The following is a 71,813-nucleotide window of genomic DNA, read 5'->3' as shown; positions in this document are numbered from 1 at the left end:
CTGATCAAATGGTGCTGACTCATCAGAGTGAGAGATTGTGCTCATGAGACATCACAGCGGAAGAGAGGATGGTTGGAGGGCAAGGCCTTAGAGGCAGAGAGAAGTTAGGGCTGGAAAGAAACTCACTCATAGAACTTCAAGGAAAGGCTGCAAATGTTTGTCTTGTCTGTGACGGGTGATCTCTTTCTCTCTCTCTCTCTCTGTCTCTCTCTCTCTCTCTCTCTCTCTCTCTCTCTCTCTCTCTCTCTCTCTCTCTCGTCTCTCTCTCTCCTCTCTCTCTCTCCTCTCTCTCTCTCTCTCTCTCTCTCTCTCTCTCCTTCTCTCTCTCTCTCTCTCTCTCTCTCTCTCAGAGGGAGTTCATTTTGCTTTTAAAATGTTCACTTATATAAATGAAACACCAGCTTTCTCATTTTTGTTTGCATCCAAACTTAAAAGTTTATCTAGGACCCCTTTGAGGACAGCCACTGTGTTATTGAGGCTCTCTATGGCCACCCACAGCTGTGTCCTTCACCTTCAAATGATGTAATAACACTGAGTTATGTGGTGAGAGTGTTTTGTCCAGCAAAATACCAAAATAAAACCAAAGTACAACGAGGATGATGTTACAGCCAAAACGGGAATTCTTTATTGATACGCAGATCATCAGTACAGATCAATCGGGAACAGCCCCTGGATGCATGTCTCCTGACCCTTTTATAGTCACAGTCCTCCATTTGTGTGTGGGTGAGCTTTGTACGTGTCCTATTCATGAGAAAACAGGAAACCAATTGTTCCCGGCAACTGTCCAAATCTAGGTAACCAGCCCATGTCAGGTTGACCCGCTTCCTGTCTTCCTGTTTTTCGGACAATCTGGTTATTCGCTGCCAAACTTGAAAATGTGTTTCCTCTGATTTGAAATGTGACCCACACATGCATTATTTCGCTTCCACATAATCCCTCCTCTTTATGAGATTATCATAAACAACTCATCGAAATAATGTATGGTGAATCAGCCTATATGTCTGTATGTGTGTGACTAGGATTGGTGGCGCTGTAAGTTTAGGGTTAAAGATATGGTTGTGTGGACTCTAAACATAGTGATAAGCGACAAAAACATTCCATTTACTGATATATGAACTTAACATGAATATACTAACATAACTGGTCATCTGTTAATACTTCCCTGATGAGGGTGAAAAACCTGGCGGCTGTTTTTTAACCAGGAAAAGCCCCCCATGGCCCCCTTCCCGTTGGGCGACCTTAAACAATACATCCTAACAGACTGACCAAATACATCACACACTGAAATCATTTACTGGAACACAGAAGTCATTCTAATAATTCTGAATGGTATGAATTAGATTACCTCTTCTTTTATAGAACACAACATTGAATATAGAATAAACAGAATGATCTAACTGATAAAATTGATGATTAAACAATGGTTACACAGAATAGTAAGAATAATGTCATAGTGATATCCTGGTGATATATCCATATGTAGTTGTAATGTATATCCATATCAGCCATTGTCCATCATTCCTTATAACAGCTCTTCCTCATAGTTGGAGATTGTGAACACATCTGGCATGTTCTCCCTCCTCTGCGCCAGAAGAATTCTGCGCACCAGTGCATCAGCCGGTAGCATACTTAGCATTTGTGTGTCCTGTGTGTCCTTAATGAGGTTCGTCCTTTCGTCCATTGTTCTCACACACCATTTCCTCAGGATAGACACGATGCAACATGTCAATAAAGAGAATAGTATCAGTATTATCAGTATAATTATTCCAGATTTAGCCAAAACAGCTCCCCATTTTCCAAGAATTTCCTCTAGCCCATCCCACTTAATGCTTCCACCCCTACCAGCATTGTCATTCATTTCAAACTTTAAAGCTTCAGGTTTTCTCATGGCAACAGAGAGATCTCTGTGATCAATTGTAATTTGAGATAAATGTACAACAAAGTGTTCCACACATTTTACACACTCAAGATTATCAAAAGGTCTCCTATCTAATTTTACTTGTATCTCGAGCTTCTTGATCTATGGTAATTGTTATGTGGCATGAAAAGTTGTTCATACTTATCTGCCCTTCCCCCGATTTCATCCTACATAAAATGGTTTTATTTAATTCAACACTTATTTCCCATTTTGTCCCCTTCTCTCTAATCTCTTCGGAAATGATCACTGTTCCTGTCCACTTCCACATAATGTGAAGATCTCTTACTTCTCCTGTCATCTTGCTCCTGGTTTACTGGTTGTGTGTCATCATGAACATGAGATGAGAATGCTAGCATGGGCTTCAACACAGTGTGAATTGGGAATTTTGTGGTTGCATCATACTCATCTTGATCATGGCTGTGCGGTGCTTCCTGGAGCGGCTGTGACTCCAGCGGATGTCTCTTGCTCTTTAGCTTCAGAATCTGAGTTGGGCTCCTCAGAACAGTCCCCTGACTCCTGTCAACAACCACATCATCTTCCTCATTGTTTCTCAGTTTCATTCTCCCCTTTGTCTCTGGCAAAGTCTCTTTGGTGCAGTGGCTCAGTTGATACCATGTGGTGCTTCCCTCGACTTGGACCGCTGTTGGGGTCACCCCCACCACGGTGTATGGCCCTTCTTTCCGTAGCTCGTGCCACTTTTGTGTTCAGAAAATTATGTGGTAGACAAGAACTACGTGTTGTGTTACCTATATTTGTGTAAGCAGATGCATTTTGTGGTCATTTCCATTGTTAAATGGAGATTCCCAACAACTCACCTCAGTGTGGCGATCCTATATGTATCCTATATGTTCACTCCAACTGCTGAGGACTTGGCTCCCCCCCCAAAGGGATTTAGCGTACACCCCGCTCCACAGGCAGTGGAGAGTGTATGTAACAATATGGAAATGTCTATAGCCATGTGTTTTCAGCTGGAACAATGGAAGCTAACCTTCCCTATGAGCCCTAGGGACTCAGCAAAGCTTCATTGTCGGGGTCTGTGGTAGCTAAGACAATATTACCCCCCCTTTTACCTCCACAGCCCTCACATGAGCAATGAGCACAGAATTACCAACAAAACTGTCCCTGCAGCAGCGTGATCATGTGTTAGCATTAGCATTAGCAACATTGTGAATGTGAATTGTAGAACCTGACTAAGCTGCCCCCCCTCTCCATCAGAGGGATGGACGATGTCTGGACAGGTAAAGTCTGCGGCGTTTCTCTCGTTGGAATCGGGCGCCAATAGGGCCTCCCGCTCTGCCTTCTGATATGACGGGGGCGTTTCCAGTCTGCCCACCGCCCGACCGATGCTTCTTAGGAGCAACTGTTGAATGCAAGCAAACTAACAGCATCCACAGAAAACAAACAGCAATTCTATTTTCATAAGTAACTAATGTGGTGGCAGACAATTAATCAAATACAGCTTCAAATCTGTTTCTAGCGAAATTTGTCAGACATTGAATGTTGTGATGGACCTAATTAATCCTGTCAATGTTTTTATTTATTCATTTATTTATTTTTTCCGGAGGTGATTCAAACAGAGATTGACTCAAAACCACCTGCAATTTTATCAGTCATTATATACTCATCTGGAACTCCAGTTGGGATGCCAATAGCATCTGTGTAAACTGGACTGTCCTCTGGTGTCGCGGTGTATGACCTCAGGTGTGACCATGTTGTCACCTCAGCCTCCAACACGTAAATCTGATTGGGAGAAATGAGACACACAAGCACACATCTCCCTGCCCAGGTTGGGGCAAGAAATCATTTGTGTCTTGGTGTTAGTCTTGTTAGTTTTGTGGTTGAGCTTTAGTTAAGTGCAACTGTAGTTTTCGTGAATTCTTTACTAAATCCTCAAATTTCTTTTGGCATTTTCATAGTCTCGACATCTCATGCTCCACTCTTTCTCTCTCTTGCTTGAGTTGACATGTTTCTGAATGGAAAAAAAAAATCCACCTTTTTCAAATTAAAAATTCTCTCCTATCATCAGTAAAACTATTGTCCTTGTTCATGGGTTCCGGCTGTCGCAGGAGGGCCCTTCCCCGGCAGCCAAAAATCCAAGACAGGACATGGGGGTGTGGTTTGCTATTTTCTACAGTCTCAAGAAAATACACTTTTTGACCACATCCCTTGTGAATTTCAAATCATCTTGTATCATCTTTTTTCTCAGTCTTTTCTCAAAAGCTGCTTTACGGCGTGAATGAATGAAAAATATGTTAATAACCTTAAAGGGAAATTATTTCCCTCTGATAAGAACACGTACAATCATATGTTACACACGAATGCACAAAAATCCAACAGTCACAGTCAGACAACACAGCATTCACTAAATAAACACATTAAAAAAATCCAGAGTAAATTATGTCAAGAGTTATAAAAATGAAAAAAATAAAAATAAAAATAAAATAGACCTTTTAAAACCTGCTTTAAGTCAGTAAAGCAGTGTTTCAGTCAGACATCCAAGTCATAGTCAGTCATGGCAAAACGTCTTCCCCACGTGTGATGTCATTTGGGGTTGAGAGATCTCTGTAAAATCATGGATCCAAAAACTTAAGCGCATCATTTATGTTCATTTTTCACTCACGATCGTTTGTACGAGGTCCAGACAAAACGTATACACCTCTAGAGTAATAATTCGGCTAAAATACCCACGTGATTGTTTCACCAGCGGAAAGAGCAAAGACAAATATCATTGTCAAGAAAAAAGAAACGTGGCATTTCTCCATATATATATAAAGTAAAATGTTTATCATTAAAAATACAAGAAGAAGTGTGAGTCAAAGTTTACATTTATCAAATTAAATAATTAATCAGTTAACCAATATGAGTCGACTGTAATCTTTCTAGCAGGGCCTGTGAGAGGATTACCCCCATTGGTTCCCCATCATAATTTGAACTGACTCAGGGACATGTAGAGATTTATTCTCTTTAGTACCGCTTAATCTCCCTTCTCAAGTCTATTCCTTTATTGGGCAGATCAATCCAGAAGCTACAGATTGTTCTCCTCCTGCACTTTTTCCTCCCCTCGTAGCGATCCAGTACGCCTGACCTGCTGTGTCTAGCCTTCCTAGCAGTGCTGGCTGTGCCTGTTCGGGGATTTCTTTTGCAGCTTCTACACCTAGATATATTTTAGACAAGTCCAGTCTGTGTCTACTGATCCCTCCCCCTCTAGGCTGCTTCCTGATTTTAACTTCCAGTCTCTTCTTGACCCTCCTAGCGTACAGATCTCTCCACACAAACCAACTCTACGCACTTTCTCCTTCACTTATGCACAAATAAATAAATACACGCTTTAAACACACTTTAACACACTTTCTACTACTCCATCTGCAGCACATACGGTTCAATCTCAGTCGAACAGTCAACCACCGACTTTTTTTTGTTTGTTTTTGTTTTGTTTTTTCAACACACACACTCACATCTGAGCTCAGCGATCATTCACTCAATCACACAGTATCACTTATGACGTCCAAACAAACAGTTTTCCACACTCATAAAAGAAAAAAACCTTTTTATCCCAAGCTTGTATCTTCAGATTATTTGATTTGTATGCTTGTATTTTCAATGGGCTTATCAGTCACACAATTCTCATTCACTCTGATCTTCCCATACGTATGGTTGGGTCTTATCAAACACACACTAACTCTGGGTGACCTTATTTCAGCCAGATGACGCTTAAGAAACGCACCCCAATGTATACACGGATGTATGCAGACACTGAAAGACTCACCACAAGTTTATATCAATTACTTATACAGTTTATGCATTCATACGCCCATTTTATTTCAGTGGGACATGTGTGTAGTGGAGGGGGTTTTCAATTTAGATTGGATTCAATTTTAAGTTCATGCGCATGAAGTGATTGCTATATTTAGCTGCAGCCTTTTTTTACGCTATTTCACAAATTACGGTTCCCAAATTATCTTTATATCACCTTCACTTATTGTGCACTTATATATATTTTTCTTAATTTCTTATTTTTACCGGCCGGTTATTACAATTTATTATTATGTCAGTATATGATCGTTATCTCTTCAAACTATCTTCTGGATTATAGAGACACGATAGGCGTAGTCTCTTAACTATGCTATTTCTTGGCACCTTTTCTGAATTTTAGAGTCAAATTGTGCCACTATCGGTTACTGCCGGCGCTCGATCAAAGACACACAAATGGACAAACAAAACAGCTGCTTCACCGCCGGAAGCAGTAGAAGGGCCCAGGGTTGTCAACTCAAAACCCTGGAAAAAGCTCAAAGTCCACACTGGGACCCCCTGGTTTCCCAAAACCAGTAATAACGCAAGTCCACACTTGGACCCCGGTTTCCCAAAACCGTATTCTCAGCACAAGTCCACTCTTGGACCCCGGTTTCCCAAAACCATATTCTCAGCACAAGTCCACTCTTGGACCCCGGTTTCCCAAAACCGTATTCTCAACACAAGTCCACTCTTGGACCCCGGTTTCCCAAAACCGTATTCTCAGCACAAGTCCACTCTTGGACCCCGGTTTCCCAAAACCGTATTCTCAACACAAGTCCACTCTTGGACCCCGGTTTCCCAAAACCATATTCTCAGCACAAGTCCACTCTTGGACCCTGGTTTCCCAAAACCGTATTCTCAACACAAGTCCACTCTTGGACCCCGGTTTCCCAAAACCGTATTCTCAGCACAAGTCCACTCTTGGACCCCGGTTTCCCAAAACCGTATTCTCAACACAAGTCCACTCTTGGACCCCGGTTTCCCAAAACCGTATTCTCAGCACAAGTCCACTCTTGGACCCCGGTTTCCCAAAACCGTATTCTCAACACAAGTCCACTCTTGGACCCCGGTTTCCCAAAACCGTATTCTCAAAGTGGTCTACCCATAGACTCACCCTGGTCTCCCAAGACCAGTAACACAACACGGTCCACACTTGGACATCACAGTGGTCTCTCTAGACTCACCCTGGTCTCCCAAGACCAGTAACACAAGTCCACACTTGGACATACGAGCTTCACTAAGCTCCACAAACTTCTCCCCAGCTGCTGTCTTAATTTCTGGCTGTTCCCTTTTAGTCGTAATGCCAATCAGTCCAATCTGTGCTTCACTTCTCTAAGTGAAGCTCTCCTTGCAGCAGCCGTCCATGTGCACCTGGAGTTTTAGCGAAACACACCCTCTGCTGCAACACCTCTCACGTCTCTGAGGTCTCTGAACAACTATTTGGAGCATCCAACTACGCTTAGTGACTTAAACTTTAGATATTTTAACTTTGCCAATTCAAATTTGTGTAAGGGATTCAAATGACCTTACCTTTAGCTAGCCTGTCACACCACGCAGAGAGGATGCCCCTCAGAGCCGCACCGACCGCTCTCCTTCCTTTCAGAGATCCTCCTGATCCTGTATCCTGTTCGTGACGCCAGTTATGTGGTGAGAGTGTTTTGTCCAGCAAAATACCAAAATAAAACCAAAGTACAACGAGGATGATGTTACAGCCAAAACGGGAATTCTTTATTGATACGCAGATCATCAGTACAGATCAATCGGGAACAGCCCCTGGATGCATGTCTCCTGACCCTTTTATAGTCACAGTCCTCCATTTGTGTGTGGGTGAGCTTTGTACGTGTCCTATTCATGAGAAAACAGGAAACCAATTGTTCCCGGCAACTGTCCAAATCTAGGTAACCAGCCCATGTCAGGTTGACCCGCTTCCTGTCTTCCTGTTTTTCGGACAATCTGGTTATTCGCTGCCAAACTTGAAAATGTGTTTCCTCTGATTTGAAATGTGACCCACACATGCATTATTTCGCTTCCACACTTACAGAGCATTTGCTCACTGAAAGCTCACGAGAGGCTTGGGTAATGGGCAGCGAGGGAGGTGCAAGATATGTATGTATGTATGTATGTATGTGGGACAGCATTGAGGTGTGCGTCAGGAATGATGGAGTTAAAGGTGGAGGTGGAACCAGCTCTGAACCTGTAAGGGACAGGTTGACGGATGAGAAGAGACTGGAGTCTCCGAGGACGGTGATGTTTACCGACGACACTGTGATCTACATGTAGCGGTGAAGAAGAGGCTGGAGAGAAGTGACAGGAGGCATTTGTCACAAAAGGTTATCGAAAAGTGTGACAGGTAAAGTTTACAGAACGGCAGTGATACCTGGTATGCTGTATGGCTTGGAGACAGTGGTGATAACGACGATTCTGTGGGAATCAGAAAAATTAAAAAGAGTAGGAATGATCAGATTAGAGGGACGGCACAAGCAGGGCGGGTTGGACACGAGCTGAGAAGAGATGTGGGGTATGTCAGGAGAAGGATGATGAGGATTGACCTGCCAGGCAAGAGGAAAGGAAGGCCAAGCAGGAGGCTGATGGATGTGATGAGGGAGGACATGCAGGTGGCTGGCGTGACAGAAGATGATGTGGGTGACGGGATGGGATGGAGACGGATGCGTTGCTACAGCGACCCCTAACGGGAAAAGCTGAGAGACGGAGAAGAACAAGACTAATGTGAAGTCACAATGATGCAAATAACATAACAAGGTGTTGTTGGGTCAAATACAGTACATGGGTCACGATCTGTCGCTATATATAATGACAACTGACTTTGACCATTCACAGTTTAATTGTTCGTTACTGTTCAGCATGAATGCAAAATAAACGACACAAACTTGCTGGGCAGTTGCAAACTTGAATAAAAATATTTTTATTTTACACAGCCTTTTACACATAGTTGTGAGAAGATTCCTGTTCGATCCCGATGAAACGAAGCGATAAACTTGGTAATCTGATTAAATGTGACGTTTAATAAGAATTTCAGAAGATTAAAAATAGATCTTCTAGTTAATCCCTTCAAGTGACTGTAGAATGAAGTTTGCGGTTAGTTGACCTCTGAGGTTTTGAAGTCAGGCTCTGACTCTGGAGGTCAGAGTGGTACGAACTATGAATTTTTAATATTTAATGAAGATTTACTTTAAAGTTTGTTTGTTTTTTCTCTACAAGTCCAACAGGCTTTAATGAAAAGCGATTGGCTGAAATAACTAAATCAGGGACATTTGTAGTGAACAAATGTTTCAATGTAGAATAAAAGTTTCAGACACAGCTTCTATTGTGTTCCGTGTTTGTAGGACACACTCGGTGCTCAAATGGATCTTTTGTGGAATCGTGTGAGTAATGGCCTGCGTAATTAAACGGGACGTGAACGATCGGGGCGGCAGACACCGTGCATCGTGGTCGTCTTGACTCAATCCTACACAGGAGTCAGCTGAGGCAGGTGAAGGAGCGTCGTCTCCAGCTGTCTGCTGCCTCATGCCGTCACATTCTGAGGGTCTGAGTAGCAGGTGCTCCTTTATCGCTCCTGCCAGATTTGGAATTCAGACACGGTCTGCTTGCTGGATGGGACCGAGAGGCTGCGCTGCACAGACGGGCAGGAAACAGGCGGTGAGGCAGGCTCCCCGGTGCGTTGATCTCTATTCACCCCAGAGCCTCAAGCTTGAGCACCCTAATAGATGAACTAATGAAGCAATGGGAGGGAGGGGGATTAGTCCTTGATATAAATAGAAGAAAGTCTGCTGAGAGACACTCAGTATTCTTCCAAGGTGGTCGTTTCACACCTGGTGTGTGCAGCCATGTTGCCGCCGAATGATTTGTGTGTGCAGAGCATTTATTTTAGTTTCCTGAGGCCCGGATGCTAGTGCATGACTTTGTTTTTCCACCACAAATAATAATACTGTAATAATCTGCTTATAATGCTGCCTGAAGTCCATTCAGAAATTAAGACAAGCAGAGTTTAAAAGCATGCTAATTTAACTCCGGCTTAATGCAGGTGCCCTGTGGAGGTTCTGATCATGTGTAGCACACAGAGGCAACCATTTGATGAATGAGTCCCAGTTTGGTTTGCATTTTGGGATTCACAGTTCCCATTCTTTAGAAAGTTTGCCAACTAACAAGCGTAAGCAAACAATAAAGGTTTAAAAAAATTAATTAGGAGTCATCTAAATGTGACCATGACAGTTTCAGTTTGCTCCTATTTAGGGAAACACAAACACAGCTTCTTCTTCTTCTGAAAAATAAAACAAAATGGGGTAAAGTCTCCACATGATGCACAAACCCTTTTAGAGAACACAATTTCATTATTTTCAAGCTGCATCTTTTGGGAATAGTGTAGTAGTTGATATTTAAAACGGTTTCTATTATAGAAATGTCAGTTCTAACTCTATCCCAGTCATCAAGAACAGCATTCAGTTGCATCTCTAATGCAGTGATGATGGTCAGGTCTTTTCAGAGCCTCCCTCACCACAGCAGCAAACCGGTACCAGCCCAAACTGTCACTGCTGGAATCCACCGGAAACAAAGACACTAATTGGTCAATGTAGGATTTTTTTTGTTTCACATTGTTTTTGCGTTACATTTGTAAGAAAAGCTGTAAAGAAATAATTTCCCTCTGAAATGCACTGAATTGAATTCATAAAAAAGTAGAATATCATAAAATGAAAGCAACTTAGTAAGTTGCATGTCTCTGAAATTATCAGAAGCTGGGCTAATTATGCCTTTTGTAGCTGTAGGAACATTTTCTGCACAGTAAACAGGCTGCATCAATCACGGCTTTATTATATTGTATTGCTCACTTTGAAGCTCCTTCCTGTGTATTTACTTAAAAGCAAAGGCAGAAAGACATTAATTCACCAAATTAATAAATGCATTTAAGATAGTTTTGCTCCTAACATTCAGAGAAAAGGTTTGTCTATTTCACCGGCAAGATGTGCAGCTGTTGGACTAATTAAAATTTACAGTCTAAAGATTATTTCCTGAAAAACGACAGGCATATTGTTGAAGCCAAAAATTCCCACTGAGTCATGAGTCATCATGAGCTCAGCAGCCTCCTGACTGCATGATAGCGCCTGCTGTTAAAAGGCTGATTAATTCAACACTTTGATAATGACTGGCTGAGAAACTTAGGAGAGAGGGTTGAAAGGCATTCATCAGTGCGGTGTGCCACAGGGGAATAACAGCAGCGCTTTCATAAGACAGGATTCACAGGCAAACGAAATAACACTAATGTGGATGCCTGAGCAGAATGAGGCACTCATCTGCTAAAATTGTTCCCTCCTTGTTGGCCTGTTTGGAGACAGACTTTTGCATTAAAAAGAAAGTGGCCTGGGTCAATTCTTCTGCTTTCAGCTCCCAACTTGGAGACGTAATATTTTTTCTTTACATTCCCTGGTGTAACGGATTTGGAAAAGGGAGACAAGGTTTCCATCACGTACTAAGAGGAATATTCCAGACAACGCTCTAATGCCTGTTGATGCCAAAAACGCCTCCAATAGAATTAAATAGCCTTTTCTCTTTCAAGCACTGGACTAGTTTGGTTTTGTCCATCTTTTACAAACGGGTAAAATGGCCGCCTGTTCCACTGCTGGGATTTTGACTGACTGGTTTTTCTTGACTGTTTTTGTATCAATAGACGCGTCAGCTCTGCTGTTTAGATTAGCTGTAGAGCTTTTCACTGTGGCAAGTAGAGCACAATGAAATGTTTTTGACTTTGACTCTGTTTGTCTTGTTTTGTAACTATATTATAAAAAGTCAATGAATATATTAAATCACATTTTAATACAGTGCAGTTAATGTGTTCCAGGAAGCATACGTGATTGAGTAATCCACGATCAAGATTTTTCTAATTACTTAGGGTAATTTAAACGTTTCTGAACCCCCCCATACTGATATTAAACCCCCTCTATCTGTATTACCTTTAAAACACTCTGATAGACTGTTTAAAGCGAAAGTCCGAGACTGACGGAATGGAACACACTTCCGGATGCCGTCAGCCAATAGGATGTGCGTACGGTGTCACGTGACTGCTGACCAAAAATCTGCGATGAGGTGGAGGTGTGAGCGTTGATGTGAATGCGCGTGGGCGGACTGTAGTTGTATTGTAACTGCAGGAAATACATAACCGCTATTGCCTGATGTGACATGAATGTGACATTCACAAATTCGGATTGCGACCTTTCATCACTTCAGGTATAAAGACGTAGATTTTATGCGATCTGTTGTGACGATTTTTTGTCTCAGTCTCCATCATAGGGAAACTGTTCTTTCACAGACGTCGCTCTGTTCTGCAGTCAGTCATTTTCACCATTCACTGCAGTCACTCTGTTTCTGGAGCCTTTATTTTTAGACCACAGCGATCGACCTGCATCGCTGGTCGGATGCCGGAGGGCTCACGTTTCCCCGTTGCTATTGCAAAATTAACAGACCCAACACCCCAAACTGTTCCCCCCAAATTTATGAATAGTCACAGTAGAAGCATGAGTGGATGTCTTCGAGCCACACAGCAGGCCATTATCCTCCTTTTTATTTTTTAAACACATATAAGGCTGATAACCACATAAAATAATAATGCAAAGCTATTTTATTCAGTTCTGGATGCACAAGAACTTCACGCCTCTCCCTCACACAGACAAGAAAGTGGTGTCTGGACACACCGCTGCAGGGCTTATTGAAAAGGTTGCTGATTTTAGTTGTTAATCAAGAAATATTGGAAGAAAATTGCTCTTTTTAAAAAATTTTCTAAAACTTGCAGGAGAGAAAATGGATTAATTTTCAAACGTCTATTTCCTGAGGCTGGTCCAACACCTTGGTGGCCTTTTGAATGAGCTGCAAGCAGATAGACATGAAGGAGGCCAGTGATGAGGTCTTTGTGTGCAGCACAGCCAGAATACGGAGCCAGGAAAGGCCGACAGCCACGCACGAGTTGATCATACCGCCACAAACAGAGAACATGTGAAGTCGTACTCGAGTCATGTCACACGTCATAATGGACTTCATTCATTTGTGTCATAGTAACACTAAGGGCTTAGACAGATTAGAATTGAGAACAAACCGTTCATTCCGAATGGTTGCCTCGTATTCCCCATGTTGGCGTACACTGTAAATGAGTGTGTGGTGAAGATGTGATGCTGTGTTTGATGAATGTCAGAAGATTAGGTTACAGCTTTTTTCTTTGTCACAAGAAGCTTCTTAATGAGATCCCACAGATTCCAGTCTTGCCCATGCAAAAAGCTTAGGAGTGCAGGTAATGTGAAGAGGAAAAGAAGAAAGACTGGAGCAGACGGGTGAAGACATAATGTACAAGCAGTAGTGTAGAGACGTGCAGATGTGATAGGAGAGAAGAAGAAGAAGAAGAAGAAAGCGCTGAACGGCTTCAAGGAAGAGAACTAACTCACACAGACAAAAGGGAAACGGAGGAAAAACCGAGGACGGAGAAACGGTTTGACAATACAGAAAAGAAACGCTGTGAAAAGTTGGGGGAAAAGACTGTGATCACTAAAACGTGGATGCCTGTGCAGTCTGCATGATGAGAGAAACAGCTGCCAGGCTACAGATAGGCAAAAATACGAGACATTGTGAAAGAAGCAGTCGGGGGAGATGCAGAGGTATCGTCTCAAGGCTGCTGTGCATTGACATCAGGGGCCTTTGCTGTTGCCTCACAGCAAAGATCCACGAGAAAAGATACAATTAAAAAAAGAACATTTGACGTACTGCATCCGATGCAGGCGGCACGGCGGCGCAAGGGTTAGCGCTGGTTAGTGTCTGCGTGGGTTCTCTCTGGGTTCTCCGGCTTCCTCCCCCCTCCAGAAACATGCGCTTCAGGTTGATTGGCCGTTCCAAATTGCCCGTAGGAATGAGTGTGTGTGTGCATGGTTGTGTGTCTTTGTGTGTGGCTCCGCGGTACACTGGCGTCGTGCCTGGAGTGTCCCCCGCCTCACGCCCTATGCCGCCGAGATAGGCTCCGGCTCCCCGTGACCCGCTGCGGCGGATACAGCGGTGGTGATCTGAAGATGACTGACTGACTGACTGCAACCGATGCATACAAAGTTTACATTGAAAGCCTCTGACACCTTTGCTCACAAAGTTTTATACTTGACTTTTTATATGGGGCTTATTTTCTCTCAAGAATATTTGAAATGCCTGCAAAACGTCTACAGTACAATGTGTGAAGTGGCTTTAATTGGGACTGGAGGACTGCAGGTTGAGAAAATGTATTTTCATTAGGTTTGGACGTGAAGTCTTGGAATGCTTATGGTTGCTGTCTTCTGCACACCAGTCAAGTTGTATTTATAACACTTTATGGCTAAATAAATGTTTTTCCTGCATCAAATTTTAATGAGTTCATTCCAGAGTCTGAGGGATGCTTGTGGCAAAATTCAGGAAATTGCCTCGGTGCCACAAACAACAATAACGTTTGACAATCAAAAATATATCCAGTACTTCCTCACAATGGGCTGGACTTCAGGACATTCAACACAGCCATTTGATTTGACACTAAGATCAAGTAAAGACTATCTCCAGATGTTGATTATTGGTACTTATCTTTTGACAAACAGAGGAAAGTGGAAAAGGAACGCATGCTGTGCCAATGCTTGATACGGGAAAGTGTGGGTAACAACACCCAGATAGTGCATCAGGAGCAGAAGGAGCCTTTTTATAACTGGAACATTAAGATGACGGACGGTTCGATGGTTCCCCAACATGTGGTCCGAACTGGTGCAATGTTACACTAATAAAACCGTCATCTCTACTTCTAAATAAGAACAATAAATGATCCATTCTCAGCAATATCCAGAGATTGGAAACCATCACTGTTCCAAGATGGAAAAGTCTGCCATCAAAGTAAAAGGTGCCTCACATCACCAGTGTGACCTGCAGGTCTGTGTTTTAAAGATGAGGCATGTTGGGGAGACATCAGAATGACTTCTCCACTCTTCAGATGCAGCCTCATCGCGTGTCGATCCACCAGGCCTCCAGTGGCCCATCAAAGATCTGAGAGAAGGAGTAAAAAGGATTTTTCACACCTTACAGGAACATTTTCTTCAGCAGTATTTACCTTCTTTGCTGAAAATGTGTCGGTTCTTGGATCTTCTGGAAACATGAGATTAAACATATTTTTTTAAAACACTTTTCTATCTCAGCTGACTGATTTCTAGATGAAACTACCTACTTTCATGTTGTTCAAATTAAAGGATCATTCTCTGTGGATAAATTGTCTGGTTTGACAACATTTTCTCATATGTAGGATCTACATTTTGTATTTAAGCCTCTCTGTTTCATACTGCACTTATTACAACTAAACAAAAGGTGACCACACAACCATACCAAGCAACATGCCATAACATGGCATGAAAAATATGTCATTTGTATGATTGAGACAGAAGATAGAGAGCAAAAAATCTATGCAGGTCAGTGTGTTCCCCTTCAAGGCAAAGACAATCTAAATTCACAAGAGGGTTGTACAAAGCAGGCTAAAATATGCTAATTTTTAAATTATTCATCGAGATTTGAAATTACTTGAAGACAGCACAGAAATAATTCTGTTCCTATCCTTTAATTTTATGCACATTAAGCAACTAAAATCCCCATGCATGCTTTCAAGGTCATGACAAACTCCTCCGCATCAAGAAGAGAATGTTTTCTAAATGGATGAAATTAACCTGCATTTCCTTCGTCATGATGAGAGTTAAATGGACCAGCGAGGGCGGGGCTTTACGTTGATTCACTGCTGGACAAACAAAAGGACAGTCAGTCGGACTTTTGAGAGGGAAATGCTATAAACTGACAAACCGACATAGCTACTGACTCCAGATCAGCAACCACAGAATCTGTTTAGGAACATGTGATGCAGAGACAAACCAAGCCAATAATGACTTTTCTAAGAGGAAAATGATTATTTTTTTATAGTGGCTTGGATCCAGCTTTGTTCTTGTGTTATATTTTCATTGCATCAGTGTGTAACGATCCGGCTGTCATAACCAATCCTCGCTCTCCTTTTTCATCGACAATCAGTTTGTAAAATGACAACTTTATGTACAGAGGGAATTTTTAAAGCGACAAGTTCATTGCAAATAATCTGAGAATAAGGTAAACAAATGAGTTTCCATTATGACACATGCACCCACTGTTGGATGTAAAACAATGAGTGTGTGTGAACGCTACGCAAAACGAGTGAAAGAGTTATTAAAGATCCAAATTTAACAAGACAGCAAAATGTTTCTTTTGTTTACCCCGTCACTGCAGCTTTGCTTTCAGGCAGCTTGAAATTAATTGGAATGTCATGTCCATTGTACGACAATCCATCCTCGACCGCTAAACTGCAAGTGAGCAGACGATGTAGCATCAGAGTGTAATTCTAACAGGAAGCATTAGAGTCCAATTATAAATGAAATACCTCTAACTTATAACACAATATTGCATCAAACACAACTTCAGACGTTTTATACCTTAATCACTGCCATTTGAAACAAGTTAAAGCGTTTATATCAGTCATGTGCACGCATAAAATATGCACAAAACGATATCACACTGACAGACCATCTTTTTATGACACCACTGATGGTAGACAAAAGAAGAGTTTTGTTTGGAACAAATTACTGTAAATATACAAGCCTGTGATTGGCGTTTTGGCTTGAAAACTTATTCTAAAGCTTAAATAGAATTGACAAAGTAAGTTAGGATCTGTTAGCACAGCTGTGAAAGCTGACAAGATGACGAGTACATTATTCACCCCAGACTCTCCCACAGGAATTGGGTATAAAATGATGTTTTCAGTCAAAGTAAATATCTCTAAGCAGTCATTTGTGAATGTAAACATGTGGAGAGCTGCGGCAGCCTATTAGAATTGTTAGAGCGCCGACAGATCCTCAGAATTCACAGTATATCAAAGTCTGTGTGGCGTGAAATACTAAATTAAAATGCAATCTTTACTGCACATTTCCACATGGGTGAACTCACCTTCCTGTTTGACGAGTTAGATGTCACACAATTTAAAGTGCTGTACTCTGATCTTCTGTGGGAGGCAGCAACAGTTCGGTGGTCGACCAGGAGGACGTCATCAGAGGCAGGGTCAAAGGTGATTCTGGGATTGATTGAACTGTGATCCGTGCCTGGTCCTCATCCATCTGTAACGTCCGAACAAGAGGGAAACAGGATTAACAGACAAGTTCAAATACAAATTTGAGCCAAGATTGAAGAAGAGAAGAAAAACAGCTTTTCGTACAAGACGACACTGTGAATATAAACCGTGACAACGGTGAACTGTGTAAAAAAAATCACAAAAAAGTAGGGAATGGGGGAGAATGTCTTGGTATGCTAACTCCACATGATGAGTGGATGTGCAGAAACAAGGATGACGATGACAAATGAAGCCTCCCCGACCGTTCCATCAGCAGGCCTTCATCTGTCTCCTTGGTGAGATGCGGCTCAGCGCTCTGAGCCATGTAAATACAAGACGCTGGTCTCCTCTCTGTGAGATCGATAGCTACTAAACAAAGACTACATCTCTGACAAATTGGATGGATGTGTTTACTTGGGACAAACACGTAGCGCAGATAAGCCTTGGATATTGAGTGTGACACATATTTTTACCTGACATGAAGGTTGGTATGACAGTTCCTGTTTTTTTAAAGACGGAGTATGATTGGGTTCTGAGGAATCAGACCACCTACTCTACTTCTGTGAGAAAACAAAACATTCCAGACTTCTCTGCACTATTCATTCATTCATTCATTCATTCATTCATTCATTCATTCATTCATTCATTCATTCATTCATTTTCTTAACCGCTTCATGCGCTGGCGCGGGTCACAGGGAGCTGGAGCCTATCCCAGATTGTCTTAGGGCATGAGGTGGGGGACACTCCGGGCATGACGCCAGTGCGCCGCAGAGCTACACATAGACACACAAACACACACACACACACACACACACACACACACACACACACACACACACACACACACACACACACACACACACACACACACACACACTCACTCCTACAGGCAATTTGGGACAATTAACCTGAAATGAATGTTTTTGGAAGCCGGAGAACCCGGAGAGAACCCACGCAGAAACATGGGGAGAACATGCAAGCTCGAACCCAGAACTGCCTTGCTGCGCGGCGACAGCGCTGCCCACTGCACCACTGGGCCGCCCTTACTGTCGCTGTGCTGATGTCGGTGTAGGATGTATGGACGTATGTAGGCTCTGACAGATAGACTGTTCAGGACAGACATATCCATTCACATATGGGAAGCTGTCCTAAATAAGCCTTCAGATGTCAGCCGGACAGATTTTCCATTGACATTATGATGGGATAGATGCTGGATCTTCTCAGATCTGCAAAGATTTCATAGACTTTCAGGTTTTCTTTGTCTCGTTTTGGAAGTTTGACCCCTGGGAAGAGCTCAGATGTGACCCCTTCAGTGACACACAATCATAAATACAGCTATGAATGTGACGTACGATGGGAACACTCACGTCTCCACCTTGAGATGGCCAGACACATGATGGGAACATACATTTAGAGATTTAACAACCGTTCGCTCACACACACACACACACACACACACACACACACACACACACACACACACACACACACACACACACACACACACACACACACACACACACACACACACACAACATAATCCAGCGACCTGCTCTGACGGCCCGCTCTGGCTCAAATAGACTTGAGTTGCCCTTGTGCATCATGATTCAACATGAACTGACTGGAATTAACACAGGATGACATCCTCTGATGTGTATTGCTCCATTAATCAAGACAGGAGTGCTACCAGTCTATTGTACCTCGAATAGCTTCAGATCATGGTCCAAGGGAGTCGGGCGGATTGACATCAATAATGGATCTCAGTGGCGGGGCGTCTCCATTCTCTTCTGGGTTTCTTTACTGTGCTGCAATAAAACCACCCCCAAAGAAGAAGAGGAGAAAAGATGGCAGGTAATGACAGAATAAATAAAGGGAAAGGAGGAACTGACATGTAAGGAGAGGCAACCGGATGAAGACAAATAAAAAAGGGTCGCTGTAAAGGTGTAGTTAAGGTCTGACTGACAAATCAGAAGCAAGTTAAAAAAGCCAACAGGCTTAATGTCCCTTCTCTGTCTATGCAGCTCACCGTGACAGCTCTGTTCTTCCTCTGACACATTGACTTTAAGATCCCTCACCGCACCTTAAACATTATAAATGCACAGAGTGCAACCCAACTCTACTTAAAGTAAACTTCCTTGGTCTGCATTAAAAATGTAAGCACATCTAGACAAAAATTTCACTCAGCTATGAGTGCATTTAACTTTCTCAGTGGGGCCCTCATCACGCTGAGCACGAGTGCTGCCAGTCTGGTATCCCTTTTTCTATCTAATGATCAGACGTTTTTCTATTTAAGCAAAGTACATTTGAGAATGAATCATAATAAATATTTTTAGTAGAAGCATTTGAAGTCATACCAAAAAAAGAACACAAGTCCTACTCTGCATAAATTATACAGAGGAAATATTCAAGAAAATAAAAATAAAAATCTATTTTATCACAGGAAAACAGATTCCCAATGAAACACCTTGAGGCACAGTTTTCACAGCAGCTGTGAAGTGACAAAGCATCATGAACACTGCACAATTTCCTGCAATCCTTAAGTATATATGATGAACAATGTCTATCAACAATGCTGCTTTTTAGGGGAAATGAAAATATTGGGATATTGACATTCCAGAAAACACCTGGATAATTACCATTGAAGGATTGGTAGAGAAACTAAACCCCCTGCTGTACCAGTCCAGTTCCTGTTACACTGAACCCCATCCATAGAAACAGCTTAAACATGTGTGCTAAATGACGTGAATATAGTGAAAGAAAACGTAAAATCAAGTCTAAATTAAAGTCAATAGTTGAACTGAAGCTGCAGTTAACAGGAGCAGTTCAGCATTTTTAAACCTTGGTTTGGGGTAAATAACAATCTGTTTACCCCTCTTGCTCTTGCATCTTACAGTAAAAGGCGCTCAGTGCTCACGGCACACAAAGAATGCTCCGCTGTGCAGTCTTATAAAAAAAACTCCTATGCTTGAAGTTTTGCTGGCCAGCAACAACAAATTGCCTTACAGTAGCTCCGTCGCATCTCTTTGTAATCAAAAACTTCCTGCTTTTGAGCGGCGAGAAAGCAGCAAACTTGTTTCTGGCAGAGAAATGCTAATATCAAAGGGAGGAAAAGTTCAGAAAGTTAAAAAAGCATAAAGAAAGAAGAACAAATTTAGCTGCGTGGTCAGAATGCAGCGAGAGTCAGCGTGGTCAAAACAGGCATGAGTGCTGCAGGACAAAAGCGTGTTCCTGCACATACAGTAAGTCAGTAGCACAAGCATGAAGATGTTTACTAGTGTGTGAATGTTTTATTTTTTCTTTTGCAGTCATTAATTGTATCTCCTGAGGGACATTCAGGACACCATCAATGCTCCATAGTATTCTACAGCTGTGTAGTGTGTGTGTGTGTGTGTGTGTGTGTGTGTGTGTGTGTGTGTGTGTGTGTGTGTGTGTGTGTGTGTGTGTGTGTGTGTGTGTGTGTGTGTGTGTGTGTGTGTGTGTGTGTGTGTGTGTGTGATATTCACACATTTCACTGTTTATAAATGTAAATAATATTTCATTTACATAACTGTCATGTCAGGAACGCTGGAGTGACTGAGAGCCTCGATGTGAGGAAACAGCAGCAGATCTTCTTGATTTGACCGTTTCCTTAACAAAACAGAATTATTATTCCACACAAGCTTATACTCACCCTGTCTTTTCCAAACATGGTATTCCATTTGGACGACAGTGTTTCTCAAAAATTAATCATGATTAATGGGGTGCATTTTTACAGGGTTCTGGTGGTCTGGAGTCGATCCCAGCTGATTCAGCAAGACACCCTGGATGGATAGTCACACTTCAGAAGTGTAGGTTATTTTCTGGATAGAATGAACTACACAAGTCGCCTGGAATTGGATTGTTTCTGATTCATTCTTGAATACCATTCATATGTGTACCCTGATCATATATGTGTCAACTTCCTGCTGAACAGTCCCATCAGATTTCATGTGGCTCTTCTCCCACTGAGCATGCTCACGTCAATGTTTTGTCCGCAACGGACAACTCAAACGTGTAGAATTGCGGCAGTGACAACTGGTTGACATGAGTTTGCAAATGTAGCAGATAAATGGGAGAACACTTCTGAGTTATTCCTGAGTTTTCCTCCATACTCAGAAATTGCACTATTAAGATAATGGAGCTGAGAGCGAATTAAACATCTGAAACAGAATTTATCATCTTGGAGGGGAAGTGCTTCTCCTGTGGAGTCCAGAGGTCGAGCAGCAGTTGAAATTAATCTCAAAACACTCATTTTAAACTTTGGCATACTGCACAGAAGTAGTATAGATACTGAGCTACTCAGTCATTCTCACCACTTACTCCCTTTTGCACCAGGTTTTTTAAAAGTCTGGCACGGATGCTCATCAGTAACAGGTGTCATCTAGTCCTGCTCCACGTAGGCCTACATGACATGGGGGCAAGAGGTCATGTGGGCCATCATTCCAGGTGGTTGTTGAGACTCCTGCCCATCTACCTCAATAACCGTACAACGGCCGCCGCCTCTGGCATTGCAGACCTGGCCTCAACGAGAACTGGATCATCACACAGGAGGTGGAACATGCAGGCATTATTTTGCAAATGCTCATCTGCTGAATGCTGCTTTTGGACTGAAGCACCCAAAGACATTCCTCACATGAGGAGCTGGGAATCTATGGTTACGATACGGATTGTCAACATTTCAGATTTTTGTTTTCCCTTTACAAATTCAATCATTAAATCATATAAATGTCTTTTCAATGTCCTTAAGACACACTTCCACTCTTGCTCGTATGTATGGCAGTGGTCCGTTTTCTCTCCCAATTTCAAAGGTTTTTGGTTATTCATACTTGATGGTTCATATTTTCTGCTGAAGGGAGATGACCACAAAGAGCCAATCACCACTCTCATCTTTAGATCATGTATTTGTACTTTGGGCTACATAGTCAAAGTGAGAAGTATCAGTAAGAATGATGTTTGGTATAGAACTTAGTGTTGTATTAATATCAGTAAAATCCTACTTATACCCCTCCTCTCTCTCCTGTCTGCAGTAAAACTCAATGACAGGACGTTAAACTGAAATTGTTTTGGCAGGAGGATGCTAGCCTGCTGGCTACATCAGCTGAACACGATGTGTCACTTCATAAGCTATAGGTGTCGTCATTTGGAGTGACAGATTGAATAGTTTGTAAATCTCATTCAGACCAGCTGTTCCCATACCGGCATCACTCTCCATGTTTAAGGCAAACTGTTTTGAATTAGATGACAGCTTGCAGATAGCGCCACCGGCTAAGTCATGACTGTGAGCACCACATTCATTCAAAGGTAATGCGTTTGTCACATGGTTGATCCAAGAGTGATCACGCCTTGTTGACCTCATCTTGACAGTCTCTCAGATCTTCGAAGCGCTGCTCTGTCAGGCGGGACACATTTCACAATGCGCCTTACCGTGATGCAGCTCTGATACAGACGGCGTGAGACTTCACAGGGTCCTGGAGGTGATGTTTTTACACCTCAGCAGAAATATGCAGCGCGTTGCAAAGCAAAAAAGATGTTCACTTAAAAGGTGTTTTATGAGTTGTGGTCAATAGGAGTATTCAGGATAGACAATGGTAACATCCTTAAACTTATCATTTAACCATGATTTGCCCAACTTGAGTAAAACTTTAAAGCAACGCAAGCAGTGGATGTGATTATTTTCTATCCATACAAGAGTCTTTTTTTCAAGGTTTCTTGTTCAAAACAGCAGGATGAGTCGTGAAACTTCATAGTTTTTTTAAAATATGACAGGTTTTTTTTCTTTAAACTGAAGCTCAGTTCTGTGACTTCAATGGCTCAGCAAAACCAAAGGATGAAACAACTGAATCACACAGGTCTTGTTTGCTATTCAAGGAAAAAAAGACAACTGAGTTCTAATAGCTACAATCATTCGTTGCTTTCTAGGTGTAGTTTTATTTATGTTTTTTTTTTAGTTTGTGCAGCTTTAAAGTATTCAGGGGTGTTAGAAATCAAAGCAAGCTGAACATTCCAATGAGACAGTAGTAAAAATGGTACAACGCTCTCTCAATATTCCAGAGATTTTTTTCAGTTGAGCAAACAATGACTCAAATTCTCTAAAGTCAAAATAGCACCATCATTACTCCACTGCCACCACCTTGTTCCCCCCCACCAAAAATCCCACATTCATCTCAATTAGCTCATGTGGTTCATGTTTTTATAAAAACTATAATCAGAGCCGTGGACCAAATCATTTATGATTCTGATCACATGGACCAGTGTTAGTCCAACTACATCCAACAAAATCTACTGCAAATCTAAGCCGCCCTTAAACTATACAGTATGGGTTTCTGTTCAGCTCATCTAATACACAGAATCTATTGTCTTCCCAGCATACTGTATATTATCTTCCATAATATCCTAAGTGAACTTACAAAAAAGTATTGCATAAACATTTTGTTAACACGCCTCATAACACGACGACACACATGCCTGTGCGCCGGCTTCCTGTCCCTCTCTGACCTCATTTTGTGTGAGGCGCAGTATAGCCATGCCCCTTGTAGACAAAATCCATAATTTCTATTTGATGGTGCAGTCAGGCTGGGGCTTTCTGGAGGACACTGCCTGAAATTGATGTGTCTCATTTCAGGTCCACTGAGGACGCCAATTACCCTTTGGAAACTCTTTGAGGATGCTACCAGTGCGATCGTGACTTTCTATCCACGTTCTGTTCTTTCCTGCTGTCTCTCCTTTCCTTGACGATTCCTTTCCTGCAGTGTCTTTACCTCCTGTCCTCAGCATAAACAACCTTTTCTTCTTCGACTGTGAACTCGTGCGCCTCCTGCTTCCTTGTGTATTTCTATCTCATGCTCTGTAACAGGTTTGTGTGTTTCACACACATATCTGTGGAGATTCTTGGCCATCAAGGTCATGGTGGATCTCTGTTTCCTGAATTCATCTGGATTTGTAGTGAATTTCTTTAATAAATAGGTAATGTAGGTCAGAAGTGTGTCTTGAATTTAAACAAGCTTGTAATATACCTTTGAAAAGACTCCTGGAAAGGAAGTGATGTCACATTATCAGGAGCGAGATGGCCGCCCTCCTATCACACAGCTGTGAGGTTACTTAGAGGAGCCAGGCTTCTCACTCTGGTCAGATCACCAGCAACTCTACACCAGTCTGTTTGCTCTCAGACTCTCACCATTCTTCACTCCAGAAACCTCTCCACTCGACTCCATTCTTCAAGCCGTGTGCGTCTACACCCAACGTGAGTTGTTTTGATCAGACCTCCATCTTTGTTCTGAGGCGCCATGCGGCCAACAAACAAATGTTTGCACACTGGACTCGGTGCCACCAGGCCTTTCCCTCCATTTATAGTTTGATTATTTAAAGTTATTAAGTTGTATTGAATGTTTGGTCATTTCCTTCAGTTTATATATCATGCATTTAAGTATTTATCCTTTGTTTATTGCCTGAATGTATGATGAGTTTATTGTTTGGTCGCTTGGTTTATTGAACAATTATATTGACGCTTATTACAATTAGTGAATTCATTAACTTAGTTTCTTAATATTATTATTTGAAGTTATTTATGAATTTAAACCTAGATTTGGATATGATTTCCTTTTCATTGTGATGGTTTATCATTTCTGAAAATGTTTTATTACCAAATTGAATATTGATTTAAGATCAATTGACTTTATTTATTGTAGTTTGCTTATTGAATATGCATTGATTTAATGAATCGGACATAATTATTGATGAAAATGTATTTGTTTATTCTTTCTGTACAGCACACACCCAAATCCTCAGTAAACACGCCATTGTGGCTAAACTCAGTTCTCTGTCTCCGCCTCCTCCAAGGTCAGCTTAATACGTGACCTGCCTGCTCACCTGTCAGTCACTTAACCTGAACTATACCAAAGACAATCTTTCAATACCGGATCAGAAAAGTGTGTAATACTTTCTGTAGAACTGAATTTTCATTTCTAATCAGGAGGAACATGAGAAATGTGGCTTCTTTACAGCACGAACGTATTTTCACCTCTGAACATTAAAACCAGTTCTATTCTGAATTCACTGGTGAATATGAGTTAAATGCATGTTACAGCTACACCGGATTATCATGACGTACGCCTACAGCTCTGAAGGAAATGGTTCTCCAAGTATAGAGCAACAAAGGATTATTAAATATGTCTAAACTATCTGTCCACGTCAAAACAAACGTCTTGGTTTTGAAAATCCGTAGAGATTATTATAGTATATTATATAGTAAATTATGGATGTAATGAGGGAAGACATGAAGGTAGTTGGTGTGAGAGAAGAGGATTCAAAGGACAGGGCTAGATGGAGGAAATTGATTCGCTGTGGCGACCCCTGAAGGGAAAAGCCGAAAGGAAAAGAAGAAAAAGATATAGTAAATTATTATATTACATATTATCCAGATCTTATGGTTTGTGTTTATTTAATGAGTACTTCCATGAGAATGGTTTCCTGGGTAACAAGCCCTCTGTAATGGTACAGCCTTAAAAAGCATAAAATATTTTTAAAAATCACACATAAGGTGGGCGTAAGGTTTCCCATCATAAAGTACTGATATCACCATTGGCAACGCTCCTGGCTATAACTTTTATCCCCTGACCATAAACTTTTGTGTCAAACAGTATCGTCCTTGGTGAAGGGCGGTTCCATGGCTCTAGCCACCACCTACCTGCTGGACTTTTGTGCCCGGTGATGTCTCAACCTGTTGCGTCGTATGGAGTGACTCCTTGTCAGCCAATGGGAGCGAGAGGAGAGGACCAGTTCACTGCTCTTTCAACAGTGGAGGTCTGCATAGTTCTTTTTCAGATCTTTTTAACACGGTGCTTACATGTTTGTCATGTTTTTAACCTTTTCAAACTCTTACTGGTCAAATTTTTTCCCTGCACCATAACATGCATCATGACACATCTGTTGCCACGGCTGTTGAGCCTCTTATGATTGTGAATGTGGTCGTGTCAGGAACTAAACCAAGAGCTCCCATTCTGGCGTAATTTGAACAGGAAAAAAATGATCTTTATTTGGATGGTGACAACAGAGGCAAGAGGCAGACAAACACAGAAATCTGCTTGATGTTTCACAAATAATACCTCATCTGCTATTCTGAGACAAACCAACAGTTCAGGTGTTTTGCTTCTCATAGTTATCAGGTCTGCGTTGCTGTTGCTTAACAGTGGCGCAAAAAAACCATTCCAGCTGCAACCCATTAGGAGGGTTTGACAGGATCACACAGAACGCTGGGTGGTCATTAAAGCTTCCAAACAGACCTGGTAGGACTGTTTTAAAACTTTTTTGTTGTTCAAAAGGGTGGAGTGGTACAGCTAATGTTTAAAAAAGGTCTATTTTGGCATTCAAATTACAGCATTAGCAAATTTTTAGAACAAAGCAGAGAAGTCTTTATTTTTGTGTAACAGTCCTGTAGTATTTGGTGTAGACTGTGATGGATTATCGTTTCACATTTTGTCTTACTTCAAAACTTTACTGCGTTTTTAGTCAAAATTCTCCCCTTTGTTCAGTTCCCCACCTTTGGGTTTGCTGATCAGTTTCATCTGGGTCTCATTACCAAGTTCACATTACCAAACTGAAGTGACTCTGATTGACTTTGTTTTTTTCCTTCATTCAACAACATACTGGGTTTTGGGGGTTTTTTCAAGGTTGTATGAAAATAAAAAATCTTTTCAAATCAGATTTGGGTCATTTTCATATGTGGTTCCCGACGGGACACCTCTGATCTGATCTGATTCCTGGCTCAGCAACATAAATGAGGAAAGACAGATTGTGTTCTGGACACAGGCTGTTTGATGACTCCAGCACCGACAGCGAGGTAAAGTGAAATGACAGGACAGATGACCGCGACGACTAGAATAAAATGTCATCCACATACTATTGTCCATCTCTAATGCCCTCAAAGCCACCCGGTGCTTTAAGAGGATCATGGATATGAAGTGAACCACAAAGACCCGCTCATGGTTATTTTGCTTCCTCAGGAACTATGGCGATGAGATTAAAGGTGTGTCAAGTGGCTGTAGCTGTGGCCACAGAGGGAATCTGCCTCATTGATAGTCAGTAGATATGAAGGCAGTTTCGCCTCTTTTACACTTGATGCTGGGCACTTTTGTTAAATTGCTTTGAAGAAGCCTTTTTGCACTTGGCTGTCTCAGAGGAGCTCACACTGTTCTGGAAGGTCACGTCGTACTAAATACAATATGCTGTTTCCATAACAATGTAGTTCATTACTATGACAGTTCACTCAGTAGCCTCATACTGAATTTGTAGAATTTTGTGTAAGTAGTAGAATTTTTTCTTCAGATCTTCAGCATGGTACTATTTCCCAGTGAGCCTACAGAAAAAAATCAGATCTGTCTTGTCTACCTTTATCACTAAGGATATTCCAGTTTGACCATTTCTCACCCTGGTTGAGGAAATCAGAGGGTACAGGTGGAAGAAGTGTGTGAATCTGTCCTGGTAGGCAAGTAGGAGGATAATTAATTGATCCCAAAGGAAATTTATTAATGATGTATTCTCTACCAAAATCATTTATATTTCCACAGTGGGAGAAAGGTGGAAAGAGAGGAAGTGAAACAAAGATGACGGGAAGAAGGAAAACGACTTCAAAAGTCATGAATGAGGGTTTAAAAAAACATTTCTGGTGACGCCTGTCCAGGAATTATTTTATAGTCAGCAGTGCCATCTAGAGGTTAAAGATGTAAGGACATATGCTGTAAATTTAAATAAACACTAGTCAGAAGTATATCTGACCACAGGTTCATTGTCAACCTTGAATCTTACAGCAAAGACATCCTGCAATACCTACACATAATATAATAATAGCATAACAGGGATTTAAGTCTAAACTTTTTCATCATTGTGTTTTTATTTTAAAATAGGAGTTGTTTTAAGTGTGAATTATTTATGTGGATTTGTCTCTTTGGTCTTCAATATTTCCCTGCATTTAAGGGTGAGTAGTTCAACAAATTTTCATTTGGAGCCTTTCTGCTTTTGTGACTTTCTATTAAAGTGGATTCATTTCACCATGAAAGGCCTGAAATTTCTTCAGATACTAAAGAAAGAAGCGTCATATACAGTAAACATCAGGGTAAGTCTTGGCTTTGAATGTGGGGGACCTGAAGGTGATCCAGATTGTGTTTGTATAAATGATCCAAATCTACAGTACAAGTTGTAATGACTTCTTTTGGAGAACACTTGGGGAAAAAAGGGAAACAGAAAACTAGATACTTCTACTGAAGAGAGGAGGACAGTGGCTTTTTTAAAATTATTTTATTTAGGTCCGTAACCCTAAGTTCAACATAGTTTCAGTTTCTAAGTGTCAATTAAAACTAGCCTGGTTTGGAATCAGGACAAGCCTTAGACTTCCTGAGACACTAACTGGAGATCACACACCCTCTGCTATTCTGACATGTCTTGACTTTTATAACCTTGGTGATAAAGAATATTAAAGTTTAGAGAAAATCACATTTTCAAATTCAAACTTAGCGCCTGGAAAATACTTCTATTTCATTTTCCATTCTTATAAGAATGGAGGCTTCAATATTTTGTTACAACCCTAGATTGAGGCATTCTCCCCTCCTGAAGAGGCCATGTATTTGGGAAATGAAAAGGAAAAGGAGAAGAGTCCGCTTGTTGCACAGTCCAGGAAATGTAGGCCACTCCCGTCTCGGTATTCATCGCTCTCTAAATCCAGGGCGTTTCCGCTGAGACTTGGGCCTCTTCCCACATTTAGCCTGGCAGTGATTGAAGAGGGTAAAGAGGCTGAGGCGCGCATCTGTAGTCATGAGAACAGGGTTTAATAAAAATGTAGATAGTTTGCAGAAGAGGCACATATTCTATACATGGTGCAATGTCACAAAATTATTTCTGAGCATCTAACCGTTAGAGCCATTTGGGGTTAGAGTCCTCCTCAAGGCAACTAAGAAGTGCAGCCTGCAGGGGACAGGGCTTTATCGATAGATAAACACCCCAACTTCAAAAACTGTTCCCTGACCGGGGATTTCAAAGTAGAATTAGTCAACCTGAAGCCATATTTACAAAAATAAAAAATTATAGAATCTGTAAGACAACCCAACTGGACCAGGAAGCCCATTTCCACCTGTGGACTGAAAAAGTACTACTGACTTTGTTTTAAATATAAGATAATGACTTTGTCATAGTCCCAGTTCCAGTTTTCCCTCCTGTCCTCTGTATTCTGGGTTTGCTCCCACTCAGTCCACTCATTCAGGTCACACGTGTCGCTTAAACCACCTGCTTTCCATCTCCAATCAGGCTCCACCTAATTAAACTCGGCTCACAACTCAGTTCACAGCCAGACTGTCGTTGACTCATCTTACTCTTCAGTTTCTTGGCCTTTTTGAGATGTTGTTAGTTTCTTGGGTTTTGCCTGTTGGCCTGTGCTTTGCCTGCTCTCGTGAAACCTGTTGTAGGAGTTTAATTAAATTAGGAATTTGGACTTCTCCTCTGGTGTTCTGCTGGTGGGTCCTGACCTCACCCTTAACAGACTTCTCAAAATAATTACGAGTGTTCTAAAAACAATGACAGTATTTTGCAATACTATTCACTATTTTACGATAAGTAAAGAAATATTCATTATTCAAGAAATATTTTAACATAATATATATTTTCATTTTTGAGACATTAAAAAGTGCTCAGATTGTGACTAAGGAATTTTTAAGTTGAAAATAGGACTTAACTTTAATTTTATCTTATTTAGGCAATTTTATCATTTAAAACCCTATTTTTGGGCAGTGCATTTGTGCATATGAAGTCTATTTTTTTGATAACTGCAGTTCCTGGTACCACTTCAGTAAATATTACAACGATCATATCTACCGTTGCTCGAATAGCGGTGACTATTATTCATCCGTCCCCTCCAAACAGAGCAGACCAGTCAGGGCGGTAATTCTGCAGCGCGCCTGCAGGTGGGGATAGAGGTTCTGTCCAACTCTTCCTCTGGAGTCACAATAAGATAGAAATATACGTTACTGATCCCGGAGGAAATTCATTAATCATCAATAGTTCCTCGTCATCCAGTTGCGCATTCAGATACAAAGAGAGGAAGTGTATGATTAAAAAAATAGTGGCAACATATTTCTATTTCTAGTATTTTCCAAATACAGTACTATAAATTATTCATTTATTCCTAAAAAAAGCCACAAAATTTCACAAAAGCAGTCTCAGATGAGTTTATTTTATTAATTACTGGTTTATATGGGTCTGAAAACAGATCATTTTGGCTCAAACTTATCTTCATGTAAGGTTTAATGTTTGTAGAGTGAAAGAGTTCATATTTAAAGACATTTTTATCAATTATATTACATGAAATTTTCCCAAGTTTCAAATGTAATTTTTGTATAATTTTGTAGTAAATACAGACACAAACATTTGATGGGATTATAAATAAAGTTGAGATACAACATGCACTGTTCTGACCAACAGTACATCTTGATGTTGATCTTTAAGATTTATACAGTAGAGAAAGAATATAAAGCATGACATTTGTGTCACTTAGTGATTGCTGTGGATTCACTTTCAAACTGACTTTCTAAAACAGAAACTAATTGCTGACCTGATCACAAAGGAGGCAAAATCAGGAAAAGGAACTCCCAAAACTGAATCATAACAGTAAACATTAAACAGAGCAGGTACTTTCCTTAAGCTACAATTAAGCCACAACCCATGAGTACAAAGTTCAAGGCAGTTTGGACGTAACACAAGACAGAACTGTACAGACTGTGTGACTGTCAGTTTTCCATGCGTGTAGGCTTGTGTACTCATGAAGGTCTGTGTGCAAAATGCATGTTTTTCAAAAAGATTTAAAAAATAAAGTGTAGCATGACGCATTCGAGTATTGTTTGTACATTTACATGCTTACACTGGTACGGTGTACCCATCTGCTCCAACGCTAATGTAATGTGCAAAACATTCTGGCGTCCTTCTTCATCATATTCTTTAGTTTCTTGTTTTGTGATTGTGCTGAAATTTTTCAGAGATTTCTAAAAACAAATTGAGTCTGAAAACTTCACCGGGTGATCACAAACCAAGTGCTAAATATTATATGATTCATTTATTTTAACTTCAAGCAAAAGCCTTAAGCGGATGTGAAAACACACAAATCGGCCAATAAATAGCAAAAACTCCGATAGCAGGAGACATTTCTTTTCTCGTCTCAGGCATAGCTTTATCGCTTGAATGTAATCAAATATTCAGGATATGCCTGACTGTCATGGAAGATGATGAACATGTTGGGATGGGCCTCGTTGTCCACAACGCTGTCATACTTCTGAATGGAGACAGAGTTTTTGCTTGGCGGCGCGATCATGTTTTGATGTCCTAGGGTGTAGTCCCCCGTCAGCACTCGACAGAGGTACATGCACTTCTCCCCATGTTTATTTGGTCTGGAGTACGTGTCCTGGGCAGAATAACTAGCCTGGACAGCAAAGTATGTACCATTGCCAAACATGGCAGCTGAAAGCAGAAATACATGACAAGGTCACTGAGATAATCTGTTGTTGTTTCTTCTCAAAATAAGTAGTAAAATACAAACTTCTCACCGTTCTTTCCTGCATAGCTCCTGTTGAAGCCATGCTGGTTGATGTAGGCCACTGTTTCGTGGCAGGTGCCATGGAAGAGTCGTCTCTCGTTGTTCTGGTGGCCGTTCCTCTGTTCCATGTCCTGCTTCTTGATCTCCAGGCTCTTCCACAACGCGGGGTTCTGGATTCTCTCGATCTTTAAGGAGGGAATTTTTAAAAATCTTGCATTCTTAGTTTATGTTTCATCATCTCTGTTTCCATGGACACAAAGGCCCTCTCAACACGTGTGCTCTACCTTGGTAATGGTTTGTCTACATGAGGTGTGGAAGAGATTCTGGACTTCAGTGTGCTCCGCTGTCCCAGCCTGAATGGTCTTGACCTTACAGGGGGTGTTGGCTGGCATGGCATCCCAGTTCCCTGGTGTTTCTTCATCTGGTAGCATAGATAACAGGTTTTTCAAACACTACATCCTGAAGCCTTACATTACTTTAACCTAAACAAAGACAATCATTTTCTGCTGCATTGCAGTAAATGTTAGGACTGTTAGGATACCTTTATTTTTGGCAATACGCTTTATCTCTACCCTGCATCCCTTGTCATCAACAGCAGGTCCACTTGGCATGTGAATCGTGTAGTTCCTACCCTGTATGGCAACTTCCACAGTTGGTCGACCGGTTTTTAACCCTTGTTCAAGGTGGTAGTTGGACACTGAGTCAAAGCTTTGAAACTGAAGCCCCTGGTGATTGTACTGCCAGTCTACCAACATGCTTGTCAGCTCCACTTTCTTCTTCACTTTCTCCTTCTCTTTTGCCTTCCTCACCATCTCATGGATCTCATTGGTGGCCTTGAATACGTCCTTTCTGAGACCCTCGATCGTGATGACAGTCTGAGCTTTTTTGGTCTCTGTTCTTACGCTCACATTCATTGTCTTCTGCATGGTAACAATATGCTGGCGGTCTGCATCAGAGAAGCTGCGGATGGCGTTGTCTGAGATGGAATATCTGTCCTGCTCTCTGGATATCATCTCATTGATCATCTTCTTGGCAGAGTCTATTTGAGCCTGTGACTCACCGCAGATGTAGAAGCAAGCAGGATCTACTGTCACCGACTCAACGACAAAACTCTTCGCTTTTTGCAGCTTCTTGGAAGATCCTGTAGAATATTCTAAAATAAAAGAAACTTCCATATTAAGATTTATAATTGATAAGAATTATTTGAATGGGGCAAACTAACAAACTGCTATATTTTTCTCTGTTGTACATACATAACACTTTGTTGGCGCCATTGTACTTACTGTTGATTTTGGAACTGAGGTTTCCAGAAATGTGCTCCACCCTTTCTATTGGCTGAGGGGCTTCTCTTTCCTTCATGCTGTCACAGAAATCTTGCAGCATTGGTAGCTGGAAAATAACTATCCGAACCATCTTCAATGCACTGGAAGTATTGTGGCTGAGCACATCAACCAGAGTATCCAACATGGCATCTGCCACTTGTTTAGGTTTTATATTGCCTTGACCTAAAATCATACAGCACATTACAGTTTTATGAGGTCGCCAAAGGAGGGTAGAAAAGCATTATCTGAATAAAGATATTCTTGTAGAATAAATGAGACTTTGGAAACCCGGTTCTCTGCTGAAAAATCTCACCCGTGCCGATGGCAGGAAATGAGACAGAGGTGAACGAGTTCGTCACACACATTTGGAGAGCCTCTTTCATAACTTTTCTGATTCTGCCTGAGTCTGACGGTCCAACTATGTGGAGGATTTTCTTGCACTTGAGGTTTCCTGGCTCAGTCAAAATAATGCCTGTGTTTGGTTTTGAACCTAAAGGAGGAGACAGTACATTTTAAGGCCTCTGAACCTGAGACCACCATGGTTTTGCCTGCATTTAGATAACACTTCCTATCTGAGCGATCATGAGCTTGAGTTTTATAACTGATAAGCTTAGAAATATGCTGCTGTTACTGCTAATGTCACCTCACCAAGATGTCGGCATTGGTTCTCAATGGTCTGACCAGCAGCATCCAGAATAGCCTTTGATACTCCTATAAAGAGGAAGATACAAGTAAACATAAACTGGGGGGAATGGTTAATGTTTGGTCAAATTTTTGTGGTGATATTATTAAACTGATTTTTATGTTAAATATGCTGCTATACACTTTTAAAGAAAATTTCAGTACAATAAAATATTGACGTCCGGTAAAAGGGCATCTGACCTAATATTATTTTTGCTGAAAGATTTCTCTGTTTTCATATTACTTTTCAAATCAAATTTTAAATTAGGTTCAGGTCTACTGTCCTTGTACAGTACATATGCTTGACCAATGAGCAGGTGTGTAATTTACCTGACTTAAGAGAAAAACTTGCATTGGATGAGTTGACGATGACCTCACTGGTCTCTTTGGTTATGCTTCCACTAACTACCTGTATGGTCACACTTCCCAGTTTGGTCTCATGCATTCCTGAATTTGACACAACTTTAGAAAAATGACCTAAAGTAGCAAGAAAAACAAAACAAAACAGCAATACATAAAACATGAAATAAAGCTGTTTATTAAAAATTAAAACAATTTTGCAGAAATTATAGTATAGCACAATTTAATAATTTGAAATTATTTAGCTAATGTCAATATAAGATTTTTTTGTAGCTCCTGCTGTATAAGTGATAAAATTTGCCAGCATTTCTTTACATCCTTCTGAAATATTTTTTTTGCAGTGCATATATAAAGAAGTTACAATTCCACATTAAAATATTTATCATCTACCTGAACTTGCGGGTCCTGGAACAACAGAGACATTTCCGAACTTGTTAAATTCACGTGTAAATACCTGGAGACAGAATCCAAGACCAAAAACACAAAAATTTCACAGCAAGCAGGGACAAATAGAAACGTAGTCGTAAATATTAAGAGTGACAGTTTATCGAGATAATTTCTGTCACAGGGAGGCAAAATTGATATTTAACTTTTTTAAAGTGCATTCAAAAAAGCCTGGTAAAAACTACTAAAAACGTACTCTGCCGTTGTACACATAGTAACTCATTTGATTAATATCAATAGAAACATCCGACCAAATCATCCAGATTAAAACTGTACTTCCTTTTTAGTTTAGAAATCAAATCATGAAAGAAATACAACAACTCTTCTCTCCGCTTACCTGGATAGTCTGTGTGTCTCCTGGGTAAAGAACGATCACCACCTTCTTCAGGTGTTTGGGGGGATTCTTACTGCTAAAGGATGAGATTTCACCCAACATCAATGAGGCTGCAATATCTTTTGGAAAACCTAGGTTTCCAGTGCCAATGGCAGGGAAAGACATGGAGCTCAGACCAGTGTCCTCTGCCTTACACAAGCAATCTTTGAAAATGTTGCTCAGGGTCTGGAAGGAAAAACATAAATCTTATTAACATTTGGTAGACGACATAGAGGAATTACACAGCTGGTGCTCCTGTAACTAACATGTGACCTGAGATCTCAAATGGATCAAAAAATAGCTTAAAAATATGTCTTGTGTTGTACCAATCAGCAGGACGCTGCTTCACCTGATATGCAGAGAAAGGTTTGATTATAGCGCTGATGTGTTGTGACCTTTAATCAAAGGCCATCAAACAGATGACACATTCATTTAATGCTAACATTTATGACTTATTACCTTTTTAGCTGTCCTTTGTCCATTGTCCCACATAGGTGGAACTGTATGAAAGACATATTCGCTCTTCAAATCGCAGCCCTCCGTAACAATGATGTCACCAATATTTCCAAGTGCTTTCTTTGCATTTATCACCTGCTGAAGTTTAGGTCCAGCCATTCTAAAGATGGCATTTGAAATTGCCCCGTTTGTCAACACAAGATCTTCCGTCACAGCATTCACGACCACCGCTGTCTAAGAATGTGTTCAAAGGATGTTTTCAGTCCATCATTTTTAGAAGACTTTCTTTTTTAAAAATGACACAGTGAAGATATACATGCTTTACTCTTTAACTATTTGCACTCAGTGAAAAGGTAGTAATAATTTTTAAAAATCCAAATTTACCATGGAATTCTCGATATTTCCTTTCATTAGCAAGATGTCCAAGCCCTCTTTGGTCTGCACATGACCCAAGCGGTTTGGGTCAGATCCAGTAGGAGTCACAGGTGAACACTTAATAACCTTAGGTGAAAGAAAAAGTCGACTGCCATCACCTCCATACTCTTGCTTGACAGCTTTCTCAAAAGCTTGAACGACATTGAAGTTATTGTCGACAAAATGGATTGCCTTCAGGGTGTTTTCACTATTTCCTTCACAGTGTTCCTTCACTGCTTTAATGATGGTGTCTGCACACAATTGGAGATTGAAACCTTGGCTTCTGCTAATGGCTGGCAGAGCCACAGACTGGCACCCATGCTCTCCTGCAAGTTCTAAGCTTCCCTTCACAACTTTTTTCAACAACGACTGCGACAACACGAACTGAGTTGACTCAAACTGGGGTCCCACTGCAAAGATAACTTTTTTGCAGCGAAGAGACCCCATTGCATCAGTTATGACACAGTCGCCCGGTTTGAGTTGTCCATTTATGGCAATTATTTTATCACATTCGCTCTGCAGCTGAGGGCCAGCAGCTTTAAGGAGTGCTCCTGACAGACCTTCATTCTGCTTCAGGTTAGAGTTAGTAGGACTGATAACTGCATTCACTGTGTAGCTGCAAAGATCTGTCTTAGAAACGACTATTTCCACTGCATTAGTTGTCTGAGGCTGGTCAACAAGCTTACTTATTTGTCTGTGGACCACATCAACAGGTGCAGCACTGGTCTCATCGAGCTGGACTACACACCCAGTTTGAATGTACAGTGAGGATAAATACATGGCTTCTTGATCCCGAAACAAAATCTTCACTCCAGGTTTGGTAACTATTAGATGTTCAACGATGACAGAGGAAACTAAGTTTTCAACCAAGGTTTTGCACTTGGCAACATCTCCTCTAGAACCACTTAGACAGATAGTTTCTGCTCGGTGAGACATCACAACTTTGTCCAACAAAAAATTCTCACGCTTTTTAACATATTCAACTTTGATGCTGGGCTTGACAAAAACAGTTTCTTCAACGTGAGCATTCTGTCTGAGAAATTCATTAAGTTCACTGCTAACTTGTACAATGTCATCCTTGTGGCCAGACACCACGACTTGTTGATCAGTGGTGTGGATTTGAATTCTCCTGGAAGACTTGGTTTTGGTATTCTGTAATTTCTGAACCAGGTCTTTCCATTCTGGCTTCTTCAACACATTTTTATCTTCAACATCCAAGTGTTGAGATATAAGCAGCCTTCGCAGATGGTCTTCTGCATTTTTCAGGTCATTGTGGGAAACAGCAACGAGCTGCACCTTGTGTGCACCGATGTCAAATGCTGCATTTATTCCGTTAGATCTGAGGAGAGTATTTGTAAGCTCCTCTTTGTCGTCACCTTTTAACAATTCCAGTAAGAATTTATCTGATTCTAGAGTCTGACGTTTTAATGCAGACATTTTATCTAATATAACCTGGATTGCTGAAGTAATCTCTCCATATAAACCGGTTAACATCAAATCTGAACTACCTTTAGTAAAAGACATTTTGAGTTCTGGGTACACGCTTAACAGCATGTCCTGAAGACCATTTTGACACAGGATGTGGAAAATTGAAGGTGACACTTGAATAACTATGGTTAAGGTTGATTTGGTCCTCTGCAACCGTTTGACGATCTCATTTGTGGCTTTCTCCAGCGCCGGCTCTAGTCTGTTGACATCAGCCACGAACCCAACCACTGATAAGACACCGTTGACTTTATCAGACACAGTAACCATATTTTCATTCCAAAGTATTTCTTTGATTTTCAACTCATACTCTTCCCATACTTCTGATTCTGGGTGTAGATTCAGGAATTTGAATTGTGACAGAGCTTGGGCAAAGGCTGCCTTCACAGTATCCGTCCATGTTTTGATTATGGCTTTGGCATCCTTTTGCTGTAGTAATGAAGGCATAGGACTCAACAAAGCAGTAGATAAGATGAAGTTCACACAGCAGAAATGTTTTGCCAAATGTCTGTGAACGGTCTCTGCTGCTGGCTGATTGGCTAAGAGGTATTTCCAGATAGTCCTGTCAATGGGTTCTGAGATGGCATCAGGGAGTCTTGGGGGAAGTCTGTCTTTTCCATAAAGTGCTCTTCCTAAAGATTTGTAGAAAGGATAAACTCTGATCTCTTCCTGTTTAATCTTATGCTTCTTCTTCATAATTTTCTGAGCAGCTGTGGGGAATGAATTTACAAATGTTACATTCAAGACACACACTTTATTTTTAGAATGTGAAGGTGGTCGTTTATTTTTATTAAATTGAATTCATATTCATACAGTATAATTAAATATCTTTGTAACGTATGTACCTTTATGGTCTTTAAAGGTGATGATGGCAGACTGGTCAACTTCATTACGCAAAACATTTTCCACATCACCTCCTGCACGCTCCAAATAAAGGAGGAGGAGATCTTCACTGCAGCTTTGAAAATCTTCAACTACAACTTGTTTGGTTGCTTCCAGACGCTGAACTGACATTCCCCTGCATGTGAAGTTCTTGTTTTGGGGGCATTGCTCCATAAAATCGATAGCTTCTGTGAGAGAGTGACATTCTGAAGTTTGCTTGTATTTAAAACCCATTAACAACTTGGGAAACTGTTGAAATCAGACTCATTGCAGTTAATTCAGCTCAATGATACGACTTCCTGCAATTGTTGCGTTACATAGTTCCATAAGGTGACTGTAAATGCCAAATATTGTCTTGTACAAATTTCATTTTGAAAAAGCAAACTGGATGTCCTGCTAATAAAATTATGATTTAGATGCATGTCATTTACAGATGTAAAATGAAAAGTGAATCTGTCTGTGGAGCTGCTGAGCAAAACTACTGACACAAGTAAACGTATGCAGACTAAAAAAAATACCTTTTACAGTCTGGAAAGTCACCACAGCAGAGGAAAGGTCAGGGATGAATTCCAAAGTGAACTTTTGAGAGGTAGATGAAGGCTCAAGAGCACTGTTTATGATGCTCTCCACCATCATCTCCACAAACTCCTCACTCAATCTCGCTGGAATATTTTCTAAAACTACTGAAGTAGAGTTGAGCTCTTCGTCTTCTGTCTCATCCTGTCTGCCTTTTGTCTCTGCTGCAGCTACTGAAACATAGGTTATATGATAACACACATTCTTAATGAAAAAATGTCAAGAACTTCCTCTGTAAAATTTGAGCTTTGCATTTAGAGTTCTTTTTCTCAAAAATGTAAAGGGTTCAAGGTCTGTATGAGTTCAGAGTCACCCAACTTCTCTCGCTGTGGTCTTTTACTAAGACACCTTCGTATTGTTATGCAACTCATGAGTCAGTGTGTTATCTGACAGAAGTTCAGCCCAGACTGGTGAAGTCCAGTAAGAATATGTGGCAACTATATTGTCCAGATGTCATTTTAACTTTTACAAATGGATAATCAACTGGTAGTTACATTTAAAGAATTCTCATGTTTTGAACTTCTCCAGGAATTAAATTATTAAACGATTGAATTTATATAGTCTCATATCACATAGAACCAATAAACATGCTGTAAATTGTGCAAAAGCATGACTAATATACCTGGTTGCAGATTTGGCTGCAATAATACTTATGAATACAGGAAATTGAACAACACTTTTTTGTTGATGTCTGTGTCGGTCCTGACTGGAGCTTTTGTGAAGGCTCACACAAGATCCAGACAGGACAACAACCCAGTGAGGATCGAAGAGAAGGTGTTAGGCTGGGGACCGGAGGGTGGTCGGTTCAAGAACCGTGTGGACCAAAATGTTTGGAGTGTGAACTGGCAGTGAAAAGGTGCTCTTGAGCAAAGCGCCATCCCCCAACAAGTAGCTTTTTGGGCGCAACACAACATAGCTGCCCACCGTACTAACATCACTCCTCTATTTGTAAGCCTAAATGCCCCCTTGTGTGGGTGCAGATTAAAAAGAGTGGAACACATAATTTGTCTTTGGGATTAATCAAGTATGTTTGTTGTTGTTCTTCTGCTTATTCTCTGTCTGGTGGGTTACTATTTATTACTCTATTTGGTGTTGGCAAATCTTTTCTTTCTGTGTACGTACTGTGTGTAATGTGACGGAGAAACTAATTTCCCTGATGGACCCTCCTGAAGGGATGAATAAATCCTACTCTACTCTCTTCTTCAACTCATGCTTTACAGGTTACACATAAAGTTATATTGCGTTAAAATGATGTACACAAAATACTTCATACTTGACGCCAGTCAAACAAGGTGAAGATGAAAACTAAACACAAAAAATGTGTGTGTTTAGATTTCAGTTAACACAAAACTCGTATTGAGAGATTCTGAACTAAAGAAGCCTCTTGGATGAGAGCTGAAAGGTGTTCAAGGAACTTTCTTAAAGTCCAGTGGATTTATTTAAACCACTTTGGATCTTATTGAATACTTACATTTCTTGTTCAGTGCACCCGATGGCATTTTCTGTTTGTCAAAAAAAAAAACACACATTCAACAATCTTTGTCTTTTTCACAATCCTTAAAACTGATAAACTGATCTGCAAAGATCCAGTCAGATACATTAATAATTACTGTCAAAAAAATAACTAAAAAGAATAAAAGCGATGCCAGAACGAGGACAAGAAGGCATAAAAGGGATTGTGGAACTTGTTTCCATATTCCACTGCTGATAAAAACACTGTGCTCAGGAGAAAAATTACTGTCAAATCTGGAATTAGATGTAATCTAATTTAAGATCACATGTGGAAATGAATTAGAGTAAATGAGTGGATGTCTTGCCATGTCAGGTTTATGAATCTTATTTGGTCTCAAAAGTCTCTCCAAAGTCTGTGCGCACTCACCTGCGCTCCAGGTTCATGAGGTGGAGAGCGAACGAGCGCGTTCAACACGCCGCAGTCCAGACCGATCTGATGCACCTCTTTTGCTAATACATTTTGCTTGTCTGCGAAAATAATAAAGTGTAAAAATAAAATTTGAAATGTCATGATTTAACAATAGTAGTAATGCCACTTAATTTTAAAGGTCTACTTTTAACTCACCCTCCTCCCTGCGGAAGCGCACCACAGCGGTCGCGCTGCCCTCCTCGTAATCTACTTCACAATCCCCACCGCTCGATTTCCTACTCTGAAAATACTTCACTAATTTATATTTTAATTTTGGAAAGCTGTTTTCCTCTAATTCGACGATCAGAGAATAAGGATATGTGTCTTCCATTTTGGACACCTCTGCGCAGTTTGCTCGGCTTTACTTTCACTTTTGATTCTCTAAGAAACGAGACAAGGAGTTTGTTTTCGCCTGTTTGGTGGAGTTTGATCAGTGACGCCATATTTATGAACAGTAGTTTATCGATATCTTTTGGACCAACCTCCCAGTTAAACCAGTTTCAAACAAAGCCAGGGAGGTTTGTTCCTCGTCGGTGCTTCCACTGTGTGGGTGAGTTTAACGGTCATCGGCTCCACACACGGGCTCCGGGGAATCCTCCACGTCCTCCACAGCTTTGGTGCTACTTTTACCCTCACGGGAAGCTCAGGGCTTTGTTTGAAGCTCTAAACGCATTGTTTTTAAAAGTGGAGATTTTATTTATGTATGGGGAGAGATAACTGAAGAGAAGGGTCTAGAGCTACTAATGCTCCTAGCCTCTGTTAATAATACAGTACTGTAATAATTATAATACTCTAATGAGACTGTATCCCATGTGTACTCGTTAGTACACACCTATCGGACCACTTGAAACAGGTGATCGACCTTAAAAAAATCGAGGTCTCTGTCTCCCTCTAGTGGAGGGAGTGGAAAAACAAAATGTAAGTGCAAGACTTTTGTTTCCAGTATTTATGGTTTGAAGTAAGTGATTTTTTAAAAAAAAATGGAATTCTTGTCTTACCCTATGTGTCAGACACCATCGAAGGTGAACATTTGTCAACTGATGGTGGTCATGATGATTTGTCGCAGTTAAGTGAAGACACGAAGTAGAATGAATAAATGAATGAAGGAATGAATACTTTAATAATCCCAAAGGGAAATTATTCAAAAAGTTAGCCAAAATAGTAATTAAAAAAGAAATTATTCAAAACTTATTAGTTAACATTTTTCAAGGGTAACACAGAAAGAGGTAGATCTTCAACTTATGAAAAATGGGAATTTAAACATACGGTGGGTTTCTATTTTTGTACACATTGCCAGGGAGGCCTGTATTTTTTTGGTCATTTAAATAGTATTTTAATGCATAAAGCCCAAATATAGTTATGTGTCAAAGGGTTTCTGGTACTAAAAAAGGAGATTAAAATTCTCAAATGAAGCAAAACCACAGCCACAAATAAATATAACTGGTTCATTAGAACCAGAAGTGATTTTGAGAATCAATAAAGTATCGCAAGGATAAATTTCACAATTTTAAATATTTCCATATTCTGCCTTTGTTGTCATTGTATAACATACACATATCTTTTTTGTTTTTTAATACAGCTTTGATTAGGCACCATGTCCAGCACATTGGATATTCCTCTACGAGGGTCTTCAGTCAACATTGTGAGACAATGTGGAGCAGCACTGACTGATGTCCTGCGATGCAAATTTGGGTGTGTGGTCACCTTTGAAGGTGTGGGTCTTGAAGGCGCCACAAGCTTCGCTTCACAGATAAGGCCCACTGCTGGCCCAGAGAAAAGGGTTACTTTTGGGCTTCCTGCAGGTGTTCAGGTGTCAGTGTGGAAGGCTGATCTTGCAAACTTCCCAGTGCATGCTGTTGTAAACGCTGCTAATTGCCATCTGCAGCATAACGGTGGCGTCGCTCTGTCGCTGTCCAACGCTGGTGGTCCGCAAATCCAAAAAGAGAGTGATGACTACATCAAAAAGTATGGTGAATTACAAGTAGGGGGCGCACTCATCATGGATGCTGGATCATTACCATGCAGCAAGATAATTCATGCTGTGGGGCCACAACTACCAAATTCACCATCTAATAAAGAGATTTGGAAGGCTGAACCATTTCTGAGGAAGACCATCTGGAGCATTCTTAGCATCGTACAAGAATCCTGTCTGAAGACTGTTGCCCTTCCTGCTATAAGTTCTGGACTGTTCCACTACCCCCTGGCGCAATGTGCCAACACCATAGTGACGGCTGTGAAACAGTACTATGAACACGCTTCAGGGTATCAACCAACAGAGATCATGTTTGTGAACCATGACGAGTCTACAGTGTGGGAAATGGAGAGAGCCTGTCGCCAGATATTAGGCCTACACACGACACGCAGTCAGGATGGAGCAGGTAAAAGCAAAGGCGATGCCAAAATGTCAGCAGCTGCTGTCCGGATTGGAAACGTGCGTCTGACACTGAAGAGCGGTTACATGGAAGATCAACAGGTACGAATCTACAAAGTTTCTATCTAATATATTCATTGAATGATCGTGTGTGTGTGTGTGTGTGTGTGTGTGTGTGTGTGTGTGTGTGTGTGTGTGTGTGTGTGTGTGCTCCCACAGGATACTTTATAAATATTTTCATGACTTATGAATACAAACCATAGAAGCTCCGTTTTAGCTTTTATGTTTTTGCCTCCTTTTCCTTGCAGACAGATGTCATCGTGAACACTGTGTTCAAACGAGACTTGAAGGTTGGTCAGATCTCCAAAGCTTTACTGCAGAAAGCTGGTCCTAAAATGCAAGAAGAAATGAATACGGCATCTGCGAACGGAAAAGTCATCATCACAAAAGCCTACGGGCTCCAGTGTAAGGAGGTGTATCACACCTGTTGCTACGAAAAGGAGAAAGAGAAAAGAGAACAGGTACAATGTGAATTATGGGATATAGATTAAGGGGTGATAGGTTTTATTCATAATCGCTCCAAAACTATCAAGAAATCAATTATAATTAGAACCAAGGCGGTCAGAGACTACAACACCCCACAACATACCCTGAGCTACTTTCAGGGTAGGTCAGGGTAACCTGAAAGTAGTACCTGACTAGTGCATAGCCTAGTGCATATGGAGATGTCCAGTGTGAGTAAGACCATAGATCAAAGCTAGTGCATAGGTAGATCAAAGCACTAGCTTTGATCTATGGTCTTACACTAGCCGTCTTCCTTGTCTTTCATTCTTATTCGGTTCCTGACTGTACAAAAGTTGAAATTTGACCTTGACCTAGTTTTCTCAAGGTCAAGGTCTGATATAATATGACAGAATGGACCTAAGAAAACAAATATTGGTATTTAATCAGTGCATGTCTTTTTCTATTTCTCATTCATTACAGGTTCTTTTTGTGTCAGTGTGGGAGTGCTTGTGTTTATCCTTCTTAAATCACCACAAGTCAATCTCATTTCCTGCCATCGGCACCGGAGGCCTCGGCTTAGATGGAAAACAAGTGGCCCGGGTCATGTCAGACGCTGTGGTCGAATTCTCTCGGAAGTTCCAAGAGAAGACAGACGTTTATTTTGTCATATTTCCTTCCAATCACAAGATATTTACGGTTGGTTTGCAAGATTGTTGGCATGACATAATAATAGTAAGAGTAATAATTCAGTAAACACCTCCTGTCCATAGTTTTTATGTAATGCTTAAATTTTTTTCTTGGAATGATATTAAAAAAAAATTCAAAATTAAAAAAATGTAACCTAAAGAAATATAAATACATATGAATGATCTTCCATTTCTAGGCTTTTGAAGAACAAATGAGATATCTGTCCCACCATTCATCGGATCTCAACTTTAAAAAGGGTAACATTGCAATTCTTATTTCATGTGCACAGTTTCAAGATTGTTCTGTGATGATACTGTAATTGTCACTGCATATACCATAACAAAAGGATTCACAAAATAATTTAATCCTTGTTCCCTATTTAGTGGTTGTGATGGAGAGAGGTACAGCTAACGTCAGTTAACAAATTATTCCCGTAGAAACTAAGTTTGGGTGGGAAAAACTCCCCAAAAGCCTCTTCAACCAGGTGAAGAAGAAGAAAGTACAGGAGATCTACTCCTCCAGTAATAGATATTGGATAAAGAATTAAAGAGATGAAAGCATTTAAAATTTAAGCTTGTGTCATCTTCACTCCGTATTTACTGCAAGTCATGTTTAATTTACGTGCAAAGGTTGCTAAACCTGGCAGGTACGTGTTTTGTTAGGGTTTTGCTCTGAACAAAACCCTCTTCGGTTCTTTAACTCGGTTGAGAGGTGTTTCTCCAATGATGAGACAAATTGTATTCCAAACAAAGTTTACTGAAGTTCAGTAGTTTACAAGTTGGTGAGGAGACAGCGCTGGGCTCTCCTGCAGACGCAGAACAAACCTTTGGAGGAGAGCCCCGAGTGTTCGTTGAACGTGATCTTTATAGTGTTTGGGTTAGACTCTCCTTGGAGGATGAGCTCATCATCACAATGTTCATAGACCATCATCTTAATGGTGTCTGCCATAAGTTCTCCTTGAGAACTAATGAGCTCACCAGCCACCTGACTCAGCCTCTCATGTATCAGTTATCTATGTGTTGTGCGTGCTCTGTACTTCTGTGTTTAGAACATTATGTGGTAGACAAGGACTAAGTGTTGTGCTATCTATGTCTGTGTAAGCAGATGCATCTTGTGGTTATTTCCATAGTTAAATGTAAATTCCCAACAGACAAAAAGACAAACCCTCAGAAACATGTTTCTGAAAAAAAAAATATCAGTCTCAAAATGCATGGTGCTATAATATGTTTATGTGTCAAATTTGGTGAAGCTAGCGTGTGTAGTTGGACATATGATCACAGCTCTGACAGTGGACGTAATGTCACCCCCCCAGCTCCTGATCACAGAGACGACTCCCATGACAGCAGAGCCTCCACTCCACTGATCAGCCTGAGCGGCCCGTCTGAGGAAGCGACTGCGGAGGCTGAGCAGTGGCTACGAAGCCTTCTCTTCAACTCCCCGGGCGCCGTCATGATCTGCAACAACTTCATCCTGCACTTTGGAGAACAAGAACACCTACAGCTGTCCCGCCTGATGAAAAATGGCCTTTCCCTCACAGAGTTTTTTGAGAGAGGCTGTGCGAGCATGTTGGTGGACGGGGATTCAAATGGAGATGTTGCAGTTTCCGGGTTGCAGGTGGAGGCCATGCTCTGCGACATCCAGAGGGAGTTTGTCAGAGGGAAAGAGCGCGCCATGCAGCTGATGTCAGGAAACCCCGTGTCTTTTGAAAAGAAACCTGTTGAGCCATTCAGGCAAGAGTTTACAGACAGAATCACTGCCTTCAAACACACGGGGCTGCATGTGGTGAAGGTACATAATGTGAAACTACAACATTTCTGAATGTTGTAACAGCTAAGGGTAAAGTTTGGACATTTGGTTACATGATCTGTGGAATCTTTGATTCCTAGGTGGACAAAGTGGAGAACACAACGCTGAGGATGCTGTTTGACATCAAGAAACAACAGCTACTCTCCCCCAATTCCCAAAAAATGTTTCAACGCATACAGGCACAATTCTGTGACATGGTCGGCCATATTGGGTTCAGTGCCGAGTACGCACCGCCTGACGGTAGGATCACTCTTCTAAAGATGGCGCAAATTTATCGTTCACATCTGATAACTGATCATTTTGTTAACCATTTCAGTACCTCATCCTCGGTTGCCCGTTCCTCACTGGAAAGTAGTGCCATCCCAATCTCTGGCGATTCTTCATCCCAGTTAAATCCTCTGTCAGTCATATCTATGTGAAAAACACGGGCATGGTTTGCTTTGGCGGTCACATGACATCCTGCTTACCAGAAGACCTCAAACAGTGGTCATTGCTTATCAACCAGTTATAGCTTCAATGAGGTTGAATTATAGAGTAAAAATGAGTTCTGGGCATAAATGCTCACATTTCTTTTTCTTCCACGACTAGATAATTCACATTCTGATCACTAAATCCATTCTAAAGAGACATGGACTGAGAAATGTACCTTTTACAGTTACAGGCATTCAAAAACCACCGAAGGGTTCGAAATTGCAAGCTGTAAATAATTTCCTCTGTACACAGACCCAGCATATGGAGAAGGCATCTACTTTGCCAGCACAGTGAAAATGGCCATGGAAGTGTGGAAGGAGCACCACTGGGAGTATATTCACTTTGTGGAGGCCGAGGTGCTGACAGGAGCCTCCACCCGCGGTGAACCAGGTCTCATTCTGCCGCCTGCTGTTGGGTCAGCTCCTAATGTGAGATTAGACAGCGTAAACGGAGGACCCGGCATTGCCGTCATCTTCTGTGGTTATCAAGCTCTGCCCAAATACATCATCACCTGTAAGGTCCGGAGGGTCTGAAGACGGATATTTGTCACGGTGTCCTCCAAGTATAAAGAGGTGGAGAAAATCTCACACACACCAGACACTGCCAGTTTATTCTTTTTTTACCGCTCCGTGATGCACGACGCTCTTCCTTCTCGCTTCACGTACAGTGACATCACGGACCACCATATCCGACCGGAGTGTTTGGAGCTATTCAGATTGAGACGCATCTGTCCATATCCGATATGAAACTACCCCCCCCCAATGGGGTTTCAATTAATCCAGCAAAAATCTGATTTCATGTGGGATTGGATTGTTCAGACTACAAACGAGATATCCGATATCAATCTGGATGGGCTAAAAATCGGATATTGGTGACCAGTCTGAACATGCCCCAAATGTCTGAGAAAACACAAATTAGGCTCCTGTGAGTGGAGCACACACAAACACCAATATATCTTCCACCGATAATGATTTCAAATGATTTATATTCACATATTCCCTCACCAGTAAAGCACTGCTACAAATGCATGATCTAACCTCACTGTACAAACTTCATAGACTCACATTGTGCCTGATGCCAATATACAAAAATATTAAAAGCTACATTTAGATTTTGTTCTTTGGTATTAATAATTAAAAAGTGAGTTTTGCCATTCTGTCCTCCTTTGACTCCTGATTGTTTATTGCACTACTTCGGAAAATATGAATACATGGAACACATATTTAGTAATTACATTTGAAGATCATTTCATGGATTCATGTTTTACAAACACACACTGCAACGACAAATTTGAATGACACATAAATCTTTTTATGCAGGAAAGACACAAAGACTGAATGAAACAAATACATTAGAAATCACAATGTCTTTCCTGAGAAAATATAAACACTTGAGTTCCACTGGAGAAATTTTCAACCTTTAATTTGTAACAATGGTTAATAGAAAAATATTGTAAAGTTTGTCTAGCTGCAACAGTTGCCTTTACATAAATAATAGACAACAGGATTCCACACGTCTCAGCAAGGAGACAACATGTCTGAATATCATTTTCTTCAGCTGTGTATTACTGGCATTGAAGTAAAATTTCAATGATCGCTAAGGAAATATTACAGTCATTAAACTGTACACAAGGAATATTTTCACCTCTACAGCAGTCTGCTAAAAGCTCATAAGTTATATGAACAGGCTTGCAGTAAAGAAACATGCGCGTCTACAGTATAACTTCAGGATTAACCCTGGGATTTCAATGTTAATGATGCTGCCATGGGAACATGATTAAATTGGTGGGAGCAAATAAAACCAATTATAATGCTTCATCCTCCAAGTAAATCAAGGCTTTAGTGCTTCGATCAGGACCTTGTTATTAGAACATATCGAACTACAGAATCTTCAACGAGTCCCTGTTCAAGGACTATCCTGGAATGAAATACCATTTTTCATTTAACTGATCCGTCAGTAGGGGGCGCTTTTACACACTAATCTACCATGGCAACGTTCCCTGGGAAAAAAAACAAAACCCAAGTTAACCCTGAAGTTACCATGCCAACAACAACAACTGCTGCTGCTTTGTGATACAGGCCTCTGAGCAGTGCACACTAGAACAATGCTACATTCGAGGAGCGACCCTGTAGCCCGGTATTTCATGAAGACAAACCAGTTCATTCTGCGTTTACCAGACGGTGTGATCTTTAAAATGGCTAGTTCGTGTTCTACAAAATGACAACAGGTACAAACATCTAAGAGAACAGCTGCTCATGTTCATGTCACTTATATGGCACATCTAGCCTCCAATAGTTAGAACAGTGCTGTACTTTATAACATATCAATACAAAGAACATGTAAAAGCTTTTTCAGTATTGTAAGACAGTACATTTCATTATCTGAGTGAAGTTCATGGCTGCACCCTCACGTCTACAGATACCCTGTCTACAGGTCCCATCCTCACCTCGTCCTATATTAATTACATCACAAGCTTACTTTACCATCATGGCTATCCAGGCATGGGTGACCATCTCTTGTTAGTGGGTCCCTGATTCTCAGCAATTTAGAAAAGACGTTTTCGGTCTGTCCACAAATCTCTGCTGCCACATTAAATGCGGAGACACGTTGGCGGTCACTCTGTGCTTTCGGCTATCTCCGTCCCATCCACGATCAGCGTGTGAATGATGCCGTCTCTTTTCTTCCCGCTGCTCACGGCTTTCACGCAGCAATTGTGATCTCCAAGCGTGAAATGTGTTTCTGTGCCATCATCAACAAACTCCCCCTACAAAAGCAAATCACACAAACAGTAATGTTTCCTTAATGCAAACATAGTCATTGTCAATTCCTGCTATTATACTTACTGCAGTCTCAATGTTTTGTCCATTACACCAAACATCCATGGTGTCTTTCTCTGAAAGAGAAAATGTGAGAATGTTCTTTCAGCACAGCTGGGATATGGGTTATGGGTCATTTGTGAGACTGCCATCGTAGTATAGTATCCTTACATATTTTATTCTACTACACCATAATATATGATAGTTTGTGAGTGTGTCATGCTTCTGGACAGTGACAAACCAACTGATGGACTGTAAGCAGTGTAATTTTAAGAAGGATTAACCAATCCAGATGACAACGTTGGTGAAGAGCTTAAAGCTGTTAAATAGCTTAGTGTCAGTTCCAGCTTACAGGTGGATGGTTCTGAAGGGCCAAAAATCACCTTGTGGTAAATATTCAATATTTGTCCAATAATCTGTTTGACCATAAAGATGAAAAAATAAACTCTGATATATTTTAACCACACATATCTGAGCATCACATACTCAGTAATCATATACCAAAAACACCCTAATGATCAATAACATAATTAATGACAGGACGGGGACACCAAAACAGGCTCACCCAGGACCACCCTGCAGTCAGTCCCGTCCAGATTGAGGACCCAGGTGCTGGTGACCTTTGACCTGTTCTCCATGTATTTCTTCAGGCTCTTCCCGTTGATCTCCAGCGTGTACTCGTAGGCAAAGCCGCTGATGGCGTCAATGTTGATGGTAGCCTTGGTGTCCGACTGGCCCACACTGAACGTCTCCTTCCCCACTAGTTTGAACATCCAGTCTCGTCTCAGGATCTCCTGCCAGACCAGAAAGAACAGCCGCGAATGGAACCGAGCTGAGATCCCCCAAAACACAACCGAACTGTTTACCTTTCCGTCAACACAGACGACCCTCTTCCCGGTTGTCGTTCCGTGTTCGAACTCGATCCTGTGGACTCCGTCGCTCAGCGCGACCTCCCACACGCCAGCAAGATCATTCGACATGTTTTCCCCTAACGACGAATGATGGAGCACATGCTAATGCTAATGCTAATGCTAATGCTACTGACACCCAGGTGACTCACCGTTACCGCTACTTATCGCTCAAGCTACCTGCGCTGACGTCAAGGCTGAAGGGTAAAAACACGAACACTGCCCGCACACTCCCGGTTAGATGGAAGCTTCTTTTCTGCAGTAGAGACTGTGGAACAAATACGATCACGACAGTGTTTAGTGTCGCAGCATTAACGGTAAAACTAGTTTCCCCACGAATGAAAGAAGCTAAAAGCTAAAAGTTAGAGCTAGCTCTTGTCTTACAACTTCCGGTAGCAGTGGTTTCAAAATTAAAGCATGCCGTTTTGTAATTTCATAAGACTTGGATTAGAATTTGTGAGAAATCAGAAAAAAAACATTTGTTTAATTGTGATTTATTTATCATGAAGTGTATTAACCACATAATATAGCAGTTATTGTCTTACTTATGGATTGAATTGGAAGCCCCTAAAATTATTGTCTCGTTCCCACTTAAAATGTTATGGAGTAAACTATTTCAATATTGATCACTGTGATAACGATTTTTTTTTTTCAGAAGCCGATTGAACACCTGCATCTGGTCAGGGATTTACAGAGTCTGGTGAGAGATTGGAGGCTGGGGATGAAGTGGATGACTTGGGTCATTAAGATCCTGAACACTGGTTATTATAGAGGGACACTTGGAAACAGGAGAATACAGAGATCTATCTATCTAGTCTATCTGTCTGTCTGTCTATCCTTCTATCATCACTAGAGAGTTACATTCAACACACTTTATTTATACAACAAGTTTGTATTCTTACAAGTAACCTGACCAAACATTTGGGTACAGGGGCAAAATTAGCTCGCTTTTAATCAGGAAAAGTGTGGAGCAGAACGAGTCTCCTTTTTTATTGGGTTTTCTTTATCGGTTAACCCAGACATGAATTGATACAGCGAGTAGAAAAAAAATCCAGTCAGTATCTGGAACTGCAGCCTACAAACGGCTATTAATTACTGAGGTGGTCAAATAATGAGGATGACATTCACAGCGAAAAAGAAAAGAAAAAGGAAGAACATTCTGGCATCAAATCAAACCTTGTTAGGTTTTCTCTTTATCATTCTGTTCATGTAATATTATACCACATTTGACCACTTTCACTACCGATGCATCTGACCTTTTGAAAAAAACAACACCTGCTGATGTAAATTATTCACTGGTCAGGCATTTCATCCTAAGTGGTAGAGGTGTTTCTAGATCTGATGATCCCTGTGCTGCTACCAGAGTGTGTACGAAAGACTCTGTTTCTGATGAAGCCTTGTTTGTAAAGAATCGACAGTAAGTGGTTACGAAACTTCTGCCCAATGAAGGCGTACAGCACTGGATTCACAGCGCAGTGCATGAAGGCCAACACCTGTGTCACGTTTAGTATGACCTCAACAATATAGAGAGTTTCACAAGTTTCCACTTCCAACGCTCCTCCTCGGATTAAGGTGTCAATCAGTACAGTTATGTTGTAAGGCAGCCAGCAGAGAACAAATGCCAGCACCACTGCCAGGATGACACACATGGCCCTGTGTTTCTTCTGGTTACGTGTGTGGAGCAGCGTCACCAAAGTCCATCCATAGCTGATAGACATCATCACCAGTGGAAGGAAGAAGCCCAACGTATGATGCAAAAGATGTATGCTGACACGCCAGTGGTCACCGCTCTCACCAGTTAGCTTTTCATGGCAAATGGTCTGACCTAGGTCTTGGGTGGCCATGCTCTCTTTCTGAATTGCCACAGGTAGGGACAGCAGCAGGGCTACCACCCACACCACCCCGCATGTCACTTTCACCCACAGATGATGGGAGGACAGAACACGTGTTGCTCTCACGATGGCAAAATGACGCTCAATGCTGATGCACACCAGCAGGAAGACGCTACCGTACATCGATGTCTCGAGCAAGCTCGACAGGACTTTGCAGAGGACGTTGCCGAAGATCCAACCAGTGTGAGCACTGATGGCCCAGAATGGGAGAGTGATACTGAAGAGAAGGTCTGCCATCGCCAGGTGCATCAGGTAGAAGTCTGTGCTGCTTCTTCCGTTCTTCATATTGCAAACCACACAGACAACCACACTGTTTCCTACCATACTGAAGACAAAAACCACCATGTATGCCATCATCAGACCGATGCTGCTGAATCCAGGCACTGTTACACTGCATGGAGCGGAGGATTCGTCATACGCAGGAATTGTAGAGTTGTAAAATGCACTGAAGTCAGCATCATTGAGCAGCAATCCCATGGTTGTCAGGAGCTACATCAAAATAAATGATTCCAGTTTGTAGATGAAGGAGTAGAAGAATCATCAGAAGAAAGATTGCATCATTATGGTATCTTCTATATCTGAGATGTACTTGAGCATCTATTTTAAAATTTTCCACATTTATCAAAAATATATATGAATCACTAAATTAATTAATCGCTTGGGCTACAACATTAAAATTATTTTAAAAAAGAATAATGAGCATAAGAGGCGGCACGGTGGCGCAGTGGGTAGCACTGCCGCCTCACAACACGGCGGACCCGGGTTCGAGTCCCGCTCTGTGCGGAGTTCGCATGCTCTCCCCGTGTCTGCGTGGGTTCTCTCCGGGTTCTCCGGCTTCCTCCCACCTCCAAAAGCATGCGCTTCAGGTTGATTGGCTGGTCCCAAATTGCCCGTAGGAGTGAGTGTGTGTGTGAGTGGTTGTATGTCTTCGTGTGTGGCTCCGCGGTGCACTGGCGTCGTGCCCGGAGTGTCCCCTGCCTCACGCCCTATGCCACTGGGATAGGCTCCAGCTCCCCGTGACCCGCTGCGGCGGATATAGCGGTGGTCATGTGACAATGAATGAATAATGAGCATAAGGTTTTCGGTTATTTACCTGTTTTCCTCCTCGATCAGTGAAAACCAGTAGAAAGAAGAAACACTTTAAAACACTGATGCGAAGTTGCATCTTCAACCGTCCTTTCAGCAAATGGTCAGGGTGTTGCCTGTGTTCAGAGATGTGGGAGATGACCTTGTGTAATCTTCATCGAGTCATGCAATAGCAGTTCAAGAGAACTACTGTACATAACCCGCAGATATTAAGCAATCTAAATGAAGACATTTAGTTTGAATATCTCTATGAAGTGAGCTACCAGAAAAACATCAAAGTTGTCATATAAGTAACTGGCAAATTACTTCTCTGTGTAGAAGAGCAGGACCTGGTGTCCTTCAAACGCAGTTACATTCCTAGGTTCAACAGAAGAACTGTTCCTCACCATATTTACTCCATGGCCACATGGGTTTGCTCCAGGTTTTCCAGCACCCTGTCTCATCCAAAAACATGCAGTACACAAAGCTTAACTGTTACTCCTTGCATGACATAATAACCAAATTTAACTTTGTACTAAATTGAATTTAAATTGACTTTAAATTTTCCTGACTGTCCTCCCACAGTTCAAAAACATCAAAGCAAAGTGGACTGGTGACTCTATATTTTCTGTAGATGTGATTGTTTGTTTGCCTTTCTAGGTGTTGAAACTTTGTTGAGCTGGTGACCTGTCCAGACTTAAGCCCACCCATCAACATTCAAGGCTGCACATTCAACAAGACCCTGCTAAGCATGTGCATCTACAAAAAATGGAGTCACTAGGTGAGCATAATATTTCAATTTGCTGAGGAATTTGGTGGTAACTGATACTACAAGTTAGTTTGATAATCTTTGACATTATGGATCCTTTTAGGCTGAGCTGGTCATTTAGAATAAAAGGAACTACAACCAGATAACCAAAAAAATATGACAAAAAGAACAGATACAAATGTGGTTTTAATGGAATGTTAATTTAGTATAGAAAATTACAGAGAATTTTTGCATAGACATTTATTTATGCAATCGCCTGCTTAATAAGTACTTTTTCTTGACATGATTAATAAGAGCTTGTGGTGATCGTGTAGGGTTTTACATTTTCTATAAACCTATTATATTTTACTGCAGACACTAACACTTTTCCATGACATTCTCTGAAGCGAGTTCAAGCAGGGTTGTGACAGACTGTAAAGGAAGAGGAATAAACATTTGCTATGTATGACACACTGAGAAATCGACTGAGAAATGATGTTCGGTGATGTTTGCTGCTAACCAGACACCTGTTTCAGCTGTCAACATATTTCAAGGAGGATGACATTAGTTTAACACTTTTTAATGTCTTTTATGGCGAGTTATGAAAGTACAGTAACCATGTCTCGTTTCAGTCCTGCTGTTAACTTTTTGTTCATTAGGGGGCAGCAGCGTTCCTGAGATGAGTTTAAGGTGCACGTCCTTCAGGACAAGAATAAAGATAATGTAGCTTTTAATGTTTCTTTTTTTGTGTGTCCGGAATAAGGAAGGAAACCTTTAAACAGCGTGCTTGTATTAATTTTTCACACATCCTGAAGGAGATGCAGCTGAATAAATAACTATAACAGGCAAAATAATGCGTGTGTGTGTGGGGGGGGGGGTAAGATTATGTTTATTTTTTCATTTCTTTGAATTAACTTTTTGATGAACTGTCAAGACTATTGAGCTAATTTTGGTTCGATAAAACAGGAAGTCAGAAGTGGTATGGTTGTTTGTTAAAATTAGGAAATTTTTGGAATTTTACTTGGCATCTTTGTGTTGGGTGCTTTTTGAGCAAAAACATCAAAAGGAACACAGTGGAATTATCAGGAGATCCAGAGCTAGCGGTTAGCAAGTTACCTTCAGTAGACATCACTCCAAAACATTACCTAAATGTCTGACATAACACACACACTGTTGCTTCTTTACACTGAGCTCATGATATTGATTTTCTTAGATACAAAACCCAAAATGGAACCGTAGACTAGAAATTGTAACTTTAATTAAATAAAAGTACATTAAAAACAGCAGCAATTTCATCACGGTTCTGGTCAAGACCTTCACGTTATCATATCAAGGGAAAGTTAGTGAGGTCAGGTATGGTCCTCCCACTGCTAATATCATTGGCTGACATCGTGGGTGGACTGAGGCAAAAAAGAAGAAAAGAGAGAGACTGGGGGCTGACCAAGGACAAATTCCATGTCAGAAGAAAACATTTGGGGGGTTATGTCTTAGAGACCTCTATTCCTGTATACTTTCCAATTTCATATACAATAGTACAATAGTACAAGGAGTGAGGCGTTACATTTATAAACTAAAATTTCTTGAATATTTGTTTGTCTGGTTCCCAACTTACGTTGTGTTTTTTTTATTGTATATTTTTCTTAAATGTCCTGTCTCTATTGTTTTGTTGACTGTTGTCTTTTTGTTACAAATACACGTGGAGGGGGGGGGGGGTTCTCATCTCATGGTCGATGGAACCCTGATTTTATGTGCAATGGCAATTAAACCTATATCAATAAAACACAATCAGTAAAATATTCAAATGAAAGTATTTAATTGTAGTATATGAGAAGTGGAGAATTACCCAACAGTTTATTGTCTCAGCATGTTTTGTGGTTTTGTTTCATTTCACGTCTGTAGCTTGGCACTTTTTGGTTTATCATCCAAATTGTCTGAATTGAAAACTCCTGATCCTCCTGATATCCAATATGCACATGGGTCACATCACCAACACATGAGTCCTTCAGTGGTGAAACCTGGTGATTGCTGACCACCATGTGTCACCGCGTCCATCTCCTTCCTCTCAGTCCTAACTCAAAGGAAATGCTTTCCGGCCATCCATTTTAAGACTGACTGTTAAACCACATGCTGTTCTAATTAGCATGATCTGCAGAAAGGCTGGCCATATTCTAAAAAGTCACTCCTTGTCTTTCAGCCATTCCAGGTACTTAAAAGGTTCAGGTTGAGACTCGGTCAAGGATTACTTCTGTGTAGAGTCTGCATGTTCTCCACATGTTAGTGTGGATTCACTCCAGCTGCTCCAAAATCCTCCCAAAGTCCAAACACTTGGGAGGACAGGCTAGGTGAAATGTTGACACAGAGATTCCAGGAGTTGTGTGTCTCTACATGTCACCACTAGACGATCTGGTGACCGGCAGTATCCAGTCAGATAACCTACCTAAAATTATCCAGAACAGACCATCAGTTAAATGGTTCTTGACTGTGTCTGGAGCAAGAGAGTCAAACAAGTATGTGGAGACAACATGACTAAAGCTGGGAGAGACTTTCTTAAGTAACTAGATGTGGGGATTTTTTTAATGATTTATGATTTCTACTGCTCTTAGTTCCATCAGTTAATGGTTCCAGCCATTCACTGTCACGATCACCTTTTTTCATTGTTTGCATAATCACAAATCAATCGCAAATCGAGTCAATTTCATTTTGTTTCACCAACCATCTAGTACCAAGATTAATTTTCCCAGGGTATGTCTGGTATTTTAAAGGGATTTGAGTTGGAACCCTGATTCCAACTGACATACACTTGCTAATGAGGGAAAAGAATGTAACCTTTTAACCAGCAGTGAGTGAAGGTTTCTGTTGCAACTGGATGGTAGATTCAAAGTATACTCAGACTTAAAAGTGATTAAGTAAACAGCAACCCAAAAATTGTGACATTCGTTAGTGGGGAATTAATATTCTCCATTATTAAATGTAACTTCTGTCCTTAATTGAATTGCTGTTTGTAGACCTTTGTATGTGAATTGGCCTGTTTGGCCTCTGAGCCTCCAGTTTGAAATGGGACCACCCAAGAAATCCTCCCATGGACTCTCCTGCTCTGTTTACTTGTGATTTTGTGTGCTTGATGACTGGAGATTAGCTTGTGGACACACTACTGAGAGGTCCTGGGTGTTGGCAGGTTTTAGGTTGCATGAGGAAACAGTAGCCAGTGTACACGCCTGTCAGTTAAGACTTTTATTGGTATTAACTTCCCAATAGCCTGTAGACCATTTTGGTCTTTTATGGATTCAGTTTTAAAATCCATGGAGATTCCTGTCTGTTCCTCATATTTTTGTAATATGCCACTGCAAAAAACATTATGAACTATTCTTCACATTTTTTCACAGTTACACTGAACTTAGAAGAAGTTCACTATTAAAATCCTGACTTGGCACTTCTATGAATGTCCTGCTGACACGTCCCATCTTTTTTTGCTCATATTAGAACAGGAAGCAGCGTAAACCTGCATTAGACGTCAGATGGTCAACTTACAGTTGTGTAAAGTTTCTTCTTTTTCATATTATAAGTTTGTATTCCCTGTCATACCTTTTATATAGTAGCTCATGCTAAAACCATACAGTCCCACAACACGTCACAATCTTGTTTCAGATGCTACTCATTGAGTGAAAACCATTTGTTTCCAATTTCATTGAAATCTGTCTGTTTCTTCACTCTAATTGTTAATTTCATAATAAAACTTATAGTTTTATGTGTGCTGATGAGGAAATGATGCACATGTGTAAATAGGAAGAAGTGGTGGGATGTTTGTGAACATGGATGGGAGGATAGTGGCATTGTTTTGGAAAAGTGGCATTGTGGCTGGAGGAAGAGGCAGAGAGAACAAGAGTGACCGATTCCAACCCCATTTGCTGTTGATGACCACTTATATAATATTTCTGGCCTTCCGGTGTTGTTAGTGGATGACTGGACAACAGATGTGTGGGCCAAGACATTCTACTCTGTGTTGTCGCCATTGTTTACTGTCTAGTTTACTGCAGATTGGGTGTTAGTTTACACAAGCTTTTGAAAATAGATTTTAGAGTAATCTTTCTGTATAAATGAAACATCTTTAAAAAATCTGAGATGCAGTCCCACCTCCCACGCTGCTGCTCTATTTTCAGCCTACAGTAATGCTCGTACTGAACAATATGGCATTTGTTGTGTTGATTTTAGAAATCAATATATATTATACAATATATATTATATAAAAAAACAAGACACTGTGTTCTCAATGCAGTTTATTATTGTGATGTAATTAATGTGGGTACACATTACATTTTTCGCCTCTCCAGCATCACTTTTTAAGATCTTGTAATCTCAGTCAGAGACATGAGCAAAAGTTGTTAAAACATGATCCTGTATATATTAGTTACATAAGTTTACGTGAACTGTCTCAACATTGTTTACCAGAATATCGCCACATGCCCTGGAAAAAGTCAGCTACTGTGTTAGCTACACCACTCAATGTATGTTAACTGTGTTGAGTAGCTTGTGAGCCAAACTTAAAAGGGCTCTGAGTCCTGAAAAAAAAACCCAGCATGGACAAACTGTTCACAGCTCATTCGTAAAGCTAAAAGTTAACCTGAATTCCTGTATCTCATGATTAATAAATGATTAATACACAATGATTTTATGTTATTAGGTCACATCCGTGGAAGCTTGAAGTAATTTTGCAAAGAAATGAGTAACAAAATTCCAGTTCCAGTCCACCCTGTCTGGAGTCTCCTTTTGACCTCTCTTTCACACCCTCCAATGCTTGTGATGACTGAACCCAAATAATTAAACCCCTGTCTCTTTGCTACCTTCACACCCAGTATTGTCACTATTTCACCTCCTTCCCATTCACACACAGACTGTCCTCAGCCTTCACCCTACTCTCACTACAGATCACTGCATCATCTGCAAACATCATAATCCATAGGGACTCTAGTATCCTGACTCCATCTGGTGGTCTGTCAATCGCCACCACAAACAAGAAAGTGTTCAGTTTTATGTCTGTGTAGTTGCTACGGTTCTGGACATCTCCCCTGTTAGTGAACTTGGGAATCAATACCCTAACACTGGCATAAATATGGAGAAGACAAAGGCACCAAACAGAGGGTCTGTTTACAGTAATACAAGTGATTACATCAGCTTGTCTTATTTAAGATTTTTTATTGAAATGGGTGGTGGGTCAGGCAGCCTTTGGGTTGGACTTCCCGGTTTATGTTACACACACCATGAGCCATAACAACACAAATCTCAGTGTGTATAGTATTTATATATAACTGTCATTTAAGATACGTTTGGACATTCATGTCAAGGCTAAAAACATATGCTTGTTTCCTCACAGAAAGGAAGCCATGAAAATCTTATGCCAACTCACACACTGGTGGTGTGTTGTGTGTCTGAAATAGCAGGACGTTTGTTTGAATTAGTGGGTAAAGGAGGTTTTCTCTGACAAAGAGTCTTTTGGGCAACATATAAAACTTCCCTTGAATTTTTGGTCTGTCGTAAAAAAAACCTGTCCTTGTAAAATACAGTGCGCCCTCGAGCATTCGCACGTCAACGCTCGCGACTTCATCTCATTGTGGATTTGTGGTAGGCAGTCACGTGAAACCGTACGCAGATTCTATTGGCTGAGAGCACCTGGGAGTACGCTTCGTTCTGTGAATCTCGGACTTGTGTGAGACACAAAAGTGCTTTAAACAGTCCATCAGAGTGTTTTAAAGGTAATACATATAGAAGGTGGTTTAATATCAGTATGGGGAGGGTTCACAAACGTTTAACTTACCCTAAATAATAAGATAAATAGTTTGTCACTCTATCCCGGAATTCATTAATCGCGTGTGGTTGCTGGAACGCATTAACCGCGAGGAACGATGGATCACTGTATGCTTTTTCACATTGTGAAGCGGTCTGACTGCTCTGTACTTTTAAAAGTAGGAAAGTGTAATTATGGTTGTCTGCTGACATATTTCATGTATTATTCATTGACTTTTTCGCCACTTGGAGACTACAAAACTAGCAATAGCATCCTGGTATTGTTTGCATGATAGCATTGCTGTTCATTGTCGTAGCATTGTGTTCCTGATTTCTTGGTCTTTTAATGAGTTTTATTCTGCTTTCATATCTGTTCTGTATTGGATATTTGTATTAGCCACTAACCGTTCCACTATATTTGCTGCGTAGTTGATATAACTTTATGTCCTTGTTGGTGCTTTGCAATCAGTTATTCAGAATGTCACTGCTGAAAGAAGATAAGAATATGAATAAGATAACCTTCATTTGTCCCACAGTGGGGAATTTGCATGATTGTGGCAGCAGAGAAGAGGGGGTTCAAATATACTACCTCAGGCCCCGCCCACAAGATGACGGATTTTTTTAAAAACGGAACTTTTTAAAAACACATCAAAAACGATTCACTTCCACACGACAGCATTTTTAAAAAAATCTCCGTCCACATGTAAACGCAGCAGTGCGTTTTCGAGGACGACTATAAGCATGCCAAACCATGTGGTGGCAGTATTCAGTCAAATTTTATCCAATAGGAATCCTCCCTGTTTTGTTGTCACAACACACGGGCCCATAAATATGACGTCACAGCGGTTTTCATGGCAGGCAAGACGTCAGCGTTTTTAAAAAGTCGCGGATACGCCGTCCACACGACAACGCAGACCCAGCGTTTTTTTAAAAATCCACCTCGGCCAGCGTTTTTAAGAAGTTGCGTTTTCGATCCGGATATCTGCGTTGTCGTGTGGACGGAAGGTATAAACGCAACAGAAAAGTTGCGTATTCAAAAAAAACGTCATCGTGTGGACGGGGCCTCAGTCAAACATATATACATACATACAGATATACATATTAACAATTTGTAATTTACAATTTACAGTCACCACTGTACAAGTTACAATGTACGACCTAAAAACTACAAACTACCTGGGACCTGGGACTATTGATTAATTTGAATTAGTTAGCAAATTCCTAATTCTTGCTGTTTTCAACCGAATGTCAGAAAAGACTAGGAAATTATTTTACCCATCTATTTCAGAGAATCCCACCTATATGGGGAAACCGCGCTGTATTACACACGGCCAACAATTCATCATTCAAGCAATTGTTAGAATATGGAAGCTAACTCAAATAATAACATTCAATCAAACTGGCCAACGAAGAAGTGATTAGCAGAAGCTTTTTGCATTTTCCCTGTAACTTAATTAGTAAAGGTTCTGAGGGTCAATTCATGTCTAAAAAAATTGCTAAACAGCAGAAAATCAACGAGTTACTTCAAACATATGAGTTCCTGTTGGGGAAACGGTAGCAAAAATTCAACATAGTTACAAACCTACATTGTCTTTTTAAATGCATGTCTAGGCATTGAGGTTCTTCAAACTGGCCCAACAATGGAAAATCACAGTTCACCTCTTTTTGCACCGAGGCCTAACAGCTCTATTACATCCTTGTGCACAGTTGTAATGATGAAATTGTTCCCTTAGCATTTAGAACAAACCACATCAGTTGATATGTACAAGGTAAGTTCCACTCCTTCAGCAGCTAACAAGTCAGGTGACTGAACTCCTTCCCCCACATAAAACAAACAAGGAGTGTTTGGATTTGAATAATCTTTTTTGTGCCAACTATTGGATGAGTTAGAAAATATGAAATTCACCCTGAAGCCCTAAATCTCATCACTGCACAGCTGAATATTATCATACTGGGTGGGGCTTCTTATGGAAGCCAGTGAACTCGATGCACAATTTCACAGCTCAAAAGAAATGATGTCAGTATGAAAAATATTCTGCTTTTCATTGATCAAGCATATTACTGGAATGTGTGCATGAGTGGTTGTTTGTGTTTTGTGTGCGTCCAGGGGGTCATCCCACCTCTCGCCTGTAAATCCACTGGGATAGGTTCCAGCAACACCGGTGACCCATGGAGCGGAAAAAGTGGTAGAAAACGAATGAATGAAAAGTATGTTATGTTCAATAATGGCTGAATGTTGACGGGTCACCGAAGACAACCCATTGGTCGGCTTTGTTGTTTCCTACAAAACATCTACTGAATCCTGCAAGGCAACAGTAAGGGGATACAGACCCATCCGACAAAGACCAACGTCACCCAGGGAGTTTGCCTCTTTAATCTTCTTTATCCAGTGGAACCAGTTCAACTTCTTCTTCATTAAACCAAATATTGACCTCTTACAGGAGAATAAGAATCACATTACATGCCAGACATATTATATACCTGACCTATAATGGTGTAACAAAGTTACTGGTTATCTAATACAGGCCTAACAGTAGAAAACAATGAAAACAAAGGACTAAATACATGAAATATGTGAATAATGAGAACTCTGAATGAATGTATTCAGTGAAAATATGTCCCAAGTCAGTATTTGGTGACTCAGTATTTGTTCACAAATGCCATGTCCCTCATGACTTATCATAGAATACCTGTTTAACAGGGTCAGTTGATGAGACATGTAACTTCACTTTATTGGCACCTCTTCATTGTTAGGCTAATGCTGTCAGAGTTGCATATAACACCAGTTTCTTTGTCCTCATATAATAGTTTTACTTGGACTGCGAGTGCAACCTTGTAAAATGGATACAACACTCACATACACATGTCTATATGCATGCCTATAGAAACTCAAAAGATTCAGTCACGTGCGCCTCACCCCAGAAACACAACAGACCATGCTTTGTAAGGCCTTCAGTCATTTAGTTATAGCAGATCCTTTGTGTGCCAAATGTGGCCTGCAAGGTTGTAGAGCAAATCACTGAATCCCTGCAAAATATTGAGGTGTCACCATGGCATAAGAGGATTGCTAAATATTTTCAAGCTGATGTTACACATGTGAAGACGCCCAGTCCTAAGAATACAGAAATGTGTCTACACTTGTTTGGAGAATTAATTCACCACTAGATGACAACTTAACTGTGAACATTGCAGGTGACAGAAGACAAACCGGTATGATGACTTACTTTTTTTTTTTTACTTGAATGATTCAAAAAAAGAGAAGGGTGGAATAATTTCAGCTTCTTAGAAAAATGTTTGTGTTGGCACAGAGATCATAATCAGCTTGAAAGATTTACTGTTCACTAAAAAAAGCATGCTATTTATTAGTGTTTGTAATGAACTAATCACAGCAATTGCTTTTCCCAAATGTAAAAATATTCTACTTTCACTAAATACTATAGTCTCAAAAGGATTGAGCCTCTTTATGACCAGTGTCTCCAGTGTGGTAAACACGATGTATATCCTCGATATCCCATTCCTCATGGATGTTTTGGAATATTCCTTGACTTACATGCTTCTTCAAATCCCACAAGAAGTAGTCTATTGAATTCCACTCAGGCGACTATGAATGGCACTCTTTCACGAGTCAGGACTTTTTCTGAAAACAAGCCTTAGTGGAGTGAAGTCTGCTTAGAATCAACACCTTTGTGGAGTCTCCAATGACACCCAGGAGTCATGCTCTCCACAGACAGTGAAATATTTTCTTCCACGATTTTCTCTTACTTATCAGACTTTTTCTTTTCCTGTGGAGACCTCAGGTTTTCTATGCGGGAGCAAAGCACCAGATGCATCACTTAGATGCCATGTGCCACTGTGTGTAGGATGTATTTACACCCAATGATTTTCCCCTCCACAGAACATCATCCCAACAGTTCTCTATCCAGATACTTTCGACGATACCTTTCATTCATTGATGAATGTCTTTGAGTAGTAGAGTCCTCACCCTATGAACACTGGTTGTTACCAATATGTAACTCAATTTATCTTGTGATGTGAGTGTTTACAGTCCCACTTTCCCATGCACTTGACAACTTATCTTGACATCCTGACGTCACAAATGTTGATATTTATTAGGTTATACAATTTGAATCACATTAGTTCATCCCAAAATGAGTTCACAACAGTCAATAATAAAACCACTCCAGAGCAGCTGACAGTGCTGTTACAAAGCGGTAAACATTTATGCCCCTGAGGGTAATATTATTTAGCATACTGCTCCTGACAGAAAGAGTCTTGCCTCCAATTCTCACTGCCAAACATTATTACAACAAGTTTTTGCACCACATCAGTCTCACTTTTGTTTATATCAGCCTTTCCAAAAGTCACATGAGAGAAGACGTGAGGTTGTGAATCAAATCTTGTCATGGCTGAGAGTAGAAAATTAGCGTTGCTCCTTGTGTGAACGATCCAACCCAATGTCAAAACTGGTAGAGATTGAGATTGATGGAGTCTCTTGTTAGAAGAGACTTCTTCCTTTGTTCAAATTTTTATTTGAGAATTTTTTTATATACAAACTGGCACAGTGCAAGAATGGCAACACTGAAGGGAGGAGAAAATCCAGAAAACCCCCAACTCAACAAACTGACTGTGGGAAAAGGGAAATCACATGCGCTAAGTATGCACAAGGCTAATCAGAGATGAGTGAAATAATCAGATCTACCACATAGATAGGAAGAAAAAAAAAAGGAAAACAGTATGTTATTAAGTTTAGATAACTACTCTTCAACACCACTAATTGAAGTTAGTTCTTGAACACTTATCTGTGTGTTCTAAGTAATCAGCACAGTAAGCATCTCCATGTTAGCATATAATCCCTTTTATCTTTTGCTCATGAAGAAAATGGCTGCTGTACAAGGTAAAAGTCCAGTGTGTGTAGACTTAGGGCAGATTGTTTAAATTAAAGTTGTGTTTTGAATTTAGATTAGTTAATATTAACGTTAAATTAATAGGTCTTTGTTTTTGAAATGAGTTTTTTTTTTAAATCACACCAGCTGTGTGTCATTACTGTATATTTGGCTTGTTTTCAGCCCCTGAACCAATAGCAGAGTGAAAATATAGTGTTTGCCTCTGAATTCTGGTTAGGTAATAGCATATACTGTGATAAAATTGCTCAGTAGTAACTGTCTGACTTAACTGTCCTACTACTGCTTACTTGAATTTCACAACAAGGAGTATTAGCTTTGTCCTAGCTTTCTGAAGTCTACGGACAGTTGGGTGCGTTTTTTGGATGTTTCCGTGAATTGCATTCATGAAAAAAAAAAGTTGTTAAGGATGTTGCATTCAATGATGCTGGAATCTCTTTATCTGTGGAACTCTGTCTTTATCTGTAAGAAATCTGTTGATTTTCCATGATTGGTAAGATAAGTAGATAAAACAGACTCTCTACAAGATACTGTAATGACTGTGGAAAAGTGAAACTGTTCTTGGATCTAGAGGTGATGGTTTCAATGGACCTGTATCACCTCCCACGGAGTAACAGGTCAAACTGGCGGTGGGTGGGGATGGTTGGTGCTTGAAAATGGATCGGTCTCTGGGAAGCCAGCAGTAGCTTGAGTCAATTATCATTCGGGCAAAGTTGATAATCTTGTGGTGCTTTGTTAAACCTGTTTCAATCACCGAAACCACCCGCCCACATGAATAAACACACATTTAAAGCAAATGGTCTTTTCACACTTGGGACTATGACATATTTGAGCGTCATTACGAAAGTTCTTGTTGTGTAAATTTATATATGTTCCCAAAAACACGAATTAAAGAACATCGAGGTCATGATCGTGATCAGAGCCCAAAGGGTTTGAACGTAGTCTAAGTGGGTGTGGAAGCTCATACATGCAACTAACAGTAGTTTCGTCTTCATCAAGAAGGGTATTAGTCAAGTAGTGAAAGGTCACCATGGACTCATGACTTATTGACTGAATAGGCCTGAGTGTTACACTTAAAAACCCCACAGCTGTTCAGTTGCATGACTAGAAGAAACAGCATAAAGTTCACAGATTCCTTTGGACGAGGTCACAGCTGTTGGAAAAAATCTATCCTTGTGTTTTCATAAACACACACAGTCATGCTTTTTCTCAGATTCATAATTCGAATGAAGAAATTAATATTTGTCAATGGAAAAAGCAACATTGAGCCACTGTGTTCATGATTTGGTGACAGAGGGATTGCTGACGCCACGCAGACGAGCTGAACTGCTTGTCTGTGTCCTGTGGCTCAACCACAGGAATGTCTCCACGGTTTCTCTCAATAAAGAAACAGACTGTTCAAGATGGGACTGTTACACCTTTACAATTCTACATGAAAGACACAAAGGTGGAATCAAGTGTCACAGTTGTTATGCCTGTGAACCATCTGTGGAGGTGGTAACGCCACCATATCCATGTCCGTATGAAAGGAAGGGCTAGCAAGGTGCCAGAGAAGGATGGGGATGTGATGTTTTGATGACTGTGACTCACACTTTTCACAGAGTTTTAGGAAGCAGCTAGTAGCAGTTAGCAGCTAACTCAGAGATTGATAAATTTTAACAAACATTCAAATTCACCAGGTACTTTCCCTTCAAGTGGAGGACTAGATCATCGAACAATCAATTGGACTGTTGCTGCCCATATTTTTCGCTTTGGCAGCTCACAGGGGTTGCTGGAGTCTATCCCAGCGGAGTTACGGGCATGAGATGAGTGGAGATGCTCCGGACATGTTGCCAGCTCATCGTGGAACCAAAAGATTTGAATTATAACGTGCAGAATAATTTTAGACATTTGTGTGTTATTTCATGTGGATCATGTGGTTAGATCCACATGAAAGGAGACTTGTGGGAAGATTTCAGCATTGCTCCGATACGAACACAATTAAATCTATAAATTTAGCTCTTGGCTATGAGAGTATGACTAATGCCTGACAGACTGCCCATGACATTTACTCTAGATTAAAGAATACGATGCATCTGAAGTGGGTGCCAGATGAGATGGTGTGGCTGAGATTCTGACATCATAGTAAATTTCTACTGGATGACACATTTATAAAAATGTCGTGTAAATGTCATTGCTGTGAGGTCTTCCAATATTAAACAGAATACATTCTATAATTTTAACAACAAAAAGTTTTTCTGACAAGATTCTAGTTGTGTAGTAATCTTAAGGACACATGGCTGTATTGAACATTGAAGCATTTCCTGCTTTTAGGCCACTCATTACTGACACTTATAACTCAAAATGGTTAGACAAATAGTTGCTCCTTTTAATTATTGCCATTGTGAAAATTGTGACAAAATATGTTCAAAGATTTAGAATGTGAAAAAGAACATCTTACAAATATTCACTAGACTTTCTGGGCCAAAAAAACAAACCAACAATTTGCAGATACCAACTGACAAATGGAGACGCTGCGGCAGATTTTACAGTTGTATTTTCTACATATTTTGTGGGCCATATTGTCTCAAATGGTCACAACAGCTGAAGATGAGGGGCGGCAGTGGCTCAGCGGTAGAGCAGATGTCTTGAAGACAGATCGCCCAGCCATCGGTGGATCGATTCCCGCTCCCGCCAGAACATCTCCGGAGTGTGAGCTGACGGTGGGAGGCGTCAGCTCACCTCCCAGCCACTGCCGAGTCGCCCTTGAGCAAGGCGCCGTCCCCCTTACAAGCTGCTCTATTGGGGCGCACTCCAGTAAGCTGCTGCCCGTCACTCTGCCTCCCGATGTACAGCTTGATGTTGTGTTTGTATACTAACTGCATGATTACAGGCCCCTTTGTGTGCTGTGGTTGTTTCAGGGGCCTGTACATACATAGTGTGTGTGAAAAACTAACACAAAAAAAATGTAACAAATGTACACCTGAGTGTCAAATGTAATTTCCCCTAGGGGATCAATAAAGTGTATCTTCTTCTTCTTCTTCAGATATGACAAGCGATGAGCTCATCGAGCAGCTTGTAGGGGGATGGTGTCTTGCTCAAGGGCACCTCAACAGTGTTCAAGAGGTGAACTGGCACCTCCCACTGCCAGTTTACACTCCAAATGTTTTGGCCCACATGGGTCTTGAACCGGCGACCCTTCGGTCCCCACTTCAAGACTAGTTGGACTGAGCTACTGCCGGCCCCATTTAGTTAAAAGACCAAAGACGGATGCTTTCTGTTAAAGCAAGGCTAGGTCCATAGCAACCATGTACAGACACTGTTATGCAACAGAGAGGGCAATGTTTGTCTGTGATCGTGTGTTCACAGACAAACATATGCAATCACATATCTACGATGTGCAAACTATTTCTCATGGAGAATACAAGGGACACTCAACACCTTTTTCTTGGCCTCTACTCTATCTGCTCTTTCCATCTGCTCTTTTGAAGAACAACAGAAAACATTGATGGCTGCACTGTTGAGGTTTACATTTTAATTTGATTGTTTTAAGATATCACTGCATTAGGCAAAACCAGCGACCACTCACATCAACATTTCTATACCTTTATTCCTTCTCTTTCAGTATTTCAGTCTGATTGTTATGATGACATTTGAATACAGGGAATTGTTTGTCTTTCTGCTCTGTTAATTTACATGACAGAGCATTATTTAAATCCTTTTTTTGCCTGAAACTTGCCTCAGTCTGTTGATTCAAGGCCCACCCCTGACTTTTAGCATTTGAAAAGACTGTTAGTGGTTAGGTGACAAATTTCACTTTCCACTTTAAAACAAACATCATGGTTAAGTCAGGAGGTCTCAACTGCAGACTTGGTTTTCTGAGTAATTTTCACCGTAAGGAGAATATGTGTAACGTGTCCCGCTGAGTCTCTCCCAACTCCAGCTGCAACTTGGTGTGTAAGCGATCGGAAGCTGTTAGACCCCAAAAAAACTTTGATTTCATGACATCACCACTCAGAGATGAGGCAGACATGAGAGGGCAGTGCCAGATGGAAGCAAGTAATGTCCTTGTTGAGAAGTCCGACAAAGCTACCATTCCATGCGTTCTCACCCAAACTTGCTCTGCAGCACAATGTCAAGTAAATCAAGTAAATCAAATGGTAATATGGCATCAAGATGATTGGGTTGGTCAAAAGATTTACTCTCACACAGAGAAAAGTGTGAGTTTCAACTAAACCCATATTTATTTCAAATTGAAATAGTTCTCAGCACTTTCACAGACTTCCTCAAGTTGCGGTACTGCCATGAATCCAAATCATTTTTCGCTCAGCAGTCTTTTTGATAGATAATCTCATTTTCCTATCACCTAGAGAAGATCTGTTCTCACTGAATCAATGGTGATCCTTGCAGTTTTACACCAACCAATATTTCTTCTCTGTCCATCTCAATGCCAAGAGTTGGCATCAGGACTGCCAAGTCTTTTGAGCATTTACAGCTCTTTGGTGCAGTCATGCTGACATCACCAAAAATGCTGTTTATGACAAAATGTTTAGAATTTAATGGTCTAAATGACAAATACTTTTATAGTTGTCATTTGTTTTATTTTTCTGCCTTTGACAAGTACAACAATGAAGTAGAAAGAAAATTCCATGTAGAGATAAAATATGGGCCAACTATGGTTTTGATGTAAGACTGAGTGTCAATGGAAGAAGAAAAACGGAAAACAGTTTGGGTGTGTACAGAGTAACAAAACCTCCAAACCAGATGTGGGCAGCTGGAGAGTTGAGCTACACATGGAGTCTGTTAAGGGAGAGTATCCACAGGCAGACACAGAAATAACTGTGTGTGTGGGAGTTAACACTATAGGCCCACAGTTTTTTACTGCCTGTATTAATGCATGTCTTTCAATTGCATGAAAAATAAATATATAGACACACACACACACACACACACACACACACACACACACACACACACACACACACACACACACACACACACACACACACATATATATATATATATATATATATATATATATATATATATATATATATATATATATGACATTGTGATCTGTAGTGAGAGCAGGGAACAGGTGGAGGAGAAGCTAGAGAGGTGGAGGTTTGTCCTGGAAAGGAGAGGAATGAAGGTTAGCCGCAGTAAGACAGAGTACATGTGTGTGAATGAGAGGGACCCAAGTGGAAGAGTGAGGTTACAGGGAGAAGAGATCAAGAAGGTGGAGGATTTGAAGTACTTAGGGTCAACAGTCCAGACCAATGGAGAGTGTGGAAAAGAGGTGAAGAAGCGTGTCCAGGCAGGATGGAACGGGTGGAGGAAAGTGTCAGGTGTGATGTGTGATAGAAGAGTTTCAGCTAAAATGAAAGGAAAGGTGTACAAAACTGTGGTGAGACCAGCCATGTTGTTTGGTCTAGAGACAGTGTCACTGAAGAAAAGACAGGAGACAGAGCTGGAGGTAGCAGAGATGAAGATGCTGAGGTTCTCTCTGGGAGTGACCAGGATGGATAGGATCAGGAATGAGTACATCAGAGGGACAGCACATGTTAGAGGTTCTGGAGATTAAGTCAGAGAGGCCAGACTGAGATGGTTTGGACATGTCCAGAGGAGAGATAGTGAATATATTGGTAGAAGGATGCTGAGTTCTGAACTGCCAGGCAGGAGGCCTAGAGGAAGACCAAAGAGGAGGTTTATGGATGTAGTGAAAGAGGACATGAAGGTAGTTGTTGTGAGGGAAGAGGAGGCAAAGGACAGGGTTAGATGGAGGACACTGATTGGCTGTGGAGACCACTGAAGGGAAAAGCCGAAAGGAAAAGAAGATTTTTTATATATATTTATATATATATATATACTGTACACTGTATACTGTATACTATATATATGTATACTCACACACAGTCAGTCAAACATTGCAAACAACTTGTGCATCAACTTCGCTTGTTCTTCTAAATGAAAGTGAAAACCTTTCACACAGAGGTTTTGTGGGTGCTAACACCACAAAGCTACGGAAGAGTATTCCAACCATGAGATGTGTTCTAAGCAGCGGGGGCAGTGGGACACAGAGGCCATCCTGAAAAACCACATTTCCTGTGCCTTGAAGTGTTTCTTTTTAATCTTCATATAGGGGTTAACTCTTCAGCCCCAGGCTTGTTTGTCCTGAGACATCGCTCCTTTTCTCTTGGATGAATCTTTGTTGTAATTTTAATTGATTTAATGAGCCGCCCCTGAAGACAATAGACAACTGGGACAGCTGGAGCTGTTCATCAATTCTTGCATAAAACAAAGGTTTTGCTGCACTTTTGGCCGTTGTTTACATCACAACAGTATTTAACACTCCTGAAAATGCAAACTTTTGAATGTGAGTGTAATCTTTGAAAATGTCATTAAATAATAAATGCAGGGAGACAGAGGATTTTAAAACATAAACAAAGACAGGTAAAAGTGTTAAAGAGGAGATAAATAATAGACTTTGGCAAAATGTTAGGTCTGGTTACTAACCTCTTTTAACATTGCTGGTTTCGGATATATTAAGGAAAAGGAAAACCAGATAGAATATAGAATAGGCTTGGGTGAAGTTGAGCTAGTTGGTGTTTCAGTCCTTTTAAAGTGCTAGAACAAAAGACTTTTCTCTCTTAATGGTCAAAACCTTAAATTATTTTAGGACATATGGTATGTATGACTCAACAGGGATTAGAGAAGCAATTTTAAAAACCAATATCTCCTTAGATTTTATTAGTTGGTTGAGTATCAAACATCCACCTGTTTCCTGCATGATTCAACTTGCCCATAGATTTTGAAAGTCAAACTGGTGCTACTTGTGCAGTCTAAAAGCAAATTTTGTGTTGAATTAGAAAGAAAATAATGATGTTATTCAATGTGCAACTAAAAAAGTAGTTGGATGAATGGCTGCACATCTACAAAGGCCTTAGTTTGAACTGTCGCACAACTTTTCTTGTCATATACTTAACAAAGTGAAACGACTGAACACAACTTTAAGCCACCTGTTAAGTTGAAACACACAGGAGAGGTTGTTTCTGGTTGGAAAGGCGGCACAGATAATCATCTGTGAATCCCGCCATCGCTACACCCAGCCCCCGATACCCTTACCACCACCATCTGCTACGGGGGTAGGGCTGTCTGTTTCCATGGTAACACTATACCCCTCCTCCCTATAAGCATTGAGGTTTCTTTTGTGTGTCCCACGTGCAGTCTGTTCCGACTGCACTCAGTCCGTGCTATTAAGGGGTGCTGGTGCTGACGGCATGACAGACACTTGGGGTGTCACAACAGGATCTGTGTTGATGGATTTTACGCAGCACCTTTCGTGATCACACACAAAAGCGTGGCATCACAGATTAGGTGTTTGGGAATTACCGCACTGGGGGTAACAGCCGCAACAGATGTAATCACCATCAGTCCCCCACCCCCATGCAAAAAGAAGGTGACCTCGCAAATTAAGCCCACCCCCTTTTTACGCCTTGCACAGTCACCCGTCCC

At 40.8% G+C, this 71,813-nt stretch overlaps 4 protein-coding genes across 7 annotated transcripts; 1 reads left to right on the top strand and 3 right to left on the bottom strand.

Moving 5' to 3' along the window:
• Positions 1 to 30,095: 30,095 nt before the first annotated feature.
• parp14rs1 (poly(ADP-ribose) polymerase family member 14-related sequence 1) lies at positions 30,096 to 40,721 on the bottom strand. Of its 2 annotated transcripts, none has more exons than XM_068328770.1 (17): positions 40,529 to 40,721; positions 40,331 to 40,431; positions 39,923 to 39,953; positions 38,394 to 38,624; positions 37,839 to 38,063; positions 35,479 to 37,703; positions 35,098 to 35,328; positions 34,603 to 34,824; positions 34,212 to 34,275; positions 33,792 to 33,938; positions 33,429 to 33,491; positions 33,094 to 33,270; positions 32,742 to 32,963; positions 32,000 to 32,611; positions 31,743 to 31,879; positions 31,469 to 31,643; positions 30,096 to 31,382 (listed from the first exon to the last, which is right to left on the bottom strand). In XM_068328770.1, the coding sequence occupies exons 1-17, from the start codon at positions 40,701 to 40,703 to the stop codon at positions 31,096 to 31,098; spliced, it is 5,325 nt and encodes a 1,774-aa protein (XP_068184871.1). In that variant the 5' UTR covers positions 40,704 to 40,721; the 3' UTR covers positions 30,096 to 31,095. The 2 variants fall into 2 exon arrangements, with proteins under 2 accessions (XP_068184871.1, XP_068184872.1); XM_068328771.1 differs by having other exon boundaries at positions 38,394 to 38,621.
• A 47-nt stretch (positions 40,722 to 40,768) lies between these two features.
• parp9 (poly(ADP-ribose) polymerase family member 9) lies at positions 40,769 to 47,364 on the top strand. Of its 2 annotated transcripts, none has more exons than XM_068328772.1 (8): positions 40,769 to 40,922; positions 41,952 to 42,845; positions 43,052 to 43,264; positions 43,728 to 43,943; positions 44,131 to 44,191; positions 45,247 to 45,722; positions 45,821 to 45,980; positions 46,464 to 47,364. In XM_068328772.1, exons 2-8 carry the CDS (start codon positions 41,967 to 41,969, stop codon positions 46,742 to 46,744), a joined length of 2,286 nt encoding a protein of 761 aa, XP_068184873.1. In that variant the 5' UTR covers positions 40,769 to 40,922; positions 41,952 to 41,966; the 3' UTR covers positions 46,745 to 47,364. The 2 variants fall into 2 exon arrangements, with proteins under 2 accessions (XP_068184873.1, XP_068184875.1); XM_068328774.1 differs by lacking the exon at positions 40,769 to 40,922 and adding an exon at positions 40,944 to 41,290.
• Positions 47,365 to 47,406: 42 nt separating this feature from the next.
• On the bottom strand, positions 47,407 to 50,314 carry LOC137604762 (fas apoptotic inhibitory molecule 1-like). 2 transcript variants are annotated; one of them, XM_068328776.1, is made up of 4 exons: positions 49,894 to 50,314; positions 49,593 to 49,821; positions 49,055 to 49,104; positions 47,407 to 48,975 (listed from the first exon to the last, which is right to left on the bottom strand). In XM_068328776.1, exons 1-4 carry the CDS (start codon positions 50,005 to 50,007, stop codon positions 48,826 to 48,828), a joined length of 543 nt encoding a protein of 180 aa, XP_068184877.1. In that variant the 5' UTR covers positions 50,008 to 50,314; the 3' UTR covers positions 47,407 to 48,825. The 2 variants fall into 2 exon arrangements, with proteins under 2 accessions (XP_068184877.1, XP_068184876.1); XM_068328775.1 differs by having other exon boundaries at positions 49,593 to 50,314.
• A 934-nt stretch (positions 50,315 to 51,248) lies between these two features.
• On the bottom strand, positions 51,249 to 52,304 carry cxcr2 (chemokine (C-X-C motif) receptor 2). Its single transcript, XM_068330161.1, has one exon. It carries the CDS (start codon positions 52,302 to 52,304, stop codon positions 51,249 to 51,251), a length of 1,056 nt encoding a protein of 351 aa, XP_068186262.1.
• Positions 52,305 to 71,813: the final 19,509 nt, after the last annotated feature.

This window comes from Antennarius striatus, chromosome 12 (genome assembly GCF_040054535.1).
Source record: "Antennarius striatus isolate MH-2024 chromosome 12, ASM4005453v1, whole genome shotgun sequence".
NCBI classification, from domain to species: Eukaryota; Metazoa; Chordata; class Actinopteri; order Lophiiformes; family Antennariidae; genus Antennarius; species Antennarius striatus.
Note: the sequence above shows the minus strand (reverse complement) of the source record. Positions and strands in the feature narration are given on the sequence as shown.

Excerpts from the sequence above, each read along its gene's own strand:
- cxcr2 (XM_068330161.1), bottom strand. The coding sequence starts at position 52,304 with ATGGGATTGCTGCTCAATGATGCTGACTTCAGTGCATTTTACAACTCT.
- LOC137604762 (XM_068328775.1), bottom strand. The coding sequence starts at position 50,007 with ATGTCGAATGATCTTGCTGGCGTGTGGGAGGTCGCGCTGAGCGACGGA. Across the intron at positions 49,105-49,592 it reads TGACTGCAGGGTGGTCCTGG|AGAAAGACACCATGGATGTT; the intron begins GTGAGCCTGTTT and ends TTTCTCTTTCAG. Across the intron at positions 48,976-49,054 it reads GACAAAACATTGAGACTGCA|GGGGAGTTTGTTGATGATGG; the intron begins GTAAGTATAATA and ends TTGCTTTTGTAG.
- parp14rs1 (XM_068328770.1), bottom strand. The coding sequence starts at position 40,703 with ATGGAAGACACATATCCTTATTCTCTGATCGTCGAATTAGAGGAAAAC. Across the intron at positions 39,954-40,330 it reads CTCATGAACCTGGAGCGCAG|AAAATGCCATCGGGTGCACT; the intron begins GTGAGTGCGCAC and ends TTTGACAAACAG. Across the intron at positions 37,704-37,838 it reads CACCTTTAAAGACCATAAAG|CTGCTCAGAAAATTATGAAG; the intron begins GTACATACGTTA and ends CATTCCCCACAG.
- parp9 (XM_068328772.1), top strand. The coding sequence starts at position 41,967 with ATGTCCAGCACATTGGATATTCCTCTACGAGGGTCTTCAGTCAACATT. Across the intron at positions 45,723-45,820 it reads CGGGGCTGCATGTGGTGAAG|GTGGACAAAGTGGAGAACAC; the intron begins GTACATAATGTG and ends TTTGATTCCTAG. Across the intron at positions 45,981-46,463 it reads CGAGTACGCACCGCCTGACG|ACCCAGCATATGGAGAAGGC; the intron begins GTAGGATCACTC and ends CTCTGTACACAG.